The sequence below is a fragment of the Arachis ipaensis genome, chromosome B6 (assembly GCF_059453495.1).
Source record: "Arachis ipaensis isolate K30076 ecotype BB chromosome B6, ASM5945349v1, whole genome shotgun sequence".
Classification (NCBI taxonomy): Eukaryota; Viridiplantae; Streptophyta; class Magnoliopsida; order Fabales; family Fabaceae; genus Arachis; species Arachis ipaensis.
Window position 1 is genome coordinate 5,995,506 of NC_142441.1, and position 57,884 is coordinate 6,053,389.

Sequence of the window (57,884 nt, forward strand, 5' to 3'; positions counted from 1 at the left end):
TGGTCTTGTGTGTGCAGACTCAGGGTCTGAAGATGATGAATTATTTTTTGGCCCGATTCCTAAAGTTGGTGAAATGGCACCATATTATGATGCTCAAGATGGAGCTTATGATGAATCTAATGGTGGATAGTCTTGGCACTCTGAGAAAATGAAGACTCCACCGAATTCTGAGGATGAGTTGGAGGAGGTTGATTCAGATGAGGTGTTTCCTGTGTTTAGGGGAGGAGGAAGGTTTGGTGAGCTTAAACTAGAGGTTGGAATGAAATTTAATTCGAAGATGGAATTTAAGGAGGCTGTTTGTGAGTACTATATCCAGGAGAGAAGGCAGATCTGGTGGAAGAAGAATGACAATTTAAGGATGAGGGCTATGTGTAAGGGAGAGGGCTGTGGCTGGCTTGTATATGCTTCCCGGGATAGTGAGGGTAATTGCTGGCAGATCAAGACATTTATGGACGATCACACTTGTCCTAGAGAGACTAAGAACAGGTTAGCTAACAGGAAGTGGCTAGGTTGCAAAATTGGTTAGGAAATTAAGAAAATATCCCAATCTTAAACATTGTGAAGCTGCACAGTACTTTAAGAGCAAGTGTGACTTGGACCTCAACAAGTCTTCACTGACAAGGGCTCTAAGGGCTGCTAGGGCCGTAGTGTATGCAGATGCTGCTGCCCAGTATGGTATGGTTAGAGATTACGGGTTAACATTACTGAAAACTAATCCTAGCTCCACTATTAGTATTGGTGTTAGACCTCATCCCAATCTTGATGAAGATCCAACTTTTGATAGGATGTACATTTGCCTTGATGGGTGTAAAAGAGGGTTCAAGGCTAGCTGCAGACCACTTATAGGCTTGGATGGAGCATTTCTAAAAACACAACATGGTGGTCAAATTCTCTCTACCACTGGTCAAGACGCAAACAATCACATTTATGTGATTGCTTATGCAATAGTGTTCATCAAAAACATAGAGAATTGGCAATGGTTTCTGGAATTACTGCATCAAGACTTGGGTGATTACAAACAACATGGTTGGTGTTTTATTTCAGACATGCAAAAGGTATTGTTGTTGTTTATTGCTAGATATCTTAACTAATGGTAGTGATTCTTAGATATTACTGCTGAGTAGTAAATCCCTTTACTGTTGTTTATTGTTGATTACTGTTTTATATGTGTGCTGAGTAATAAATCTGTTTACTGCTATTTAGAACAATTGAGTAGTTGTTGTATATATTGGATACTGCATAGTTGATGATTACTTTATAGGAGTAGTATCTGTTTACTCTGTTGAGAGGCCAATGTGATGTCACTTACACAACTTTAGGGACCACTCTGAGTTCATTGATAGAACATTAGGGACTTTTTTGAGGCTCGATTTGAAACTTTTGTACTGGATTTTTTGTTATGCAAGGTCTTATCCATGCAGTTCAGGATGTGTTTCCAAATGTTTATCACATATTCTGTGTATGACATTTATGGAGGAATTTCAACAAATAGTGGAAGGATAATCAGCTTAGAGGTTTGCTTTAGGAGTGTGAAAGGTCTACGACTCAAGAAGGATTCGTCGAAGGGATGAAAAATTGGAGAAGCTAAATAAGGATGCATGGACTTATCTATGCAAATGGCCAAAGAACTCATGGAGCAGGGCATTCTTCAGCAGTGCACCTAAAATGGACAACATCTGCAATAATACATGTGAGGTTTTCAACTCACAGATCAAAGAACCTAGAGCCAAGCCTATTATCACACTGTTGGAGGAGGTCAGGATGTATGCCATGAGATCTATAGCCAGAAACAAGGTGAAGTTGAAGAACAACGTCAGGATCCTACCTCCAATACAGCGAAGCAAGTTGGAAAAGATAAGAAAATAATAAAAAAATTGGGTTCCCATGTGATCTAATGATGCAGATTATGAAATATTTGAAGTTCATAGGTGGCCTACCAATATGGCTGTGGACTTGGGTAAGAGATCATGCACATGTGACTTTTGGCAACTAAGTGGTATGATTTTTTTATGCATATTTTTTAATTTTTTTATTCTTGATTTGCATTTGAAATTTTGTTTATGTATGGTTGTGATGTTCTGTGTAGGAATGTCATGTGTGCATGCATATGCCGCTTTGGCCAGGACTGGTAAAAAGTCAGATGAATCCTGTCATCACTGGTTAACCATGGAAGCATACAACAACACCTATACCTTCCATATAAATCCAATTCCTGGTCAGACACTGTGGGAGAAATCACCACATAATAGACTTCAAGCACCAAAGTTCAAGAAGAAGAAAAGAAGAAAGGATGCTGATGAGGAGCCAAGTAGAGGCAAGAAGCAGAATAACTCCATGAAAAGAGTTTATAAAAAAGGACATTGTCGCTATTGTGGTGAAACAGGTCACACCAAGAGGAATTGTTGTAAGAGGGCCGTTGACGAAGAATCAGCTGCTGTGGCTGCTGCAGCTACTGCTGATACTGATGCTAATGGAGGTGAGGACAACAATTCTGCTCTAACTGCTGCTGTAAATGGTGGTGATGCCCCACCTATGCCACAGGATCAGGTCGAGATTCAGCTTGATCTTAATCAGCCTGTTTTGTCAGAAACTGATGACTCGCAACAGGTTCGTAATATTACTCTTTTAAATTTTTTTAGTCACTTTAAATGTTTCGTGTTTTATACATAGGTGCAACCCCCTTTTGTTCGGCCAACCAAACTGCCTTCTAAGAGAAAGTTGTCCACACCCGAAAAGAACACTCCATCAACAAGCACACCAGCTGCTACCACCTAACCAACCAGCACCCCATCTGCAAGCACTCCATCTGCAAGTACTCCATCTTCAAACCCTCTCCCAACAAGTAGTCAGCCTGCAAGCACTCAAACAGCAAGCAATCAACCAGCAAGCATAATGAGATTTGTGCCTAATCCTGGATTCAAGTCACCCAGAACCAAGAATTAATGACTTAGATTATTATGTTTAGGGACAGATGGTGTATTTATTTGTCTGTTTGGGTGAAGTAATCTACTGTGTATGCTTTTTTAATTAGAATCCCAATGTTGGAGATTTTAGTGTTGAAAACTTATGAGACTTATGTTTTGACAACTCTGATATACTTGGTGACTATTGTTCTGGCTTTATAATACCTTATTTTGGATGTAATCACTACATTATGAAACATGAATTATGACTTTCTTCAAGAGATCTGTGTCAAACTTTTTTGTTTTATTTTGTTCTCTTATATGCAATTAAGATCCATTCCAAGCACTGTCAATTTCCATTTTGTTGACAAGAATTATATTTTGGATGAATAAATTGGTAGTTCATATTGTTTCTCCAATTTCTAAAATATGCAAGCACAGTAGTCTCAAACACTTTAATTTGCATTTCTTTCAAACAAACTGACAGGTACAACTACAGAAACAACATATGCATGTCATTTGTTTCTTGCTAGATACAATTGGCCAAATTTCCTATCTAACTTTAAGAGAAGAACAGTTACTGTAATCAGCAGCATAAATACAAACACCAAAACTTCACCCACTTTTAGAACCCTAACTTCAGACTCTAATTTTTCAAGTTTCCAAGTGTAAGGCCCACATCGGTTGGAGAGGGGAACGAAACATGCCTTATAAGAGTGTGGATACCTCTCCCTAGCATGACGCATTTTGACGAGTGAGTGTGGGGGGCTTCGGCCATCATCCCTATCGTCAAAGGCAAAACCGTGAGGCCTTGTGTGCCAAAGCGGACAATATCGTGCTAGCGGGTGGTCTGGGCTGTTACAGATGGTATCAGAGCCAGAACCCGGATCGATGTGCCAGCGAGGGCATTGGACTCCCTTAGGGGGGTGGATTGTAAGGCCCACATCGGTTGGAGAGGGGAACGAAGCATGCCTTATAAGGGTGTGGATACCTCTCCCTAGCATGACGCGTTTTGACGAGTGAGTGTGGGGGGCTTCGGCCATCATCCCTATCGTCAAAGGCAAAACCGTGAGGCCTTGTGTGCCAAAGCGGACAATATCGTGCTAGCGGGTGGTCTGGGCTGTTACACCAAGCAATCTTCATTTTCCATTCTTCATTGTCGATTGAAGGGTGTGTTCTACCATCACATGTGATCACATCTTCTTCAAGAATTTTATCAATCCATAGAAACAACACACACCACTTCTTGCCTACAGTCTGCACCAAGGTAAAAGAATCAACCAAGTTTATATCCAGAATTACAGCAAACAACAACAACAACCGCTTACATTGTAGTTTGGGCAACCCACAAACGGTCTCCCTGGATTAGAATTCGTCGTTGACCATCGCAATACTTGTCTCGAACCGCATCCACCCCATTTTGGCAAACGTGAATTTATGTTCCTATTCATTCTTCTCATGATGCTTCCAAATGATCGTGGGTTGTTCGAGCTCCCAGCTGCGTTGCTGGCGCTAGCCATTGCCATCTGGCTATCAAGATGCTAAAGAGAATCCAAGGGATGAGACCAGAAGAGAAAAGAAGAGGCACTGGAGATTGATCTTTAAATTTGGAAATTAGGGGTTTTAACTTCGAATTAGGGACCAGATTGAGTCAACAAACTTTATTCATCCACCTCAGCTAGCCGTTAGCATCGTCAGCATGTCACCAAGTTATCCAGATCAGCTTTCCGATCACGCCAGCTGGAGGGAATGTGCCGGAAGAACGCCACTGATTCCCGGCGTTTAACTTGAGAGACAAATTTGGGTAACTATTAAATTCAGGGACTACTATGAAGCACGCGTGTAACTTCAGGGACCACTCTGAGACTTAGCTCAAATGTGTAGCATAACATTCTATAATTGCATTAAAATTAAAATTGAAATATACTTATATTATGTATCATGTATTACTATCTAATTTAATAATCAAATGTGTCACATGATACTCTTTTATTAAAATTGAGAGAAAATATTTTTTTTTAAAATTAATAAATTTCCTTCCTAAATTCTCTCATCTACCTCCATTTTTCTATTTCTCTCTACTATTTTTACTCTATATATAACTTATATTTTATATTAGTAATTTGACAAATCAAAATATGTCATCCGATATTTTTTTACAATTAAAATAAAAATTTTTCTTCAAAAATTAACAAACTCTCACTCTTACTCTCATTCTTCATCTTTATCTTTCTCTCTCTTTTTTCTCATTCTCTATTTTTCTATCTTTTTCTTCTACAGAAAATAAAATTAACAAAATAATATAATTTAAATAAAAATATTATTGTTATTGTTATTATATACATAATTTTTTAGTTTTTTATTTAGTTTTAAAATTTCACCGCTTATCTTTTTTATCTATATTTTCATTTCTCTTCTTTCAAATATTTATTACATATAATTTTGAGATAATACTAATATTATAATTAAAAGTTAGAATCAAGATTCATTATTTTAAAAAAAAATTATTTTTGAGTTAATTTTATAACTATCGGTATAATTTTTTTATGCTAATATCTAATTATATTTTTATATACATAGAGAGAAAAAATATTATTTTTAAATAGCAAGTATAAAATTAATTATTTCCATTTTGCAATAGATTTACCAATTAACACCTAATTAAATGTAAAAATATATATGTTAAATTATTTTAAATTTTAGATAACGAATGTTAAAATTAATTATTAATAAAAAATTAGACTTTTTCATATAAAAATAATAACTAAAAGTCTTATTATTTAATTTTTTATCTACAGATACTTTGGTCTTCTGATCTTAGGCAAAGACTTTTATCAACTTATGACTTTTTTTTATAAAAGTAGTTTGATTTTATAAATCTTCTGTGCCATACATAATCTATAATGTCAGAACAAAGTAGACCGTAATTTTAAAAAATTTATATTCCGATAATAATATTACGGGTAAAAATATTAGTTATATATTAAAACCATATGTTAATATTTGTATAAATTGAAAACCGTACGCTATATTTGTTTTTTTAATGTTTTTGAACTTTGGATTTTTTATGATTATGTACGAAGTAAAATTATATGTTATAATTGATCTTTTATTTATGGTTTATGACTTCTAATTTCTTGTTGTTATGAGATTTTAAAATTTTATAATTATTATGAAAATGTAATGATGAGTTGATGACCATTTAAGAGGTATCACGATGAGTAGTAATTCTAAAATTATAAAAATGTCATTTTAATTCAATTAAAATGACAGTTATAAACATTATTTTAAACAATTAAAATTATTATTTTAACATGACTAATAATTTAATATGATTTTTAAAATTTTCATTTTATATAACACTAAAATCGCTATTTTACCGCGTCAAAACAACGATTTCAACTATCTTTCTGAATATAGTTAATAATCATTGTCTTAAGGGTTAACTATGATTTTGGTCCCCAACGTAGAGGCCGAAAATCGATTTCGTCCCCAACATTTTTTTTGCTATAAAATGGTCCCCAAAATTTCAGTTTGTTTTAAAATCGTCCTTCGGATGAAAATACCCTTCCCCCTTCACCTCAAAATCAACCAAACTCAGCAGAAGCAAGCATAACAGAAGCCTAAACCCATAACCCACCACCACCACCATTATCATCATGATCATCATCATCATCGTCAAAAGAACAACAAAACTCAAAACAGAACCCACCACCACCACCCACCATCATCATTAACACCAGAACCCACCACCACCCCCACCTCAGAAAATCAGAACTCAAAAAATCAGAACAATCAAAACTCAGCAGCAACAATATTTCAAATTCAAGCCAAATCAAAAGAAGAGATTCATTAACAGAGCATAATATTCAGAAATTTCACAAAAAATTCAGTTCACAGAAGACGAAGAAGAAGCGGCGGGCAGTGAGGGTCGTGGAGCAGCGGCAAGGACGCGGGTAGCAGTGCGAGCGGCGAGGACTGAATGACGAAGAGCAGGAGCAGCAGCGGCGGCAACGGCGAGGAGCAGCGGCGGTGGCCCTTAGCTTTCTCCCTTCCGATCTCTCTCTTCTCCCTTAGCTTTCTCCTCTCTTGCTCTCTGTTTTTCCTTCCACCTTCTTCCCTCCCCATCCCCCCGATTCTCCTTCCCCCCCTCGATTCTCTTTCTCCCTTCCCCTCCCACCCACCCCACCCCACGCCCGATTCTCTTTCTCCCTCCCGTGGCTTTCTTTCCTTTTTTTATTTTATAATTTTTTAATAAAGGATAATTTAGTAATAAAAAATAAAATTGATAAAAATGACGATTTTAAAACAAACTGAAATTTTGGGGACCATTTTGTAGTGAAAAAAAAGTTGGGGATGAAATCGATTTTCGCCCTCTACGTTGGGGACCAAAATCATACTTAACCATTGTCTTAAATATGATAATTGTGACGATTTTTTAAAAAATGTCATAGTGTCTAAAATAACGCTCAAAATTAATAAATATTTTAAAATCGTTATTTTTAGAAATAATATACTTAAAATCATCGTAATTATATAAACAGATCTATTACACATCTAAGTATTATTGTCATCTAAGTTTAATTAAGTATTCTTCTTCTTTTTCTTCTTCTTCGTATTCCTCCTCCTCCTTTGCGTTCCTTCTTCTTCTCGTATTTTTCCCTCATCATCATTCTTTTGTTGCTGCTGATATTGTTGCATTTTTGTCTTCATCCTCTTCTAGGTGAATTTGCAACATTATGTATTCTGAATTGTGCAGAACAACGAGACTAAATGCACCTTAATTCACTCAAAAATGAACCGAAATTACTTAATGATGATGATACACAGACAAACTGATTTCAAGACAAACATACCAAGTGCACCTTATTTAAATCCAAAATGAACCGAAATTACTTAATGATTGCATTCGAAAACAAGCACACAAACAAAATTGAATTATTAGAAATTTACTCAAAAATGAACTGAAATTACATCCATAATGAACCAAGAATTAAATTTCGAATGACCGAAATTATTTAATGATGACGATATACAAACAAACTCATTTCAAAACAAGCACAGACCAAATGCACCTTATTTATATCCAGAATTAATCGAAATTACTTAATTATTGCATTCGAAAACAAACACACAAATAAAATTGAATCATGAACAAAACACATCCAAATCCATCAAGTGATTTTGCAGCATTATACGTTTCTTCTTCTTTGTTTGATTTTTCATGTTTTTTCACTTGATGCTGCTGATAAGTATTGACCAAATTTTGTATTCCTTAAGTAATTTTGGTTCATTCCTTAGTTTAATTGAGGTTTGTTTGGATCAAAAAATAAACTCGATGTGTTTTTGTTGATGATTGAGTCTTTTTGACTGTTTGTCCAAATTTGAACTAATTTCAATCCATTTGTGTGTTAATTGAGGTTCATCACTTGATGCTGTTGATAAGTATTGACTAAATTTTTTATTTCTTAAGTAATTTCAGTTCATTCCTTAGTATAATTGAGGTTTATTTGAATCCAAAAATGAATTTGATATGTTTTTATTGATGATTGAGTTTTTTTTACTGCTTGTTTAAATCTGAACTAATTTCAGTTTATTTGTGTGTTAATTGAGGTTCACTTGATATTGCTGATAAGTATTGATCAAATGTTTTATTCTTTAAGTAATTTTGGTTCATTTCTTAGTTTAATTGAGATTTATTTGGGTTCAAAAATAAATTCAATGTGTTTTATTGATAATTGAGTCCTTTTTTTAGCAAAGAAGAATGAAATTATTCATTATCACTTTATTCAATTGTATTAGATTTCATTCAATTTCATTCAATCTGTCTTGAAAGTCATTTTAACTATCGGAACAAATTGTTCATCGACAGCACACTTGGACTACAAATGAATATCAAAATATTATTATAACAATATTGTGCATTCTATAAACTCAAAAACTCCTGCATTCTATTCAAATTCATAAACAACACTGATTTTAACAAAGAATGATAAAATTATTCATAATCACTTTATTCAATTGTATTAAATTACATTCCATTACATTCAATTCAAAATTGTTGAAGATAATGATAACGAGAGAGAAAGATAACGAAAAAGGAAAAGAAGAAGAAGAAGAAGACACAGCATCATTAGAGAAGAAAAAGAAGAAAAAGAAGGAGGAGGAGGAGAAGGAAGAGGAGAAGGACGAGAGGAGAAGAGAAAAAGAACCTGCATGTGCGAATTTGAAAGAAAAAGCAGCAATAAAAGCGTAAAAAAAGACGTACACGCATATATGTAAATGACTTGATTGAATTTAGTTGCTAATATAATTTGAATGCAGAATATTATTGTTATATAAAATTCTTATTTTGATATAAAAAAAACAGTTCAACTAGATATCATTTAAAAGTGTTACAACAGACGTAAACATATATGCGAAAAAAAGTGGAAATTCAGGTACAGTTATCTTTACGTGAAGTTAATAGTTGAGAATTATTAGATAAAAATTTAGTTAAATCAATCGAATAATTTAACAACTCTCAACTATCAATTTCATATGAAGTTGACTTCACCTGAGTTTTCACGAAAAAATTATCATTGCAAGATTACCGATGAGCGTGAAGTTTTTATTTTATTATTATTTTCAACGTAGAACTGCATGCCCTAACCAACTATAATTTTATAAGCCTTATTTGATGAAGGTCGTATTTATTGATGATGCGAAAGTCTATGTCCCTTTCCTTTGTCGGATGAACCTGATTTTGCGGTGTAAAATCGATGAGATTGTTTCTGAAAACTACTTGTACCCGCCGAATTTTGAGACCCTCCAAGGTTTTCATTGAGTACATTATTGATGAATTTGTGTCTCAACTGACTTCTTCCACTAGTTAAGACCTTGAATGGATTGTTCAACAACAGAATCAGAGTCAACAAGGCCATGGTGCTTGTTGTCATCACCTTAATCTTCATTTCAAAATACTCCAGAACTAAGAAACTGAGACAAAATCACTGTACGTTATAGAAATAAAAAGATAGAAGAAATGCATGTGCATGGTGAATATAACAACTCCCTTTTATAGCACAGTCATGGTATTAAATTATTGTAGGATTAGTATTTATCCACTCAATTTACTGTTCATTCTTTCCTTTTTTTTTCTTTTGACTGTCAATTAATGTTTATTCTTCCTTCTTATCTATACTAGTTACCAAAGGATTCTATGATAAATGAAATATTTGATATCATTAATACTGTATAAATTTAAGATTTAAATATTAAAAATAATTAAATTAAATTGATAGTTTAAGTGTCAATAGATATTAATTCTCCCCAAGTCAAAAACCATTTAATTCTATTTGGTTTAGGGGTAGCAATGGGTAGGGTAGGGTTTGGAGTCAACTCTTATCATATTCGCAGGTTAAAAATATTCTAATTCTAATCCGATCTGTTTTTAATTCGCGGGTATCCAATCCTACCCGCGGGTTACAAGTACGAGAACTCTACCCTATTCACTGCAAAACGAATTGACAACTCTATCCGATCGAATAGAAACCGGTTGAGTAGTTGCGGATAGAGTGCATTTTGCCACCTCTAATTTAGTTTGTATAATAGAAAACTACAAATTATTTTTCGTTGCCAAAACTTGAACCCGAATCTCTCGAGTGAGAGCCAGTTATCCTAACTACCTAGGCTACAATGGAGTTGTTATTTACTTTCCTTTCAATTTTATTATCTCTACATTTTTTTTCCGCATATTAGGGCTTTATCACCATTCTGCAAAATCTACCGATAAGATATAAGAACATTGAGCAAGATATTGATGAATTATTATTGTTGACTACGTCGTCTTGATACCAGCTCTTATCCAGCTATTCATAGTTATCAGAATCGAACTGCTAATTAATCCGGTCATATGGATCAACCGATGAGTCGCTGATTTACCCGGTTGACCGGGTCATAATTAAATAAAAACATAAAATTATAAAGATAAAATTAAAATTAAAACTTAAAACTTAAAATATACGCTTTTACAAATATATTAATAACAATCAAGTATCAAGTATCAATTCTTAGATATAATTTATGACGCAAAAGAGATAATAAATTAGTCACTAATACAAAATACTTTTTCAATTTAAATGAACAAGAGAGAAAAAAACATAACACAATCAATATATCAAGTTTAGTATCCATGTGAATCCATATTTAAAAGATAAAAGTAAAAATAAAATTTGTTCAAAATTACTATATAATTATCTTTTGTCACATAATAATAAGAAACATGTTGGTAGAGTAGTAAGGCCTTAAGAGAGGGAGCATGTCATCCACAATGTCCCCTGTTTGAACCTTAAAGCCAACATTTTTTAGTTTAATTTATGCACCCGAGCGGGCAAACAATGGTCCTAAACACGAATTGGCTGGTTTTCAACGAATTTGACCACCGTTGATCGGATCAACTGTAAATATGGTTTTAAGTACGAACCGAACCGATCAGACTACTAATTCTGCAATTCATCAATTTTTCGACCGAATCAGCCGGTTTGATTCAGTTCTAATAACTATGGTCTATGAGCTATCTATCTTTTTTCAGTTTAATTGAAAAATACATTCCTCTAACATTTTTATATAGTAAGCTGAATCTAGTTCACCAAAAATGGCAGGCTTCTAGTTTGGTTATTTTATTTAATACAAATCTAACATAATTATATTCAAACAAATATGAGAAAATTCTAATCTTGTATACATTGTGCCCCGTTGGAAAAAGGCACCCGCATTCGGATATTTAGTTTTTAAATACATTCCTCAGATGATGCAATTTAATGTTTCAAATTTCATGTTATTTTGCAGGCTACCAATGCATAATTGAGGCCTTTTACAAGAATCATGCATAAGTAGGAAATTTTAGAGTACTTAATTTTTATTTTTATTTTTCTTTTGGGTGACCAGTTTTGCTTATGATCTTTGTTTATTAGTTCCTAAATTTTCATATTGTGAGACATATGAGTCCCCTTTTTAAGTTTTGACAGTTTAAAATAAAAACTAAAATATTCTTAGAGAAGTTTATGTCCAAACGCATTTGAATTGCAATGTCAAAAGTGAACACAAATATGCTTTTAACTTACCCTACACTAATTTCTGGATTTCACTGAGTTAACAGGATCATCTCTTTTTTAGTTTTTTACATACATTATTATACACACATTGATAAAAAGAGCAGAACATTTACACCCTTATATCTCAACCCTAAAAGACTCTACATATGTATAACATTCTTCAACTTATTGCAAGGAGATTACTTTTCAGACCTGCACTCCAATCCTCTGAGCTACCTGCATCCGCAAAATATTCATTCTAGTCATTCTTTTATGCATAAGGACCTTATTAAAATTTGTCAATTTCTTTTGAAAAATAAAAAATAATTTTAAAAACACGATGAGAAGGTGATAACAATGTTGAAAACAGCGGAAGCATTATCCGTATAAATAAAGTATTCATTTTTGGATCATGCTAATAACACAAAGTTGCAAGCTGCCACATTGGATCATATACCCTTTTCTTTTGCAGGTGCATATGGATCATCAGGTGCTTACAGAGCACTCACTATTAATGCCGGATACCTCTCCTCTATTGGGAATTCAATAGGAATCAGAGAAGAATGCGAGAATGATATTGGCATTGGTAGGAATGTGGGATCAAACTCCCAACCGAACAGAAACTCCCTAATCCTAAAGATGATGATAGGTATCTTGTTTGATTCTCTCAAAGTTATCTACTCACCTATTCTCCACATAAAGTTTTCATGCTATTTCAAAAAGAAATTAGATGTTGTAGGTTGGATGAAGATGTTAAGATACCTCTTTAAAGGAGTGAACATCACTTCCCCAAAGCCAAGCATCGCAGCCTGCATCTCTTGCACCCCAGACATCATTTCTACGATCATCGCCAACATGAACAGCATCCTCGGGGTTTACGCCCAGTAGTTCACATGCTTTAAGAAATATGGTTGGATTTGGCTTCTCAGCTGCAACCTATTTGAAAGAGGCATAAACCAACTCCTTAAATCAATAATATTATAAAAGAAGAAAGTATTCATGAAAACTTCAATTAACTACATGTATCACTCAAATGGAGCCAAATATGTGTTTGAAAATTAGTTAACAAATTGACAATATAAATAAATTTCAAGAGAAATTTGATACAGGCAACAATAACGACCATCTGATTACCTCGGCAGATACTGCTACTGCATCAAACCAATTTTCACAATTCAATGCCCGCAGGACAGGTCTCAGTCGAGTGTCGAAATTCGATACAATAGCCAATTTGACACCAGATTTTCTAAGAGCATTAAACACTTTTTCTGCTTCAGGATCACAAAGATGCCATGCCTATAGATGAAGTATGCCAAAAGGTTATCAAAACCATACCCAAATATATACACACCATAAAATTTAAAGGAAGTTAACTGTAAAAACCCACCTTGTCTGTCATATAGTAGTTATAAAGTTCTTCAAAGTATTGAGAATCCGAACAGCCGGTGGAATAGCTAACTATGTATTGCCAGAATGGCCTACCATCATTAACATATCTGCAATGTTGGAAGATAGAAAAGAAAAGAGTTTTAATTTTACAAAAGATGACAACAATATGTCTAACTAACTACTTATTCATTTTCAATTAAAACAGAGTGAAATTATTAGAGATATAACCCTTCATATCTTACTACTTATCAACTTAAGTTTTTGAGATAAATGATTCCATCAATATCAAAACCTGTATGATCCAAAGGTCTAAAACATCCTTGGCAAAGGGTCATGCTTCAAACCCAAAAGAACCTATTATAGCATGTTACAGATATATTATTCATTTATATGGCTGTACCTATCTACAAATAGTTTGATAGATATCAACAAGATAAAGCGCAAAGAAAAATAAAAAAGAAGCAACCTGAGACGAGATTTGCCCCAAGGTTGACTATAAGCTCTTCTGTATCTATGCAATATTTCATCCTCAGAGTACTCCACTCCATATTTCTCCCCAATTGTCCTATATATCTGCGTAACAAACCCTAAATTGGTTAAGAATTATAAATTTTGCAGAAAGAAGGAGAAAGAAAGAAAGAATTAGAGAGCGTACCTCGGCCATGGGCTGAGAAGGGAGAACAAGAGTGCCAACAGCATCAACAAGAAGCGCCTTGTGAGTGATGTGGCCATAAAGGGACCTCCTGTAATCTGCGTAGTCCTTGAGTGCTTCTGTTTCTGATTCTGCAACTTGCGCCGCCGCAGAAGAGTAGCGGCAATGTTGAAGGGCTTTTGCAGCCATGGCGAATGGTCTGCCATAAGAGACGGTTCTTGAGAGAAGCTTTGTTAGCGGCATCATTTGAATGGAACAAACTCACATTCCCAAAATGACCTTCACCACTTTCTTCTTCCTTCCTCGCTCACTCTCACTTCTCACTTCTCACTTCTCACTTCTCATTTCTTAAACACCACACACAACCGAAATCGGAGCCCTCTTATTCTCTCACAACACACAAACTCATCTTCCACAAATGCCCCTCTCCCTTCTCTAGTATTACTATTTCTTCCCTCTACTGTTTTTTTTTTTTTTTTTGTCGTTCATCAATGGAGGATTACATGCACAAAGTTTTAGTTCACAAATATTTAAAAATCAGTTTAAATTAATTTAAAATTATTTTATTTTATATCTATTAATTATTTTTAAAATAAATATTAAATTAAATAAAATAATTTTAGATTTTTTTTTTATTCTTTCTCGTTTATTGTTTATGCTACTAACTTTTTTGGATCGCCCCCACACTATAAAGTTAATATCGTTAATGTCATAAAGAAGGCATAAATAAAAGGATTAATGCCGACTCTGCTATATATATATATATTAAAAATTAATTATTTATAAAATATATATATTAAAAATAAATTAAAAAATATATTTATATATATACATAATAATTAATTTGATAATATATTTTTTATGTACATATAATATTTTTTATATATATTTAGTATCAAATGAGCATTAATTAGAACTGATGTGTATAAAAAGTTTCCCATGCATTTGATCTTTTATGGGTTCAGGAATTGGTGAATTGTGCATGTATGTTTTTATTGTATTGATGATCTATTCCCCTATAGAAACCTTTTATTACGGTAACTAGCAGGTTGACCGTTGACCGCATCTAGCCGGCGCAGTTGGAAAGAAAAAAATTTGTTGTTAATAAATTGTGTCATAAGAAGTATGTAGTTTGCTAGTGTGAACTGTGAGGGGATAGACGTGAATAATATATATAGGACCATATCATAAAATAAAAAATAAAAATGTATTAGTCAAGTTATATGATATGCATGAGATACTAAAATTGTTACGCAATGAATGTGTATCAAGATTTGTATTTGCATAAAGTTGAAGGGAAAATTACGCACACTTTCCCTGGAATTTTTATAAAAGTTGAACCTCCCTCACATGTCACATATATAATAACTGAATCAGATTGTTAGAAAAAGTAACAATCACATGCTAGTACCACAAAATTTAAGTAATCTATGCTTGGCCCTTTATTATTATTGGATTGGTCAACATTTATATTGAAGGAAATGAATTCCCATATTCTTGCTTGTAGAAGAGGGTTTTCTTAGCTTCCTTCGTTTTAATTTTAATTTTATTGAATAAATTATTATTTGTATCTCTAAAAGATATCGACGCTGACAAATGTATCCATATAAGAATAAAACGATAATTGTAACCATTGAATATGATTTCTGTGTGCCAAGAGTACCTAGACGTTAGTTACGTAATTAGCCTGTTAGGATACTCTTGGTACACGCACTACAACAGACGCGGCGAATGCCTGCGCCGAACTTCTTGCGAAGTCACAAACCGCAGCAACTTAGAGTGGATTGTTGCGATTCATCTCCAAATTAGCCTTCCGACGCCGAATCAACCTGCAAAGTAGATGGAATCAACTCCAAATCAGCCAAGAATAGAACAACTTAATTAATTATAAATATAGTAATTAGTTTTATTTATTTATGATTTAAAATATTGGTTATTAAATGTTTCACCACATTCAAATTAGGAGGCGATACGTTCAGTATCACTGCAACGTGAATCACGGAAACTGATTCAATTAGCTTCCGTCTCTTCATTCTCCTTCTCTCTCCAAATACCTAAAACATGATAAATCAAAAAGTAGATTCAGAACCATCTAATTTACAAAGAAAAGAAACATCATAATGTTTAGCATAAGCACACTCCACATACAAATTTTGGATTTATCGAGAGACATTTGGTTGACTAGAACCATCTTAATTCTCTAACATTATTGTTTATTCTTATATAAATACATTTATTAGTATTTGTATCTTTTTATGGATACAAATAGTATTTTTATTCTTTATTTGTATTAGCAAGTGATAGATGTGTATGAATTATGAAATGGGAGATACCTAATATCAAAAGAGAATGAAACACACATGACACGAAACAACAATAATGGAAACAAAGGGACCCCGCAAGCAATGGCGGATCCACGGGGCCTAAGCTAGCTATGGTGCCCAAAATTTTTAAAAAAAATAGTAAATAGTAATAATTAATAATATTAATTTTTTTATATATAATATTAGAAAAAAATATAAATTATAAAATTTTATAAATTAAAATAACTAAAAACTATATTATGTATTGGATATTTGAATTATTGTTGTTCTTGTTAACAAATAGTTCATTCTAATAATTAATAAAAATTGTTCTATTATACTAATTCAAGTCCATATTATTAATTAAAGTAATACTAGTATATTTTTCAAATATTTTTTTCAAATCATCAGAGGCATCAGCACCACTTTTCTACTCTTCTCATTCTAATTTTCTTTCCATACCAAAACAAGATATATGAAGAAAAACCATTGAAGAGAAGTAAACAGCAAAATATTAACCATTGAATACACAACAAAGATTCAAAGAGATATATTTCAATTTTTTTAAAGTTAATAATAATGTCAAGTATTATTTACATTATTTATTTAAAATAATTAATTTATTTTTTTTTATAATAGACAATGTTCAAAGATTGAAGTGAAGGCAAAACTCAATAGAATTATTTTTGGGTGAGACTTGGAATAAAAAAATAATAAGGTAAATCAATAATTTTATTTTTGGTTTTTATATATTTGTGTTTCTAAAGTTATTTGTTATTGCTCAATAGGTTTAATATTTTTTTTAAGAAAATAACATATATGCAATTATTTTTGTTTTTTTATTAGATAGTTCAAGTTAAGTTAAAAATGTCAAAGATGAAAACAATTCACTCATTTTTCAAGAGAAAAGAGAGAATATATGATGAATAAAATTCAGCTTCGGATTCTTTGAGTAATGTTTAAAATATTATTGAACAACCTGTGACACAACTTGTTCACTTCAGAGATGATAATTGATGATTTTAGTTCTATGAAGCATCGTCGAGCAAGTTTAAAAATATCAAAATCTTAAAATATGTAGTTGAACATTAACTTTTATATAATATAATTACTCTTTTAATATATATACTACAAATCATATTTTATTAATTTTTTGTTATATTTTATATTTAATTGGCTCACTTATAAAATTTCTGGGCAAGCATCTAACAGATAAACAGAACATGAAATATTAGGAAAGACACATGAAAGCCGGTTGCATATATTAATCTAATGGTTGATGCTTCATATAATAATATAGAGACTTTTTTTAAAGATGTTAATTAAATGATACTTTCTTTTGTTTTTTTGTTTACATTTATACATTTTTTTAATGAAAATAATATATATTTTAGTTTGTTTGACCAAAACTTTTTTCAATAATTATTATAATTGTACAAAAATTAGTGATAATTATTTAGTTGATTGAAATAATAATAATATAAAATATATATTTATTATTATTGTAATAAATTTTATTTATTTTTAATATTTTATCATTAATTATAAAATATAGAAGTTTTGAATTAAATATGTTTATAATGAGCTAAAATATTTTATACTATATGATAAAAAATAAAAATAAATAAATTTATTATTTTAATAATAAATCATATTTTATATTATTATTATTATTAGAATGACTTGAATCAACCAAACAATTATTATTAATTTATATACATATTTATAATAATTATTGAAAAGTATATATGTTGATCAAATAAATTAAGTATGTTGTTTTAATCTTATAAAAAATTATATATTTTATAAATAAAAAAATTTCATATAGACATCTGATAACGAAGAGAAATGTCATTTTACTAATAATATATGATTTCTGCACACCATCCAGTTTTTTATTCATTGGAGAGGATCCACTCCCATAAAAACTTACGTTTAATTATTTTTATATTAAATTAATAATTAAAATCGTTATATTATTTAATACATTTGATTAAATTATTATCTAATAGTTATTAATTATTAATTTTATAAAAAAAATTGTATCATAATTTTTTATGATGTATAGACATTGTTACTAATACAAATATAAAACACACAGATACATAAATTTTAAATTTTTATGAAATATGGTATATATATAAAATATAATATAATTTTTAAATAAATTATAATTATATTTTAATATTTTAATATTATTAAAATATAAATTAATTTTTTAATTATTTTTAAAAATATTTAAAATAATTTTTATTTTAATAATTAATAATATATGTTATTTTTAAATATATTTTAAAAATATATATTAAAAATAAAATTAAATATATTAATATATAATAATATTTAAATATATTTAAGTATATTTAAAAAAAATTTAAAATTTTTATTAAAATATAATTTGACATAAAAACAATATAAATAAATATTATATTCAAAATGTATCCGGTATACAAGTATACAGATACAATAGCTCAAAAAAGTATTCCGTTGATAGTTAAATTTTCACGATATTTGAAGGAGCATATGGTTAAGGAGTCTTCAAAATCATCGAAGGGAAAGCAAGTGGGGTCCCTAATAAGAAGAATACATGAAATGGCATCTGATTCATTTGTTGTTCCTCAAAGCCCTCAACCTCAAAGACACGTTAAGGCCACCAACGTCTTTTTCTTGGACACGTGTTGTTAATTTTGTTTTTCTTAAGGAATATATTATATTCTCTATCACATAAATTTATGTGTCAGCAACTTGGTGTTTTTTCTTCATGAATTGAAAGGAAAGCAATGATTGTTTATGGGGCGAGAGTAACGCTTCAAACATGTAAGGCAATTTATGAGAGTATGGCATGTATGAGGATTGGAATGTTTTATTGTGCATCAGATAGAGCCTTAACTTTTACAATAATTATTTTATCCAGTTTTCTTGATATGTACAATGGATATAATATAAATTTCTTTCTTTCTATATGCTTTTATCAATTTTTAAAAAGACTATATAAAGTTTTATTGGTATGTTGTGATATAAATAATAAAGATTCTTCATGCAATGCTCAATTCAAAAGCTGGGTTGAAATGGTAGAAGTGTTGTGGAAGTTTGATTACACTAGCTTGGTAGTGGCACTGTCGCACTGAACTGAAAAGAGAAAAAAGAACCAATAACCATATTTCTTCACATAATGGACCACAAAAAGAAAGAAAGCACTGTGTAATGTTTATAGATAGCTGGGGCGTGGGATGTGAAAATATTTTGTGGTTATTCCGTTTTCGTCCACAAAAACTTGAATGGTGGGCCCTTTGAACACAAACCCAGGAGGGCCCAACAAATCTGAATCACAATTATTTTGGCTACTAAAATGTTTATCGATTTTGCATATCATATTTTTGAACACAAATTAGTGGGACTACTTTTGCCGCGTTATTATGTGTATAATTACACCCACCCCCCTCCCTTTTTTTTAAGATAAAAAATATCATTCATGGTTAGGGTTGTCAAAATGAGTTGCGGACGCATGAGTTAATTTGCTCGTAAAAAGAGACGAGTCCAGTCAGTAAAAAGATGACTACGACTCTATCATGAAACCACTCATCTCAAAAGTTTAAGCTTATAGGAGAAAGTTTTTGATATCATATCATGAAATCACTCATTCCAAAAACTTAAGTTGATAGAAGAAAATAACATTAATAGTTATATCTCTAACAGACTCATTTAAAAATAGACTATTTTGATTTTATTCGAATAATTTACTAATTAAGTGAATTCGAATAAAACGAATAGGTATTGATCCATTTGATTTTTTTTTTTAAACATATTAACCCTAAAATCAATTCAAACACATTAGGTTCCCAAGTTTAGTCCCAACTCTTCCCTTTTGGACAAGACTTGTAATTGTAATACCAATTTGTTAAACCCTGTTAATTTAGTTTTAAATATATAAACCTATGATAAAATTTGTTAACTTATATGGATATCAAATAAAAACTACTTTAGTACTTAGCATATCACGTTATTACCATTATGGAATATGGATCATATATATTTATTTGTCAACACCATAAAAGAACACACATTAATTAAATGATCATTTATTAATTCATCTACTTCTTTTATTATTTAGATTATTGTGCCTTGGTCTGTCTTTATTTGTTCGATTTCAAATGTGCCTTGAAAATACAGGAACTTCTGTGGCTTAAATAGGCCATTGACTATAACACCAAAAATATATGTGGTGGTGGAAGGTCTACCTCTTGGCGCACCAACAGAAACGGTGGCGCTAAAAATCAAACTTAATTCAGATAATGATAGTGATTTGGATTAAGCTCATGACTACTACATTTTGCTTAGCCTTTCAACGAGTAGAGAGTTCACCATGAAGCTTGTAGGATTTACTTATGTTAGATCTCATAATTTTTACATTCTTTTGGCATTCAATGATTTAACTTTGGTATTTAAAAATAGATTTGGATTCTCTAAAGTTTGAATTTCATTTTAGAGAGTAAAGTGTGATCTTCTACCCTTGAATAGTTTCTCTTTCATATTTATTCTTGGTCTTACCTATAAAATAAATGGTGAGAGATCACACTTTACTCTCTAAAGTGAAATTCAAATTTTAGAGGATGTGAACCCTTTAAAAAGTACGAAGATACTTAAGAGAATTACTTAAAAATTTATATATATGGTGACATGTTTTTTTTTTTGGTCAATTTAGACTTTTTTTTTGGCCTTTGGTCAATTTAGACTCGTGAGGATCGTTTTTGGTTATAAATGGGGAAAAGCCCAAAAGACTGTTGAGCAAGTTTTTGTTTACAAAATGAAGAAAAGCCCAAAATACTGGAGAGAATTAATTTGTATTTATTTTTGGACATTGAGTGAGTTAACTGATTGACTCTTTTTAGTTTTTATAGTACCAAATCCTATGTTGTCCATCCAATGTTGGCGTGAGAGTTTTCCTATGTAATTGGTCCTTGGATTCTTATTCATTAATAATCCATCACAATTCAGCCCAAGATAAGGTAAATCTGTTCTAACTCTTAAATAAAGTGATTAATTGAACTAATTGGGTTCGTGTAGCAGTGAGCTCATTTATTTACTTTTTAAGTTTTGAATGTTTAAATTTTACTTTAGCAATTTATTAACTAATAATAAGCCTATAAATAAACATCAAATCTACAATAGATTAATTTTTAATATGCAAAATAAGAGAATATCGTAAAAAAAAAAGTGATTAATTATCTTAAAAAGATATTTAATTCTTCCTGTGTACAAGAAATAAGTATTTACTAATAGATGTTGTTGTCATGTTTACGCCTTTAACAATTTATTTGACATCAAATAACTTGTAAATATTAATGTCATACCCAATGACGGAGCTTGAACAAAATTATTAGGGGAGCAAAAAGTTTAAGATAAAATTACATAATATTATTTATATTAATTATTTTTAAGTTTGTTATGACATGAAATAGGTAAAAAAAAGTTATAATTGTAAAAAATAATTAGAATATTATAAGCAGTGAAATATGTAAAAAGAATTATAGTTAGAACCATAAATATTACAAATTACAACATTCATTAAATATTTGAATATTTTTTTTAGAAAAAATTTAATTAAAAAACTAATAAAATATAAAATAATACTAAATTCAATAGATAAAAGGTTATCCAATTTATTAAAGACTTACAAATTTTCTATTAGTTTATACGAATACAATTAAACTGTGGGCGCGCTACACATCATGTAACCATATAATCAAGTTGGCCTAAGTCCAAATAGAGCACATTAATGACGAGTGAAAATACGTGCTGGAAAACTCTCGTAACTTCACGCTTATTATGAAAAAACGTTACTTCTTCCCCAGTACAAAACCGCTCATTCTCTTCGAATCTCTCTTAAAATCACTCAAACTTCAGTCACGTTTTTTGCGAAAACCACAACTGGAGAAGAATCGCGGGAAGATTTGGCAAGGAACAACCAGAAACGAACAAAAACAGCAACAAAGATTCGCCTTTCTCCTCCTCCTCATTCTCCTCCTTCTTTTTCGCGTTCCTTCTTCTTCACCTGTTTTCTCTTTATCTTTTTTCTTTTGTTGTTATTGCTACTGTATTTTTTTTTTGCCTTTTTCTCTTTCTCTCTCTCTGGTGAAGAAGCAGTAGAAGGTGAGGAGGAAGAGTTTTAAATTGTGCAGAACAGAAATGAACCGAAATGGCCAACTCCACTGAACCGAACATCATTCATGTGCTGAATAAAACGTCATAAACATTTAATCATCAAAGAAAAATATTTTTACATGCACAAGGACTCAATTAAATACACTGACAATCAAGTAAATCAAAATGAGCAACTCCACTAAACTAAACAACATTTATGTGCTGAATAAAACGTCATAAACATTCAATCATCAAAAATAGCATTTTTCCATGCAAAAGAAGTCAACTGAACACATAACAATCAGGTGAACCGAAATAACCAACACCATTGAACCGAACAACAATCATGTGTTGAATAAAACGTGATAAACATTCAATCAGTAAGAAAAATATTTCTGCATGCACAAGGACTCAACTGAATACATTAACAATCAAGTGAATCAAAATGAGCAACTCCACTTAACCGAGCAAAATGTTGGTGTTGTTGGTGAAAAAGTAGAAGCAGAAGCAGAAGCAGAATAAGAACCTATGTGCACGAATTTGAAAGAAGGAGGAGGAGGAAGAGGAGGAGAAATACTATTCTTGTTCCATGAGCATTGTTCGGTTCGGTGGCCTCCTTTTACTTTATTCAGTATTTAAGATTATTGTGATAGCATGTAGCAATCATTTCCTAGCTGTCTCAACGTAATAGTCTCATTCGACTGATTTGAAGTTGAATTATTCATTGTTTTCATTCAGAAGTGTAGATCGAAGTAGAAAACGAAGAAGAAGAAAAACGACGGAGCTTATTACATTGAATTCAATGCAGATCAATAATGAAGAATGCGAGCAGAGAAGAAAAATGCGAACAGAGGAATTTGGTTGAAGAACGAAAACGCGAGAAGAGAACAAAATTTACGTTATATGAGGTGCGTGTATAATAAACGCGTAAGGGGGTTGGAGAGGCGCGTCTGATTGAAGTTACTTGAATAGCTTGGATGAAAAAATTATATGGACGTAGACATTTTCTGTTATATTTAATTAGTTCTTTTTCATCAAAGTGATGGGTAATAATTAGATTATGTTAGTATTAAATATGAATTTATTAAGTTGTTAAGTCCATTCCAGCATTTTCCTGGTAAAACATGAGAATTGAGCACAAGTAATTGTTGCTGGAAGAACATAATACTAACTAATTAATTGAATTAGTTTCACTTTTTATCTACATGTTACTAATGCTTTTATAAAATATTTGGGGGCCATGGCCGTCATTGTCCAAGAGAAATATAGATTCTTTGTTTACAAAGAAGATTCCAATGTCATAATAACTTGGACTTTTTTGAGTCACTTTGAACTTCAGAGTTCCCTGCATATGACTTGTTCTCACTTTCTTTTCCTATATAATAATACTTGTCAGCAAGATTCAATGTAAAAGAACAAAATCTTATATCCCTTTTCACTTTACTATCCTTTTGTACTTTCCAGCAAAGGGTGTATCTATGGAACCCACCCATAAGACCCCATCTTTTTCCTCCACCTCACTAATAGAATTCCCAACCAAACCTTCAACAACTTCCAACACATCACCCTCCTCACTTAGCCTAATTACAATTCCACTACTCCCTTTCAACTTAGCCAAATATGAATATATCCTTGTAATGTCCAAAGGAACCTTAACTAGTACTTTTCCAATCCAATCATATGACAGAATCCATTCTATAAGTCTCTGCCTTCTTGAGTGAATTCCAACCCAGAATCCCCCTCTTGGACTACGTTTGATGTTGTCTGGGAAACTTGGAAGATCTGCAAAGTGTTCCAATGTTCCAGCCTTTGGTGTGCTTAGCCAATACTTGAGTACTCTGCAGTTTGTAGTCTCTACTATTAAAATATAGTCACCATCTTTGCTTAATGCTACACCATTTGCAAATGCCAGATTGTTTAGGACAAGTGTTAATTCTTTGCTTTGTGGGTCATATTTCATTAGCCTACCTGTTCTGTCCTTGCTTAGTATCAAAGATACATAATTCCTGCAATTTTGTTAGCATGTCACTCTCATAATATATTAGGATCAATTAATTTTCATTACAATTATTATATAGAATATTATGTCTTTATTATTACGATTTTTTTAGCATTCCAGTTTAATCTCTTGTTTGTAACTGTCACAAACATCGATAAACTTTTGAATACTAGTAAATGTGGTAAGTTAGTGTTACCTTCTATGGTATATTGAACTGCTGGTAGTGAAGTAGACTAGTCCAGTTGTTTGATCAATATCCAAACTGTTGGTGAAGGTGGAAGTGATGAGTGAAGAGGCAGCGCCACCATGAGGCCCAACAACAAGGAGACCCTTGTATGCATCAGCAACATAAAGCTCACCGGTGTGGTTGCTGAAGCATAAACCAAGTGGCCTCCCACAAATGTGTTCTTTCTTCTTCTGCTCCTCAATTGATCCTCCACACTCCTCGGATTCAGATTCTTCATCATCATCTTTGCCCCTTATAGTAAATTTTAAATAAAAAATAAGTTATATAAAAAGCACACGTTTCAATGTTAATTCTAAATGTTGTGTATAGTATGAGTGAGGAGAATGAAGTGAGTGATAAGGTTGTTGCAACATGCAGTTGCGGAGTTATTAACGGTAACAGTAACGGCCATGCATGTCCCAAGTTTAATAAGCAAAGAATAGGCAAGAAAGTGAAAGCTAACAAATCTAATAATTTAAGGAAAGAGAAAACACTCTCCATCCCTTTCTTCGTTTGCAACCAACAAAACATCTCAAGTCTCAAGTCTCAAGTCTCAACTGCATCACCATAGCTTAATTGCGTATCTTATCTATAACTTAATTGCGTCTTGGTATGCGCATCATACTTAGCTTCCTCATACCACACGTCAACTTAGCCTAAAGTTTTCCTTCAGGGGAAACCAATGCGCCACGTATTTCCTTTCACTTACATGATTAAGGCTAACCATACTTTTAGAAACAAAAATATTATTATATCTAAAATCAATTACTAAAATTAATTATTTATATATTTATATATAAATATATATAATTTAATTTATTTTTACGTATATTTATATTTCAGTATTTTACATTAATGAGTAAAAAATTATTACTACTTTAATTAATTTCTCACACTGTCAAACTGACCCTAACATATTTACTTGAGATTAATTATTATTAAGAAGCAAGTAAAAATTAGAAAAATTCAATAATATACGAGTTGTGCCGCTAGAAAATCAACTAAAAAGATAGTCAATTAAAGCTAATTAATTAAAAAACAAAAAATTTGTTATAAAAAAATAATTTTTTACTATTTTAATTTTTAAATTTCAAAACTAAATACAAAAAATTGGTTTGAATTGACTTACGTTATAGTTTATTCATTATACTTTTTCTATATGAGCACCAAGAATCTCCTTTATCCTAATCAAAATAAAAATGATTTAATTTCTATAGAGCATCAATATAAAAGATTAAAAAAATTCAAAAATTATTAAAATTTATTATTTTAGTCATTATTTTTAATTATTAATTTATTTTTTTAATCTAATAATCTAACTACATATTTTCAATCTATATTTTTAAATATTAATAATTAATTACTAGTCCAAAATAATAAATTTTATTAGCCCCTCTTTGTAAAAAAGTTCTTTTTTATATATTACATTATTACATTTGCATACTAATAAAAGTAATTACTTGTCATAAGGATTTTATACTATGAGCGATCATTAAAATTAAACTAAAAAAGAAAAAAAAATTCAAAACAGCCTGTGACGATTACAAACGATTACTTTAAAAGACAACGACATTTTTAATAAAAAAAATTCTAATTCAAGCATTGACAATTATTTCAAAAAGACAATGAGACTATCAAAAAAAAGTTAATGTTATTTTTTTGGCACTAGAACTAATTAATCCAAAAAAAATCAAAAATCAAATTGGATGTTTTTTTTTTTTCTTAAAACCTCGTTGTCCTTTCGAGATAATTATTACTCGCTAAAAAAATAAAATAAAAATTATAGAGCATAAAGAATTGTTGATGGCATTTGTACCTGGTGGGAGAAAAGGTGAGGGCAAAGTTGAGCCAGCGGTTAAGAGTAGGGTCCCATTTGATTATTCTACCATCGGAGACGCCGGTGTAAGGGCCACCACCGCGAGGGTCGAAGGCAAAACTCTCCGGTCCCACTGCGTTTTCAATGGGAATGGCCTCGTACTCATCATCATCAACCCCGCCTTTCAACCTCGAACCACACAAGTAAGCTACCAGAACAACTGCCACCGTCACCGTCACCACCACCACAGCCGCCATAACGTGCGGCTCTGCATGTATCTTCATGATTGGAGAGAGAGAGAGAGAGAGAGAGAGAGTTGATATTTGAGAAGAGCTTAGAGCTGCACTACCACTCTCTAACTCTCTTCTTGTTTTATAGCTTGTTTGGAGGAAAATTAAAATAAAAAATTCATATATTTAATTTTAAAAATAGTTTAAATTAGTAATATATTAAAAATTGAGCAGATTCAGTGATCACAATTTATTGTTTTTGACTACAGTTAATTAATAATATTTAAAAATATTGACCAAAAAATAATACTAAATTGCTAAATTAAAAATATTAGTTAATATAAATTAAAACTATTGTACTTAAATTTTTCTCTTCTAAATTTATCCTACATTTGTGCCAATCATCTAACAACAATGCCTAAAGCATGACCCTCAACTTGAGAAATACTAAGACCCAAAAAAAACCCTTAAAAAATACAAACACTTACACAATACTTTCACTTTATAAATTTAAATAATATTTTTTTAATAATACTTTAAACCAGTTCGGCAGTTCTCAAAGAACGTTTAATCGAACCTTTTTTTTTGTGACTAATCGAAACCATTTAATCTTTAATAAAATTTTAATTATTAAATTATTTTCTAACTTTTTAATTTATTAAACAAATTAATCATCAATTTATGTTTTTTGATAAAAAAAATTCGATACATCTATTTTTATTGATATTTAATAGTCCTAACAAATTTTTAGATTCTTAAATCAATTCCTCTATATAGATAAATAATATTATATAGAAATTAATTTGTCTAATAAAATTAAAAAGAAAATGTTCATAAATTTGTTAAAGATTAAAAACTAGTTTAGGATATTACCCTTTTTCTCCTTGAAAATTCGATTCAACCTCAAGAGTCGGACTGAGTGCAATTTATTAGGCATATTTTCAAACTTCAAAGTACCGGATATATATTTTTTCTCCAATAAAATTAGGTATTTAAATATTTTTTAAACCCATTCGTATCTTTTAAAATTGATGTTTCTCTTTATTCTTTATCATCTTCCTTCTCCTTTATTATCATCGTCTTCTTCTTTTACATACTTCTTTTTTCAACGTCGTTATCATCATTGCTTGCTGTCACTGCTGTCGTCGTTACCTTTGCTGCCTCCACGTTGCATTCTTCTTCTTCTTTCTAATCCTTGTTTAATATTATCATCATCGTTCGTCTTTCTCTTCTTTCTCTCCTAAATATGTCCAGATAACTAGAGCACAGAAATTGATGCACAACAAGTAAATTTTGGTACATAGTGCATAAATTTTAGTATACAACCCAAAATTTTAAGGACCATATATTTAAAACATTGACATCCAACCAACAAAATACACACAATACAAAAATTTCGATGCATAACACATAAATTTTGGTGCTCAACACAATTTTTTAAAAGATTACATGTCCAAAACATTAGCACCCAACTAACAATAGCACAGTATAGAAATTATTGCGCATATCATAGAAATTTTGGTATGCAACACAGTAATTTTTGAAGGACCACATACTTAAAACATTAACATACCCAATTAACATAATTCATTGGTAAGAAAAATTTATGTCTTATGTGTAAATATTTATGTGCTGAGTATGTGATCCTCTTAAAATTTTTATACTATATTGATAAGTTTGTATTATGTGCAAAAATATCTATAATATATTGACAAGTTTGTGTTGTGAGCAAATTGTGATATATGCAAAAATTTGTGCCTTATCAATAAATTTTTGTATTCTCTATAAAAAAAAATTTCTATGCTGCTGAAATCCGAGAAAAGGAGAATTCTATAGGAGAATTCTATGCTACTGAAGCGTAGAAAATGAGAACTTGTGTTGTATGTAAGCTTTTTTTTTTTTTTTTGTTAAACTTATGCCAACTTGATTAGACTATATTACAAAAATGTTTTTAGATGTAATATGTTGTTTTTTGTCGAGGTACAAAATGTACTTTACATTATCTATAAAAGTTGAAACAGATTGTAAACTTAGCCCGTTCCAGTGACCCAACATTGTTTGGGGTCTCTCAGGCTCAAACATTTATTCTCAGCCTAAGAAGTTCTGTATTAAATAGATAAATTCTATTCTGTGGTGTATGTATGAAAAAAGAAAAATGCTTTTGACAATTATGGTGTGGCTACCCTTGAAAAGGAATGAACTGTTCTTATTTGCTACAACACAGCTTAAATTTAAAGCCAACGCCTTTTCAGTTATCACTCAAAAGTAATTTAATTCACAATGTGTATAATAAAACAACCACATTTTCATATTACTTTCTAAAGTAATTCAAATACCATCTTTACCTATGAATGATGGACTCATAAATCATATATGCCAATAAAAGGCATTAACACTGATGCAATCCATAGCTTCCCATCTTTCTCTTCCACTTCACTTATGAACTTTAACTTCTTCCCTTCACAATCTTCCAACACTTCTAATATCTCACCTTTCTCACTTAGCTTTACAGCAGTAGCATGAGGCTTCCACCCGGCAAACGATGAATGCAACTGCTTGAAGTTGAATCCGACCTTCAACAATGTCTGTCCAATCCATGCATTAGAAGTAACCCATCTCGAGAAAGGAGTTCCCTTTGCGTGCAAAGCCACCCAAAACTCGCCTTCCGAATTTCTCCTTATGTTGTCAGGGAATCCTGGAACCACTGCGAAAGTATTGACTTCACCGGCATTAGGTCCATGAAGCCAGAGTCTTAGGATCTTGCCAGTAGTGGTTTCTGCTATGAGCACGAACGAGCCGTCTTTGCTCAAAGCAACACCGTTTGGAAAAGCAAGGCCGCGTAATAAAACAGACACTTCTTTTGTTGATTTGTTATATTTCAAGAACCTGCCAGTCTTGTCTCCATGAAGGAGCACAAACATAAATTGCCTGCAAAATAAGGTGGTGAACATTTAGAGTAAAGTTCCTCTGCAATTAGAAATACTCGGTACTAACAAGATTTTAGGTTTCATAAGCAACTTCTTGGACTAATTCTAAAATGTTATGAGATTAAACTAGAAGATAATCGTGGTGGAAACTAAAAGAGCTAACACTTTCTCCACAGATTTAAGAGAAACACATCAATTAGAGTTGGGGAATGCTTAGTTCAGTGAACTAATGTAGAGTCAATTTTTTAAATTTCATTTGTACACTGGAATGAGAGTTGTAGCATCATAAGGACTATTAATTAAGAAAATGCAGGTATCCCTGACAAAAAATAAATAAATAAATAAAGGCTGAAGTTACCTTCTGGGAAAGGCACTGCTAGAATCAGTGAAGTAGATTACGTCTTCATCTTCGCTGATATCCATGTCATTGGTGAAGTGAAACGGCTGACCTTCAGCTTCCGTTACGACTTGGATGGCCAAACCCCCTTCGGGTCCTACTACTTTTAGGCCTAGGTAAGCATCAGCTATATACAGATCTCCACTTTTCTTGTCAAACTTTAGTCCTAATGGCCGCCCACAAATATGCTCCAACTCCGGTGCAAATGGGCGCACACACTCCGTCCTAGAAAATCATGCAAGTAAACTCATTGAATTCATAACAAACGTTAAGAATGTCCGGCTGGCTATAAGTATGTGTTAGTGTCATGTCTTATAAGCAAAGTTAATTTTTAAAGTTGTGTAGACTGTTTAGATAAGCTTATCAGAAAAATCAGAATACCAAATAATCAGATTTCTACTTTCAGAGACCCTTAAAGTTGTTAATACTGAATTATCATTTAATTAGAAAAATAACAAGCACAACCAGTTATGCACATGCCAGAGCATCTATGTATGGAAAGTGCTAGGAAGTTAGAAATCCATGCTTGCATACTCAAACAAGGAAGTGGCTATCATTCAAAACCGAATAATCGAGAATAAAGTACATCATGTGAACATTTTAGATTTATCCTCTGCACTGCAAGCTCTTACATTCAATGGTGAATAAACCACTTTTAATAGTTTTGCCAGATTGCAACTACTAAAGTTGAGAATGACAAGAAGCAAGCTTTATAAAGTAAAACTATGCTGCTTACAAAAGAAACCTATCCAAAATTCATCTGTTGCTACATATTTGATAAATTTGCACATGCCCCTAATGCTGTGAGTAAAATGACCTTCCTTGAAGGGAATCAGCTTAGAACTCTGGTCCTCACTCTGAATTAGCATGAAATAAATGTGGCAGCTACCCTTCATCTCCATAACTCCAAAGTCCAAAGTCTCCCACAACATGCATAGGACATGTTAAACACAAAAGGGGCAAACACAATTCAATGAGAAAATGACTCGTTCTAACCGTGCCCACACTTCAAAAGGGACTACTAGCACCTGAAAATCATTCAACTAAGTTTCCAAATCCTCATATCAAATCTTCTACCACTAGCATACTCAGAACACAAAAACACAAATATCAAAACTTTTGATTCTAAAACTAATAAATCTCCAAAAAACACTAGACCCATTTGAATACTCACTAATTTCTACAAAAACCAACGCATATCAACCCTCAAATTCATATAAAGTTCACAATTTTAAAAACAAGTTCACATTTTGGTACCTATTGGAAGAGGTGACAGCAAACTCAGTCCAACCAACTTCATCTCCTTCCCACTTTAGAATCCGGCCATCGGCGACGCCGGTGTATGGCCCTCCACCGTGACGATCGAACACGAGACTCTCAGGACCAAGGGCTCCGGTGACGTGGAGGAGGCGCGCGGCGTGTAGGACATCCTTGGAAGCTTGAAGCTGCGGCGGTGCAAAGAGGGTCTGGTGGGGCTTGAAAATGGCGAAGGTGACGGCCAATAGTGCAAGTACCGTTGCCGTCACAACCACCACCGTCGACATGGTTAAAGCAAGTGATTGTTTATTCTTCCAAAAATATAAAAAACCGCACTGTTTCTGATTTTTTCTTCTTTGTTAATTTCGTTATTCTGGTTCTGATTTTTGTTATTATTAGTATGTATGAGCTTTTTTCTGGTTTGAAGAGTTTGTAGTTGACGATGGTGTGTAGTGTTGTTTTTGAGTTTCAACTTTCAAAGAGGATAGCGATCGCAACAAGCCTCCAATCACCATTCACACACGTTGCAATTTTTCTTAGTCAACATGTCAACGTATAATTAATGTGAGGTCAAATTAAATTATCTAATTATTTTTAATTATTAATTTTATATGATCATAATTATAGAGTTTTTTATTTTAATAAATAAAATAAATATAATAATTACCGAAATCAATAATTTAAAAAATATTTACTGATTTAAATTTTTTAGTTTTATCTCGCTGTAAATGAAATATTTTACGTATCTCGTTTATACTGTAAAGGAGATAAGGTATGTCCGCGTCTATAAATAGAAGTCGTTTACAGCTTCATTCTGGGCCCCATTTGACTTTGTCAACCTCTTTCTCCTCTCTTTTGACTCTTTCTTACCCTATTTTAGACTGATACGATTATGGCGCGTCAGACGGAAAACGACGAAGACATCAACAGGTTGAACGAAACGTCGCATTACGCTAGGGCGGCCGACTTCGAGGTTAGTTTTGTTCTGTTTGTTTAATCTAAGTACGTGGCCATTGTTAGGATAGTCCTGAAGAGGCATAACGTAGTTAAATGGTTTAGGGATAAGTCTCTATGAGGAATTTAGAACTCTATTTGCTTGTGAAACGTTATGACATAATTATTAGTTTGGAACTCTGTTTAACTTGTGCTAGATTGTTAGTATTTATAACGTTCTAGTTAGGGTTTCCTTACTATGGAATATGTAATTTAGAGACATGTGTAGGTTAGAAACATCGAGGTATGTGCTTAAGTAGAAGTAGTTGTAAGTTAGAAAGAAATATTTGTGTGACCTATAATGTGTTGTGTATCATGTTAAGCTGATCTAAATACTAAACCGAAAAAACCAGTATGTGGCTGAATTTTTTTTTAATCTTCAGAGGTCTCGCCTTCTACTGTCTCGACGAGTGAGTTATACCCTTCCTCCACCCGACGCCATCGTGTTGTATCTGTCTGAGGCCGGATTTGGCAACACAGTGCCCCTCAGAGACTTCACTTTTAACAATTTCCTGATTTCGGCACTCGTAGAGCGATGGCGTCCGGAGACGCACATGTTTCATCTCCCGTGGGGTGAGGTAACTATCACTCTGCAGGACGTGGTGTACCACCTAGGCCTACGCGCACACAGTAATCCCGTTGGAGGTGCCTCTGTGACTTCAGTAGGTGGTACGACACTAAGACGTGGTCGATGGTGGAGCAACTGCTTACAGTGTAAACGAGATAACTACATGTCATGCTAACGTGTCTTATCTCATTTACAGTATAAACGAAATACATGAAATGTCATCTCATTTACACTGTAAACGAGATAAGACTGAAAAATTTAAATTGATAAATATTTTTTAAATTATTTATTTCGATAATTATTATATTTATTTTATTTATTAAAATAAAAAACCCCATAATTATATGTGAGTCTTTATTTTAATGTATTGTAAAAGTATATATTAAAATATTTAATTGATATAGTTTTTAAGAAAAAATATTAATGTATTTTTATATTTATTAAAATAAAAAATTTAAAAATTGTATATCGAGAGTATATATTTACTAACCCTTATATCTATATCAAAATTTTAGCTGTTAATTAACTATTGTATAGAAATATGTACTGATATTAGTAAAAAATATTTAATTATTTGAATATGCTAAATTTAATCATAGCTAATTTGATAAGTATTTTTTATATTCATGAAGTATTTTTAAGAATTTATAAAAGAAATATAAAATATAATAATTATATATGTTTGTTAATCTTTATTATAGATTATATATAATATAAATGTTCATACCCTGGCCCAATAAATAGGACCCAGGATCCAAGCAAAGAAGCCCAACCCAAAGGGGTTGGCCCTCCCCCAGTACCGGCATTCATCCCCAGAAGTCGGTACTGAACACGACCTACTCCAAAGAAGTCGGATACGAGGGTTAGCTGGCAGATAACACTCGTTCGAATGAGTAACCGCCCCTAGAAACTCTCTAACCACTTCATAGAGTCATATCTTAACCTCCCTAAGATATGGGAACGGTTATCCACCTAAAAAGGTGGCACTACTTCAGCGGTGGTTATTGGTTCACCTCCATAAATACCCTGACATCCCTCAGGTATCACTAAGTCCCAATACATTCTCAACTTGCTCACACTCTTGCTAACTTAGGCATTGGAGTGTCATTGCAGGTACCACCCCCCATTCTCCCAGACGCGCAAGTCGAACGGAGGAACACCGAGTTTCAGGTGCACCAGCTGGCCACCTCCCTCACACGTTTGGGTCAACCAACGTCATCCGGCCCACTGATCTCCGGTTACCCATCGTAACATTGGCGCCGTTGCCGGGGACCCGAGAGATTGACCAGTGATGGCGGAAAGATCCCCTGAAGAAGGTCATGTGGAGACAGATTCTGATCAAGAGAATTTGAATACCGGAAACAATGAAGCAGATCAGAACCTCCACCAGGAAGCTAATGATCAAAATAAGGAAGGTACTTCCGGAATCAAAAATCCGAAGGCAAACTCCTCGGAGGGGCGCGAGTCAGAAAAAGAAGGACCCCCTCTCGCTAGTGAGCTTATGGGGCTAATTCACAGCCGCCTCGAGCAGCTAGAGCAGGAGCGGGAACGACAAAGGGAAGCTGAAAAGAACCTAAAAGAGGAGATGGAGCGACGAAAAGAGTTAGAAAGAAAACTCTTAAAGTTAGAATCCTCCCTCAAGGGTCGGAATTCCCAAGGCGATAGAGAAGATTCTCCCATAGGAGAGAAAGATCCGTTTAGCGAGGACATAATGAGGGCAAAAGTTCCGAGAAACTTTAGAAGCCCCGATATGGACCTCTACGATGGAACCACCGATCCAAAGCATCATCTGAGCAACTTTAAAAGTCGGATGTATCTGACCGACGCTTCAGACGCTACGCGATGCAAAGCTTTCCCGACAACCTTGTCCAAAGCAGCGATGAAGTGGTTCGACAGTCTCCCTCCGAGGTCAATTACCAGTTTTGAAGACCTCTCAAGAAAATTCTTGATGAGGTTCTCCATTCAGAAGGACAAAGTAAAACATGCACCAAGCCTCCTGGGAATAAAACAGGAGGTCGGGGAGTCCTTACGGGCCTATATGGAAAGATTCAACAAAGCATGTTTGGAGATTCAAGACCTACCCACCGAAGCGGTCATCATGGGGCTAGTCAATGGTCTTAGAGAAGGTCCATTCTCACAGTCCATATCAAAAAGACACCCCGCCTCTTTAAATGATGTACAGGAAAGAGCTGAAAAGTACATCAATATGGAAGAAAACGCTAGGATAAGAGACCCGAGTTTGCGAATCGGGCCCCCTCCCTCAACGAAAGAAAGGGAGAGGGAAGCGAAGAAGAAGGAAGAGCTCGGCCTTGATAGGCCAAGAAAATATCACTCTTATACTCCATTGAAAGTTCCTGTAGTAGACGTATACAGAGAAATTTGCAATACTGAAAGGCTGCCTCCCCCCAGACCCATCAAGAATAAAAAAGGGGGGAGCCGCAGTGATTACTGCGAGTACCATAAGATATATGGACACTCCACAACGACTGTTACGACCTTAAAAATGTGATAGAAAAGCTAGCCAGAGAAGGTCGGCTTGACAGATATCTCATAGAAAGGTCGGACGGTCATGGAAAAAGAAAGCGAGAAGATGAGGATAGAAGAGATCCACCACCACAAACTCCGGAGAGACATATCCATATGATCTCAGGAGGATTTGCGGGAGGGGGACTCACAAAATCCTCCCGAAAAAGACACCTCAAGAGAGTCTACCAGGTCGAAGAGGGGTCCCCCGATCTTCCGACCATTTCATTCACAAAGGAAGACGGGCGAGGAGTAATCCCTGGGCACGATGACCCAGTGGTAATTACTATGATCCTGGCAAATGCCCATCTTCACAGAACCCTAGTAGACCAAGGAAGCTCAGCAGACATCCTCTTTAAGCCCGCTTTCGACAAGCTAGGTTTAGATGAGAAAGAGTTAAGAGCCTACCCCGACACCTTATACGGATTAGGTGACACGCCGATAAAGCCACTAGGATTTTTACCCCTCCACACCACCTTTGGGAAGGGGAAAAAATCAAAGACTCTGAGCATAGACTTCATAGTCATCGATGTGGGGTCGGCTTATAATGCTTTAATCGGCAGGGCTACCCTTAACCGACTTGGAGCGGTGGTATCGACGCCCCACCTATGCATGAAGTTCCCGACCTCGTCGGGAATAGCGACGGTGAGGGGAGATCAGAAGCTGGCAAGGAAGTGCTACAATGAAAGCCTAAACCTGAGAGGAAAAGGCAGAGAAGTCCACACAATAGAACTCGGGGGAGCAAGGGTTAAAGAAGAGCTACGACCACAGCCCGGGAGAAAAACTGAGGAAATTCAGGTCGGCGAAGAGGAAGGAAAAAACACTCACATAGGAGCCAACCTAGGGAAAACCCTAAGACAAGGGTTGACTAGGCTCCTAAGAGATAACTCCGATCTCTTCGCCTGGAAGGCCTCCGACATGCCTGGGATAGATCCCGAGCTCATGTCTCACAAGCTCTTGGTCAACTCAGGGTCTCGACCTGTACAGCAAAGAAGACGCAAGCTCGGCCCAGAGCGAGCCCTAGTAGTAGAAGAACAAGTGCAGGCGCTCCTAGAAGCCGGCTTCATCAGAGAAGTCAAATACCCAACATGGCTAGCCAATGTAGTGCTAGTCAAAAAACAAAATGGTAAATGGAGAATGTGCGTCGACTACACCGACTTAAATAAGGCATGTCCCAAGGACCCCTATCCACTACCAAGCATTGACGCCCTAGTGGACTCTAGCTCGGGGTATCAATACCTGTCATTCATGGACGCCTACTCAGGGTATAACCAAATCCCGATGTACGAACTAGACCAGGAAAAACCATCATTCATCACGCCCAGAGCCAACTATTGCTACGTGGTCATGCCATTTGGATTGAAAAATGCAGGGGCCACATACCAGAGGCTGATGAATAAGGTGTTTGCCCCCCACTTAGGGAGCTTAATGGAAGCCTATGTCGACGATATGCTGGTAAAAACCAAGGAAGAAGTGGACCTCCTATCCGACCTCTCACAAGTCTTTGATACCATAAGGTTGAACGGGATGAGACTAAACCCTGCAAAGTGCGCCTTCGCGGTGGAGGCAGGAAAATTTCTAGGATTCATGCTAACACAAAGAGGGATCGAAGCCAATCCCGACAAGTGTAGAGCTATCCTAGAGATGAAAAGCCCGACTTGTTTGAGAGAAGTCCAACAGCTGAATGGCCGACTAGCAGCTCTCTCCAGATTTTTGGCAGGATCAGCATTAAGATCCCTTCCACTATTCTCCCTACTAAAAAAGGGGCACCAGTTTCAGTGGACCCCCGAATGCGAGGAGGCGTTCCAGGAGTTCAAAAAGTTTTTGAGCCAGCCTCCTATCTTGACCCGACCTACAGCCGGAAAAGACCTCATCCTATACCTCTCCGTGGCAGACAGGGCTGTCTCAGCAGCCTTGATAAGAGAAGAGGAGGACAGGCAACACCCAATCTACTTCATCAGTAAAGTTCTACAGGGCCCTGAGCTAAGGTACCACAAATTAGAAAAGTTTGCCTACTCCTTAGTAATAGCCTCTCGAAGGCTACGGCCTTACTTTCAGGCTCACACAATAAGAGTCCGCACGAACCAACCCATGAAGCAGATCCTCCAAAAAACGGATATTGCAGGAAGAATGGTACAATGGGCAATAGAGCTCTCCGAGTTCGACTTAAAGTATGAAACTCGGACGGCGATTAAAGCCCAGTGCCTCGCCGACTTCGTTGCTGAATATGCAGGGGATCAAGAGAACAAACCGACTACCTGGGAACTCTACGTGGATGGATCCTCCAATAAAACAGGAAGCGGCGCAGGCATAATACTGGTAGATGAAAGGGGAACCCAGATAGAAGTTTCCCTCAAGTTCGAATTCCCAGCTTCAAATAATCAGGCAGAATACGAAGCCTTGATCGCAGGATTGAAGCTGGCTGAAGAAGTCGGTGCTACGAAAGTGATGGTATACAGCGACTCCCAGGTGGTGACCTCTCAAATAAGTGGGGAGTACCAGGCAAAAGACCCAACTATGAAAAGGTACTTGGAGAAAGCCTCGGAGCTCTTGGGGCACTTTGCAGAAACCGAGGTGAAGCACATAACTCGGGATCTAAACAGCAGAGCAGACGCCCTATCCAAGCTAGCAAGTACCAAGCCCGGAGGAAATAACAGAAGCTTGATTCAAGAGACCCTCCAGGAACCCTCAGTGGTAAAAACAGAAGACACACTAGAAGTCTTTGAAGTGGTCGGATTAAACCTCGGATGGATGAACCCCTTAGTCGAATACCTAAAATTCGACATCCTCCCTAAGGAGGAAAAAGAAGCCCAGAAAATCCGAAGGGAAGCACAACATTATACTTTGGTGAAAAATGTTCTCTACAGAAGGGGGATATCAACACCATTGTTAAAGTGTGTACCGACCTTAAAAACCACCGAGGTGTTGGAGGAGGTACATAGCGGAATCTGCGGGAACCATCTCGGAGCCAGGTCATTGGCCAGGAAAGTAATCCGAGCTGGATTTTACTGGCCAACCTTACAGAAAGATGCCACAGAATTTGTGAAAAAGTGCCAGCCATGCCAAATGCATGCAAATTTCCACGTGGCTCCCCCAGAAGAGCTCATTAGTATCACTTCTCCATGGCCCTTTGCAAAATGGGGAATGGATTTGTTAGGTCCTTTTCCCCAAGCGCCAGGACAAGTTAAATACCTAATAGTGGGAATAGATTACTTCACAAAGTGGATAGAAGCAGAACCACTGGCCACCATCACTGCACAGAGGAGTCGGAGGTTTCTCTACAAAAATATAATCACAAGGTATGGGATACCTTATTCCATTACCACAGATAACGGAACCCAGTTCACCGACTCCACCTTTAGAAGCCTGGTAGCCAGTATGAAAATTAAACACCAGTTCACCTCGGTGGAACACCCACAAGCCAATGGGCAAGCCGAAGCAGCCAACAAAGTCATTCTGGCAGGACTGAAGAAAAGGTTACAAGACGCGAAAGGGGCTTGGGCTGAAGAGCTCCAACAAGTACTATGGGCTTACAGAACAACTCCCCAATCCGCCACTGGAGAAACACCCTTCCGACTAGTCTATGGCGTAGAAGCCATGATCCCAATAGAGGTCAATGAGCAAAGCCCAAGAGTGATTTTCCACGATGAGATCAGGAATATACAGGGACATAAAGAAGAACTCGACTTGCTCCCTGAAGTCCGAGAAGAAGCTCAGATAAGAGAAGCAGCATTGAAACAAAGGATGACTACAAGGTACAACAAAAAAGTCATTCGAAGGAGTTTCACCCCAGATGACTTAGTCTTAATCAGAAACGACATTGGGGTCAACAAATCTGGGGAGGGAAAGCTCGCCGCCAATTGGAAAGGACCATACAAAATCAAGGAGGTCTTAGGAAAAGGCTATTATAAGGTGACCGACTTAGGCGGCACCGAGTTACCAAGGTCATGGCATGCTTGTAATATGAAAAGGTACTACAGTTAAAAGCAAACCCTACTCCCTGATGTACTCTTTTCCCAGCTTCATGATTTTTTCCCAGAATCAAAGGGTTTTTTCTGAAGAAGGGTTTTTAACGAGGCATCACAGTAGGGGCTAAGGGAAATAAATTAGCAAAAGCCCTTAGTAGCAATAAGGTACCTCCTCAATTAATAAAGATTTTCTTCCATCTTTAAAAATCTCTTTCAAAATTCCCTTTTAAATTTTCTTTCTACGAAATGCGCCGATTTAAGCTCGACAAAACGTAAAAATCCCATGAACCGACCTAGATGGTCGTCAGGATAAAACGACGAGGTACAAGTCGGTGTAAAGAGGCTATAGAAGTCGATCATGATAAACTCGGGATCGGTCCGACTCATAGGGCGAAATGCGAAACCGAGTACAATTAAAATGAATCGCAAAAGTAGCCTAAGTCACGAAAAACTCAATAAAACAAAATTGAGTACTAGGAATACCAAAAGAGATAAGGAAAAACTAAGAAAAAGGCTGCTTTGAGAATCAAGGGGATTCAGAAAAGCAAGCAAGTCCCAAAGAAAAGGTTTTCTCCACAAAAGATCAAAGAGTCAAATAAACCACGAAAAGCATGTGCGCATAAGGTAACTCAAAACACTTATCCAAAAAGGGCATTTATTTAACGCTAAATTAAACCCCTATTAAAAGGGGGCATCACTGTTTTGTTTACGGCCTTAAAAGGCCAAAATTGTTCAAAACACCAAACAAATAAATATAAAGAGTTCAAAAAAGAGGGGCCCACAAGCCGGGCCCCGATAGCCAAAAATCACTTTTTTAGATCACCACCAGCAGGATCAGGGGGAACGCCAGGGGTAGGAGTTGAAGAAGAAGTCGGAGGAACGGTAGAAGAACTCGGAGCGTCCTTAGAGCGAGGAGGGGACTCTACGATCCTCTGCCCCCGAGTCTTTAAATCAGACTCAGATTCCACTATGGGGACAGGAGGATCCACGATGGCACCATCAATAACAACCTTATCAGGGTCCAAAGGAGAAAGGTCCAAGTCAGGAGCAATAACCCCGACCTGTTCCTTGAAAATCCTCCAGGCTTCATCAGCACCATCCGCAATAGAGTCCTCCAACTCGGTGTAGGCCTTCCGAGCGTTCAGTAAGTCGTTCTTTACAGACACAAGATCAGCAAATAAACTATTGTAGCTGGCTTGCGCTGCCTTCCTCAACTCCACCTCCATGTTGCATTGGGCTTGCAACTTCTGCCCCTTCTCTCGGAGGCTGTTCCTCTCCCCCTCCAGTTTGGCGACTTTCCCCTCCAACTCCTTCTCATGCTCCTGATATATACGGAGCCTACCCTCCAGCTCCTCGACCCTCGAGGTCGTCCCTAAAGAGCTGATGGGAGTCTTCTCAAATATATCCAAGAGTTTGCCACAAACCCCCGCCGTCTTGAGACTCTCCTCAACCACAGTAGTGAGGTAGTGCCGAACAGAAACATCATCCATACTCATACGAGCATGAGGATAGATGTTCTTTCGGACGAACGCAAGAGCGTCCGCCTCACCAGAAGCACCAGACTCTAATGTCTTGCGCTTCTTTGGCTCTGGTTCGGGAGTAGGTCGGACGGAAGGGGGTGGCAGAGAGGAAGCAGAGGAAGAAATTACGATAGGCTGAGAAGGAGTCCCAACGTTCCGAGGAGGAGGAGGAGGAGAGACAACCATCCTAACACCTCCAGACCTGGCTCGAGACTTTGCCTTGGCTTCCTGAACCCTCTGGTAAGACTCTTGAGCGTTTTTCTTTGCCATCTCTACAAAAAACAAATTGGTAGCCGAAATCAGACAAAGTCGGTAAAAGAAATTGCAAGTCGGAAACGAGCAAGAAACGCAAAAAGCTACCTAATTGTGACTGGACAAAGGACGGCGACCCCTGGAGAAATTTTTTAGTATCCAAGTATGGGGCCCTCCCCCACGCTTCTCGGAGGAACCCCACAATGGCTGCTTCTACCTCAGTTAAATCATCCAGACCATATTTCTCGCAAGGGGAGGCCTCCAGCCAATATAAAGGAAATCGGGGAGAAGAATGATCATCCAGGAAAAAGGGGTGGTGACCCTCTACAGCTTGCACTTTGAAAAAGTAGTTCTTGAAGTCATGAAAGGACTCGTCAAAAAGGGTAAAAAGTCTCCGACCTTGTATGGCTCGGAACGACACCCACTGTTGTTTATTGTTTAGCCCACTGAAGGGTTTTGTCATGTGGAAAAGATGGAAGAAAATCTTTAAAGAAGTCGGGAACTCTAAAGCCTGGCTGACAAATTGATAAATTTTCAAAAAACCCCAAGAGTTGGGGTGAAGCTGGGTGGGAGCGACTCGACAGTGACGCAAAACAGATATCTCAAAATTCGAAAAAGGAAGAAAAACACCCAAACGGGTGATCATGCACTCATACATAAAGAAAAAATGAGGGGCCGCCTCATCGACTCTTCCAAAACAAACCCGGTCTTCAGGACCCGGGACTACCAATTCGTATTTTGGTTCGTCATCCTCAGAAGTACAAATTCTGTGATGAGTGCGAAGGTTGGTAATGAACTCAGAATCGACTGAGGGCTCCTCCCCTAAGACCGTGACATCAACCCAGTGAGAGAGAGCATCTACAGAAGCCATTTCTTTTTATAAAAAAGGGGGGTAACAAACCTACAAGGGGAAAAGAAATGTCACCAACACGGTCTCTAAAGGGAGGAGGATGCGAAACTAAAGTCTACAAATCAAATTTATCTACAAAGGCATATTAAAGAACTAACCTTTATCCGGAAATAAGGGTTGGAAGCAAAAAGCCTTTGAAGACGCAAGAACGCAGCACGAACGAAGGCAAGGAAAATTTGAAAGATCGCAGAAACGAAACAACGAAAGAGAGGGAAAATATTTATAAGAACGTTAGGGGCATAACGGTAAAATCGGGGCAATCATTAATAAGGATGCACCGTTACCAAGGCTATTAAATCCCTACGCACACCCCTAACGGACACGACGCTTGATTAGACGTAACTGTCAGAACCAAAAGGTCACGAAAAATCACGTCGGTCCTCAAACCATCACATCGGTCCTCTCACAAATCGGCTACGACCCCGAGTTGAATACTCGAACCCAACTCTTAAAAATAAATTGGGCTCGAGTAGGGGCACTGTTCATACCCTGGCCCAATAAATAGGACCCAGGATCCAAGCAAAGAAGCCCAACCCAAAGGGGTTGGCCCTCCCCCAATACCGGCCTTCATCCCCAGAAGTCGGTACTGAACACGACCTACTCCAAAGAAGTCGGATACGAGGGTTAGCTGGCAGATAACACTCGTTCGAATGAGTAACCGCCCCTAGAAACTCTCTAACCACTTCATAGAGTCATATCTTAACCTCCCTAAGATATGGGAACGGTTATCCACCTAAAAAGGTGGCACTACTTCAGCGGTGGTTATTGGTTCACCTCCATAAATACCCTGACATCCCTCAGGTATCACTAAGTCCCAATACATTCTCAACTTGCTCACACTCTTGCTAACTTAGGCATTGGAGTGTCATTGCAGGTACCACCCCCCATTCTCCCAGACGCGCAAGTCGAACGGAGGAACACCGAGTTTCAGGTGCACCAGCTGGCCACCTCCCTCACACGTTTGGGTCAACCAACGTCATCCGGCCCACTGATCTCCGGTTACCCATCGTAACAATAAATACAAATTATACTAATAAATAAGTAAAATATTCAGAGTTTAGTGTAATTTTAGTCACAGATTGTAGATTATCTAAAATTTCTAATAATTTTCTTTTCTTTCTATTTTACATTTGAAACAGTACATGAATGACATTTTTTATTTTTTATTTTTTATTGAATTATAAGCATTTCGATAACACAAGACAGTTGACTCAAAATTTCAAAATTTTTCTATGTCATGTGAAAACCATGTCATGGATATATCTTGTTAAGGGAAAATTAACCATTTCACTTCAAATTTAGAAAACTTCATAGATAGATTCTTTCTCTGTCTTCAATTTTTTTTTTTTTCTTGTGGTGGGGGTGGGGGGTTTTTAGACTCTGACATCAACATTGACAAAAAAAAATTGGATGTGGGCCAATAAGGCCCAAACTACCCAAACCAATAAGTCACCCCAGCCCAACCTATATAAGGTGGGCAAAGAAAAAAGCCCAATTTCTATATTTATTGAAGGAACAATGCTATATCCTAAAACATAAAAGCCCAATAAAACGGTTTTAAGGCCCAAGGCCATCTGTGTTTTTCACTTTTTTTGTCATTATTTAGTTCCTTTCCATCTATTACCCTCAGTTCCTCACGTTACAAAATTTCAATTGAGTCCTGCGAATAAGTATCCGAGTATTAGGGATAATAAACATCTCATATCATAAAACCACTCATCTCAAAAGCTTAAGCTGATTTTGGGGTTCACCAAGGATTAAATTCTTGACCTTTCGGATCTAAAACTCTAATACCATGTCATGATACTACTTATCCCAGAAGCTTACGCTAATGAAAAAAGATAACACTAATGATTATATCTCTAATACTCCCTAAATCTCCATTGTACGCATTGTACAAATATTTCATTGGCTCTCCATACTTTTTCAATTTCAATACAAGGTCTTGTTTCTTGTATGTTATATAATATTAAAGCAGTATATCTTTCAATATTGATATTGTTAAAGATTTCTATATATTATTATTCCCTATTTTTATATTATATTTATACGAAGCTTGAGTTCATAGAATATTGTTAACATAAACTGTCTCAAATAAAAAATTGAGTTCTCTATTGTGACCCTATGACATTTCATAGGGACAACCAAAAACAGCATTGCCCCAAAGGGCGTTCGTAAGGGTAGACCTTGTTATGGGGGATGGGAGGGTTTATTTATTATATTTTATTTAGAGTATTTATTCACATTGAATTCAATCATAGAATACTATTTGCTAGGACATGCTAATCATCATACACATGGATCCTAGGACACTGTGCAAATCCCTAGAATGAAGCTAAAGCTAAAGGCTAAAGCAGATACGGTACATGAACCTAAACTTCCCCATATCAACCAATTTATTCTTTTATTAAAATTAAACAGGGTGGAAATGTTTTAATTTTGTTCTGTCCTATGTTGAAGATTTTACATTTGAAATTTTGAACTAGGCTGGAAGGAAGTCATCGTGTGCTCAAAGAAAAATTAATTAATTAATTAATTAAGAAACTTAAATTTGTGAATATTGTACTAGTGCCACATTTAATTTGTACTTTAATTAGGTAAAAATTCAAGTGCAGTTAATTTTACGTGAAGTTTATAGTTAAAAATAATTAAATAATTTGACTAAATTTTTATTTAACAGTTTTTAATTATCAATTTTACGTAAAGTTAACCACGCATGAGTTCTCACTTTTAAGTTAAAAGTGAAACGTAAATAATAATAATAATAATTTTAAAGTACAAAAGAATAATAATATATGAATATAGAAAATTAAAAGTGGAAATATGCTGGGGGAGATTGTTGAGGTTATAGACATATTTTTGCTAATTTATTTTACGATCAAAATGCTTAGCTATTATTAAATTCGACGACTAATTTTTAAAGGATTTACAAACATCTCACTTGACAATAGTATATAAAGTATTTTAATAATTTTTTTATCAGAAAATCTGTTATTTAAAAAAAAATAATAGTCCATCAATGGAGTAGTGGGAAAGATTGATGATTAGCTCAGACAATGTATGACAATGCATGAATAACTCAATCCCAAAAAAAATGAATGTTCGAATATATCTTTAGTATAGGAAAATGAGATAAAATTTTGCCCCTATGCTTATTAAACTTTTTAGACATATTTAATTTAGTCCTTGAGTTTTTTTTTTTTTTTGAAATAAGGTGGAATATTTAAAAAATTCAGAATTATAATATAAATACTAAAAAAAATCGTAGTTATTTCTGGCATTGTTATCAATAATTAAACGGAATAAAGTCAACCCACTCTTTGTAGTTTCTAATTGACTTGGTAATAATTTCTGCAACGTCGCACTACAACAAATCCTTAAGATAGCGACGGATATTTTGCGGCGGTTTTGTAAATGTGCCGCAAAAAGACAAAATGCGGCACATATAGCGGCGGTTAAAGGTTGGGACTGCAATCATACCGAAATTTAGCGGCGGTTTTAGCAAAACCGCCGCTATATTGCTGTAAGGTTGACATATCGCGGCGGTTTTCTTCAAACCGCCGCTATATTGCTGGTCAGGTTTGTATTTCGTGGCTTCTTTTCGAAAACCGCCGCGATATGTCCGCCGGTGACTTCTTGTTAGGCATTTTGCGGCGGTTACTTTTAAACCGCCGCAAAATGCGTGTTACCACATATTGCATTGTTCTCTTTAGAAATAACCATCTGGGTTTAATATATTTAAGTGAAAACTACTTTTTGAAGCTACATATGTTTAAATCATTCTTACTTAAACTCGTAACACTTTTTCTACATTCGGTTTACGATAAAAATTTCACAAGTTACTTGTAACCTTTATATGTTAACTCATGTGAACAATTTTACCACTAAGATTTTCTTGATTACGTTATTGGCATTTAAAAATTGCATTCAATCATGAATGTAAAAGTAGCAAATAAAATCAAACTCTGATATTTATGAAGTTAAAATAAAGTTCTAGATAGCATACATCAAAGTTACTCCTCTTTGAAGTTATGCCTTACTAAACCTAAACCAAGAATAAACATGTACAACTGTGACCCAAATCATTAAACTAACGAAATCAGCGTAACTATTATAATAAAAGATCAAAATTTCTCTCCAACATCATATTGACCTGGCGAAAAAAACTCTGTTATGAATCTTGCGGCTTCACGTTTCAGAGGATCTGATATTTCATCTCCATACCATGGCATCTTATTCAGATCAAAGCACATTTTCTTAACATGTATATCATCTTGTTTATCTTGTTGGTCTTCTAAAGTTGCATCCTCTTCATCCGGAACCTTATTCAGATCAAACTGCATGGATCTATCAACTGCGACAGAGGATACATCATCTAAAATGTCTTCTGAATCAGCCTCTTCTCCGTCTAGACTGTCAGGAACTATTTCTCCGGAATATTCAGGTACGACTGAAAATATCAACATGCACATAACAGAATGAGTATACATAGAAGGAATTGAGAACTCTGGAGTTATTAAATACTGACTTAGAAAAACAACTAAACTACAAGATGCTAAGACAATTTTAAAACTAAACACAACTTTTCAACAATTACTATCACCCTTGTTAGTAGTTAAGGCAATTTTCTTAAACAGAAGCTCTATAGCAATTGTTGTGTTTGCAGAGAATGACGAAAAGTCCTCATTTTTTATCAATCCTGTTCCATCGTCATGTTATGTTCACTATTGTATTCAAAACGTATCACTAGTGAAATTATATTGCGTAATACATAGCAAGATCATAAAAAAATGCAACCCTAAGAAAAACAACAACTGTAGAAGGAATAAAGACCAAACGTAAACTAACTTTTTCATATTAAAATCGTTGAAAGAACCAAAAGTCTGCGTTTACTCATGAGAATTCACAATAACACAAATATTTATCTGCAAAAAAAAAAAAAAAAACTACACAAGTATAAAGTAACCAAAGAAAACAAAGTACAACGCTGATTTTATTTAACTTAGTTTATGACAGAAAGATCATTTTTAAATTACATTAAAATGCTTCATACAAAGCATTACGCGACATCATCGAAATTCTCTGAGGCATTTTCTACGAGGTCTTCTATATCTTCCTCCCTTGTCAACAATAAATCTTCAATGTCACCTTCCGCTGACATGTTCAACCCTGGCTGTGGAGAAAAACCGACTTCAGCTTCTTCATTCTCTTCTCCCATGTCATACAAATCCCTTGGTTTCACATGAACTACAACACTCCAATCCTTAGCTACTTCATCCTCCACATAGTATACAAGCTGAGCTTCTGATGCCAATATGTACGGTTCATCTTCTTCACGATTACCAGTGTGTATTGGACGAGAGAAATTAACGCTGGTAAGCCCCAAATGGTCTTGTTTGATGCCTCTACTGGTAGTGGTATCAGCCTAAACACATTTGAACAATACCACTGTGAAGGAACAACTGTAATTCAATTCAATTATGTCCACAATTTTTCCGTAATACGGAACACCACCAACAGCCACTCTATTGTCACGCATGCTTGCATAACTTCTTGTATTAGATGATACATATACTCCACTATTTTGTGTTTTCATCCCATTTTCCTTTGTTAAAGTTCTAAACTTGTACCCGTTAACATTGTACGCCCCAAAACGTCTGGCCTGAATCATGGGACCGCACGCAAGCAACTGCAGGTCTTTCGATTGAGGCGTACTTTCCATAAAAACCTGAAACCATATAACATTCATGTTTTATATTAAAATCGGTTTTCATATAGTACTATTTCCAGGCCAAAAAAACATTGGTCAGGTTAGTATTCTGTCAACCTGATGCTTGAACCACCGAGAAAATTCTGCATGGACGACACTATCTATCTTAGCTTGCGACCTTGTCTGATGACGCAAGCTTCGCTTTGTCTTTTCCCTAAACGTACTTTATTGGAGAGAAGAAAATTAGTCCAACTAGTCACTGGGAGAAAAGAGTTATATTGGTGTTTTATAAATACATGCGTATACTTACTCAAGGAACGGAACCACGGCATCGCAGTTGACTAGCACATGACGATGAGCTTGATGTTTTTCCATTGGAGTGAGTTCGAAATGCGAAACAGCCCCTACTGCTTTTCCAATAGCTGGGAACATACTTTCCCCTGAATTATGAAGAACATCGACGGGCTCATCATCCACTCGCCCTGGTCGGTTGATTCTAGTCTCAATATTATCCAGATACCTAGAACAGAAAGTCAGGATTTCCTCAGATAAGTAACCTTCTGCAATTGAGCCTTCCGGTTGTGCCCTATTACGAACATATTGCTTCAGACGTCCTAAATACCTTTTGTATAAATACAATAAAAATCTCAGTATATACACAATTAATTGAACTGAATGTACTAAAGGGGTTTACAAGCAAGCTAACCTTTCTATTGGATACATCCATCTATAATGTACTGGTCCCCCAAGAGTAACCTCATCAATGAGATGCACGGTGAGGTGAACCATGACGGTGAAGAAGGATGGAGGAAAAATCATTTCCATCTGACACAAGGTTTGCACAACATGATTCTGAAGTTCAGCAAGCTGCATAGGGTTTATGGCTTTCCCACAAAGTTCTCGGAAAAATGATGACAAATTTGCAATCACATTGGACACCGGACTCGGAAGTGCATTCTTCACCAAAATTGGGAGTAATTGTTCCATCAGAATATGACAGTCATGACTTTTCAACCCAGTTGAGATTGCTGAAGAGCTGGCTTTTGTGGGAGATACACCAGACTCGTCATGCGCAGGGCCATCTTCATCTGGAAATCGCAACCCGCAACAAAAATCTTGAATTTTAATTAATGGTTTTAGATACCTTTTACATTTAAGTTGGTTTAGTACGTTAGGCTTATTTTATTGAACTTGAGTATTTAATCCTGTATTTTGGACGATATTATGACAATTTCGTTATTTAATCCTGTATTTAAGTTGGTTTGCATAATTTTAATTTGGTTTGTTATGTTAATTGAGCTGTTTTAGTTGGTTTAAATTAGTTAAAAAGCTAGACACCAAAAAAAAAAATTAGTTAAAAAGTAAAAAAATTAAAGTTTAATAAACATTCTTTGTCAAAATAGGCAAAATATAGAAAATTCAAAATTTTAATGAAAAAATTGAATTTGGCGGCGGTTTTTAAACCGCCGCAAAACTGGAAGTTTTTTTCCTGTTGCGACATTTAGCGGCGGTTATTAACCGCCGCAAATTCGATATTAACAATTATCTTTCACATACTGCGGCGGTTAATAACCGCCGCCAAACCTAAATGCCATTTTGCGGCGGTTATTCCAGCGGTTGACTAAAACCGCTGCAATCTGTTTTGCCGCGCCCCGTCCTCCAGCGGTCCAAGAAACCGCCGCGAAATGTTTTGCGGCGGTTCAAAACCGCCGCTAAACGGCTACAGGAACCGCCGCTAAATGGCGTTTTTGTTGTAGTCGTCTGTTTCTTGATTCCTTGAAAATCCTGGCATTCCTTTTCAACCACGTATTCCAATTTTCAAATGATAGCAAAAAAGCCAATCAGTCATTTGTTACGTTCGTCTTTTTTTACAGGAGCTCATGTCCAACTCTCAAAGTATTGTTTAATGGTTTCTGAAATAGACCAAAGCTTATTATAGGCGTATAACCAAGCACACCACACCTGCCACGTAAACTCACAGCCAATGAATAAGTGGAAATTATTCTAAGTTTTTTTTTTTTTTACATAAAACACAAATCATATCCCTGTGATCAATAATGCCCAATCTAATCAATTTTTCTTTAGTATTGACCCTACCAACTAATACAAACTAGGTGAATAGCTCAATTCTTAGTGGTACTAGTCCTTTTTCATATAGATCTTGTGAAACTATAACTCGTAATGTCTTCCGAGAGAGTCTCAACCTGCAAAACCTGCACAAATGAATTAGTAGAATAAATTTCTGATCTATCGAATTTTCATACTATTTTGTCTTCCCTCTCACTTGTTAACCTGACAGATTGTAAAACTCTATGAAATTGATTAACTAATTCTAACTCCTATTGAAATATGGTACTCTTTTCCAATAAAAAATTCATAGTCACTTCAACCCATCTTAAAATCTGCAGTCCCTTATTACAGATTCGACTTGGTTTATTTAGTCCTTGAGTTTTTTATAATAATGAATCATCCTAATTCTTTCATATAGTGATTATGTGTATTATTAATTAATAATTACTATTATGGCAATTTTATATAGTTAGGTTACATGCATGACATAAGAGGTATCGAACACAATTTAATAGGTATACTTTTTTTTTTCTCAGAATGAACTAAATTATATAGATATAGTTTCAGTTAAAATTACCATAATGGTAATTAACTACGTATACATCCTACGTTAAGTAGATTAGTAATAGAAAATTCAACTTAATTTAGATTTTAACTTGATTATAGCAGTGTTGAAGACTTGACTCGATCTGAAATTTAGTTCAAATTTAAAATATATTTTGTTGCATTTAAATTTATCGCTTTTAACATATGTAATTTTCGAATTAGATTTGGATCATATGACTCAGTTGAAATAATATTCTATAACTAAAATATATATTTTACAGTAAAATTTAATAATTAAATATTATACTTGATTAATATTTTTTATATTATATGTTATTGTTTTTATAATATTATATTTTAATATAAATATTATATAATATTTATTTAATTTAATTTTTAAAGATAAAATTTTATAATTTATTGTGTAAATTTATAAAATTATATACACTGATTATGTATCAAATTAATATTGTTTAATTTTATTCATTTTGAGTTAAACCTTATATATTCTTTAAATAGAACTAATAATATATATATATATTAGATACTAAAATATCATACTTTAATTTGCAGAACAATTAAAAAAAATTAAGAAGATTTATTTTTCCGTTAATTTAAACTTAAATTTGGGTATTTAAAATAAATTTGATCAAATATTAAGTTAATATCCAAATCTAATTAAATCTAAGTGGGCCCTATTTATGGACACTCTCTAACTGGCTATTAGGTAAAAAAAAAATCAAGGCCAAATTAAACTTTATCTAAAGTAACAAAAAAATACATGGGAGTATACAATCATGTGGGTTTAGTTTGTTAGTTTCGTTGAACATTTGAATTCTTAAGTCAAACGTAAAAAAGAAAAAGGAGTCAAATATCTAATAATAGTTTGTTTTAAGATATGGTCAAAATTAAAATATTATTTTATTTCATCCATCCTAATAAAATATATTTAGTTTTATTAACTACAAAACTAGCTATATATATATAGCTAGAAGCAAGTAGTTTAATATGAATTAGTGTATTTGGTGATTGTGAATTTGTGATCCCCCCAAGATATTAATGAAATGGATTTTTATGGTGGATGAATGTGTATATAATTTTGCAAAAGCAGAATGAGCAAAGATAAATTCAAGTGACCCACAATGGCCGGCAAGAATCATGAGTCATGACTTTGAAAAACTTCATTATTATTGTTTTTGAATGATCCTCTTTTAAATTTCTTTCTAGGAATGAGTGCCTCACCCATTCATCTCTTTTCTTCTTCCTCTTCAATTTCACACAAGTCAAGAATATAACCGCAATTTTCAAAACTAGTACTCCAATTGAGACACAAGTCTTTGTTACATTCATCTTTCTATCAATTACATAATAAATTAATAACACGATATAATTATTTTTTGATAAATCACTATCTAATTAATAAAAAATCAATTTAATTTATTATTATATTATTTTTCAAATATTATTTTGATTATGTGTTGACGTGACTTGTTTATTTATTTAAAAAAATACTAAAATTTAACAAAATTTATTATTTTTTATTATTAATTAGTTATTAATATTAAAAAATGTGAATTAAAAATACAATATTAAATTAAAAAATAAATTTATAATTAAAAAAATAATAATAAATTATGTTGATACTCATAACATTTCTTTTTATATAATTCACATTTACGTATCATATCTTAATCACTCTCAAATATTAAACCAACTACTAATCTTATATTAAATAGTAGTAGACTAGTAGTAAGATGATAAGAGATAGAGGTAGTTAAAGGTTTTATTATTTTTAAGGGAAAGTATAGGGTACTAATATATTATCTCTCAACTTATTATCAATAATAATTAATTATTATATTTTAAACACATATATAAGGAGATATATTCAGAAAATATATATATAAAGACACTTTTATTAGATACAGTCATAAAAAAATATTTTTATTAGACACATCCACAAAGATACTTCCATTAAACATAATCATAAATAAGAGTTAACAGAAGTTGATAAAAATACTGTTGATAACGTAGCAAAATTATATTTTTAAACGTACGTGCAGTCTTGTACGTAAATTGTAACGTTTCCTAACATCTATTTTATTTACTTATTGAGATCTATCCTTATAGGGCTAATTGGTAGGGGAAGATTTTTGAATTTTGAAGTTCTCCATCTTCACATAGAATCAGATTATATATAAATGTTTGAGTCCTACTCAATCTATCGGTAAATTTATTATTAATGATAACAATAAAAATGGACGCATATATCATTACATTTGTTGTAGAGTGTCACACAATGAATAATTACTAATTACCAATTGTTTAAATAATATAGCCAACTTATTAACTAATTTGAATTGCTCAAGTTATTAACTCATTCGTTCAATTAAATAAGTATTGAAAATTTTAATTTTATTTTGTATATATAATAATTAGTTCATAACAAATCCTTAAATAAAAAAATTATAATCTATAACATATTAGTTCTTGACATGTAAATTAAGAATGCCGTATAAAATTCAAAATATAACCCCATCTTTCATAGATTTAATTAAATTTAGTGTTTCGACCACAAAAACAGAGACGAAGAAGTCAAAATTGAAAACAAATAGTGCAAAAAATGTCGACATCGAAAAATAGTTATTGTCCTTCTTTGAACATCAAAACTTGTTCCTCGACCTTCAACCTGAATAGAGAATATATATGGATGCGAAATTTGAAGAGCAAGTCGAAGAAAACGTGGGTTGACCGAAGAAGATATGAGTGTTAAAAACTTGAGAGCCAAAGTTCTTTATGGTCAAGACAAGTTCATGGGTCTGAGAAAAAGGAGAAAGTAAGATCGTGGGTCAGATTCTCCATGGCAAGTTTATCTTCATGGTCTATAAATATGAGAAACTCAGAAGAGTTCTGAAACTTTAATAAAAAACACTAGATTATCATACAAATTCTGCAACTATTTCAGTCTTAGCAATGCAAAGAAAAATCATGAAGTGCAAGTATATGTGTGTTAGGAGCCCATTTTATTTTGTTGTCTTTTGTTTTCTTTCTTTTTATTACTTTACTTTTAATTATTTCATTGTTATTTTGTTTTCTTTTAAGTTCAATTTTACATTTTTATTCAAGACTTTTATTTATTTTACTTATTTATTATAATTTGTCATCAGTAGTTCGACGCAATTCGTTTTGTCACTAATATTAAGTAATTTTTTAGAGGAGTCGTATCTATTTTTCGAATTGAGATTTTAATACAAATTTGATTCATTCGACATTCTGTTGAAAAAATAAAACATCAAGTGAAAATAGCAACAATTAAAAAAAATACTAAATAAAATAAATTCTGACTATTTTTAGTTAAATTTTAAAGATAAATTTTAAAATTGCCATATATGCATGGAAAAGAATCTGTGGTTGGCGTTTGAGTACATTTTTTGGACTGCAGGAATTAACCCCTACAGATAACCATTAATATAAATAGCATTCAATAATCACACTTCAACAACTATCAATAACAAGCATGAAAACAATAATTCAATTTTCAGACTTCAATGACCATAAACAACATTTATCATAATTCAATAAACATACTACCAGACCCTAAACCACACTAATCATTCTTCTACAGTATGCATCTAACTCTAGTTCATTAGTCAAGCATAAAAACCTATATATTGCAGAATTAAAACACAAATACCTTCTGCATGTCCGACATGAAGTTAAACCCGTTCGCCTGAAAATCTCCCACATCATTCTGAAGGATATCTAAAAACCACTTCCAACTGTCTTTATTTTCTGATTCAACAATTGCATATGCAATGGGGTAAATGTGGTTATTTGCATCCTGTCCTATAACTGTTAATAGCTGACCCCCATAATATCCTCTAAGAAATGTGCCATCCAACCCTATGAATGGTCTACAACCACCTACAAATCCACTCTTGCATGCCTCAAAACATACATATAGATCCTCAGAAAAATGGGATTTGAATCAGGCATGTGATTTGTGTGTATGAGTGTATCCTAACTGTAGAGCCAGGATTAGTCTTCAGAATCTCATTAGCATAGTCGCGAAGAATTGCATACTGTGCAATCTCAAATCCCTCAATCCTCTCCTTTTCCTTCTTCATAGATCTATAAATCTTTCTCTCATTGATAAGTACATCATACTCAGCTCTGAAAAACTGGTCAGCCTCTCTCACACTCAAGTTTGATTAAAGTCTTATTCTTTCTTCTAGCTCATCAATCACCCATTTATCATCTGCTGACTTGTAGTGATTGTCCCTACTGCATGTGTGTTCGTTGACAAAGGTCTTAACCTGATAACTTGCTGGAAATGTCCTTTTGGCACAGTATATTTGCCAAGGACAATCTTCATCGTAGCATATAGCCTTTGACCTTGTAGAGACACAGCATGCAAAGAAAATGCTTCTTCCGATGTTTGTATTAAATTTCCGGACTGCTTTCCTAAATTGATTTAGAGTCTCAAATTCCATTCCCACTTCCAACCTCACCTGACTAACAGGGGCATCAGCATTACTCTGAGAAAAGGCTGAGGTCTCGTCAGAATTTTCATCACTAGGTATGCTACGCAAGTCCTCTTATTCATAGCAATGATACCCAGGGTTGTCATCAGAAAAATCATCCTTATCAACTGGGACATAGAAGGTTGGAGACTTGTCCGGATCAGGATTAGGGATGAATGACTGTCCTGTAGGAGGGGGCCTCTTTGTTGATATTCTCCTTTTCTTTTTTGGCCGACCCTCAGCCTCATCTGAAGGATTTGTTTCATTATTCTGGGGAGTCCTATTGGAGTCAGAAGGTGGGACAGGCTCAAGGATTTCTTGTGAAAGTGGATTTCTGTAAGGATGTGGGATGTATTAGGTGAGCTGCTCAGGTGCAATAGGATCAGAGACATTGGCCTGAGAGGGAATGAATTGGTCTGTCTCATCAGAGTGCCAAGGTTACTATGAAGCTTCAGATACATTGGCATCAGGGGGAGGGACTGGGTCTGTCCCATGAGTTTGGGATGGTTGCTCCTCTATCTCAAGAGGTGGCTGGGAAGGTTGGGACTGAGTTGATGGTGGTTCATCCGGCTGGACAGGTGTTGGAGGAGGTTGGAAAATGTTATTTGGTTCATGTGTTGCTACAGGAGCTGGGTTGTTCTCTTGATGGGCCTCTACCATGGGCTGGGGCTCAGCACTTTTTTGGGCCTGCTTGTCAACTTGGACATTACCAACTATCTCAGCATCGTCATCATCTTCCACTACTGCTAATCTTCTTTTTGGAGTCTTCTTTGGAGTTGGTACCCTTTTAGCACAGACCTTTCTTCTCCCCTTTGATGGAGTCAATTCCTTATCCTCAACTACAACAGGCTGATCCATGGGATGCTCTGTATACACATTAACTCTGTTTCCATTCTTCATAGCTGCCTCATACATCCTAACTACATCCATATCAACCCTTAGCAGCCTCAACCCATCATGAAGCTCCTTCCCAGATTCTAGCCAGTAGAACTCAGAAATGGACGTATATCTAATGTCCTTCAGCAAATCAGAGATAAAAAAATTATTGAAGGTATCAACATTTACCCTCTCTATCTCCGTCACTTCTCCACCAATGTAGCTAATCTTACCAACTGGCTCTCTCTCAAACCTTCCTCTATGATGAATGGACAGAGTTATGTGGATGGTGGCCATCCCTGAAAGTAAAATTTAGCAAACCAATAAACACACATTCTCTGTAACTGATGCCAAAACACAAACCCTAAAAAAACTAATTTCTATCAATTCTGAAGGAAATACAGTAACTCATACGGTTTCATTAGGTAGCAACGTTTGTCTAACTACTTGCAACGACATATGAAATTATTCATTGGTGGGAAACAACATACCTGTGTAATTCTTCAAAGGGAGTGACCACCTCGATGTCGAATACGAAAGGAATGGTAAAAGCCTCTCCTCGCTACTCGATTCGGCATACTCTGGTCATTTTCTCCGGCTTCGAATGGACCAACGGCGACGAGGAACCTCTGCTAGGGCACCACTGATTCTCGCGGGAACTGACGTTTCTTTTTCCATTCCCTTTTGATAATCAACATTCACATCCACATCAGATATGGCTTTGGGGGGGGGTGAGAGTGCCACGTAGGTTCGGAAACCCACGAACCAAGTTCAGATCCAAATCATAACACTTTTGTCACACGGACAGCATCTATCATGAGTACAAGATTAGTTTCGAGCTTTTATGAGTACAAATATCAGTGTTTTCATCTCTTATGAATATAAATGGTCATTTATTCTTTTTTTTGTTATCAAATATTTTCGATATATTTAATAGGTACTCAATTTTACGGTTGTAATTCCTTTTCGAGAAGAGTCATTAAGCTTCACAATAAATTATATTGTAAATTGTAAATTCTTTTTCAATCACATGCCATGCCATGCCAAGACAAAATAATGAAAGGGGAAAAAAAGAAAGAGAGAAGGAGAGGCACTTAAAACAGAAAAGAACTTTTAGCCATGTATATACAAAGCAAAAATAAAAGAACTTTATTTTATGCCCATCTCTCACTTTGACATACCCTTATAATTAGAATTTAACTAGAACACTATTAATTATACTTTTATACATTGGGCTTGTGGACCAAAATTGATTAGTAATAATAACCACCATAGGCCAATAAGCAAATCACACCCTTCTTTATGCTATAAATATAATCTTCCTAATAGCGATATATAACTAACTACATCAATTAGAGATTTCAAAACTTTAGCAATTTTGGCTCTATCCTCTATATTTGGAATTTTGTTTTAGGTAAATGGGTATTCTATGGAGTAATATGTGCATGATGATACTCCCATGATTATATACCCTTCTGACCTAATTTTATGTGCCGTATATTAATTAATAATTAATTAAATTAAATGACTTGATCGATCTCCTCCAATCTTTGAGATGATTATCTTTATTATTATTAATATTATCTTTAAAAGAGATCTCAAAGTAGTACAATCGTATCTCCCTTAAATAATTAATTACATTGCCTGACTGGACCATGCAATGTATCCGACTATAACCAAATTTAACTATTCCATTGAGATCATTAACTTAATGCAACTATATATGATTGGTTACAACTGCTATTTAATTTAATTAAATTATCTTAATCTCTACTTCATATCGTTAATATATACTTATATATATATAAAGTGAAATAAAAAACCAATCCCACACATGTTGTCACATGAAAAACAAACATATGGTTTTATACATAAAATTATATACAAGACCTCCATTATATAATTTCTTTTATGTGTTGTATATATATGTATGATTGAACACGTTAATTTGTTTCTATAAACATAACATCGTGACAGTGATATATGAGAAGCACGAGTTAGGTTATTATTGATTAGATTTTATGGACATGCATGCGCGTGTCGGTTTGATACTTTGATATATACATGTGTATATGTTAAGCTTTAAACAAAAACTTATGAGGTGATGGAGA

The 57,884-nt window shown here is 34.5% G+C and overlaps 5 protein-coding genes across 7 annotated transcripts; 1 reads left to right on the forward strand and 4 right to left on the reverse strand.

Annotated features, from left to right (window-relative positions):
• The first annotated feature begins 148 nt into the window (after positions 1 to 148).
• LOC107646303 (uncharacterized) lies at positions 149 to 2,775 on the forward strand. The gene is made up of 6 exons (XM_021105401.1): positions 149 to 422; positions 565 to 1,055; positions 1,407 to 1,536; positions 1,904 to 1,996; positions 2,087 to 2,607; positions 2,671 to 2,775. The coding sequence occupies exons 1-6, from the start codon at positions 149 to 151 to the stop codon at positions 2,773 to 2,775; spliced, it is 1,614 nt and encodes a 537-aa protein (XP_020961060.1).
• A 9,160-nt stretch (positions 2,776 to 11,935) lies between these two features.
• On the reverse strand, positions 11,936 to 14,387 carry LOC107645536 (Haloacid dehalogenase-like hydrolase (HAD) superfamily protein). Its single transcript, XM_016349586.3, has 6 exons — positions 14,022 to 14,387; positions 13,833 to 13,939; positions 13,365 to 13,473; positions 13,112 to 13,273; positions 12,740 to 12,913; positions 11,936 to 12,214 (listed from the first exon to the last, which is right to left on the reverse strand). Exons 1-6 carry the CDS (start codon positions 14,262 to 14,264, stop codon positions 12,185 to 12,187), a joined length of 825 nt encoding a protein of 274 aa, XP_016205072.2. The 5' UTR covers positions 14,265 to 14,387; the 3' UTR covers positions 11,936 to 12,184.
• A 9,325-nt stretch (positions 14,388 to 23,712) lies between these two features.
• On the reverse strand, positions 23,713 to 26,924 carry LOC107646304 (protein STRICTOSIDINE SYNTHASE-LIKE 2-like). 3 transcript variants are annotated; one of them, XM_088489326.1, is made up of 4 exons: positions 26,504 to 26,924; positions 24,658 to 24,939; positions 24,431 to 24,468; positions 23,713 to 24,352 (listed from the first exon to the last, which is right to left on the reverse strand). In XM_088489326.1, exons 1-4 carry the CDS (start codon positions 26,785 to 26,787, stop codon positions 23,898 to 23,900), a joined length of 1,059 nt encoding a protein of 352 aa, XP_088345452.1. In that variant the 5' UTR covers positions 26,788 to 26,924; the 3' UTR covers positions 23,713 to 23,897. The 3 variants fall into 3 exon arrangements, with proteins under 3 accessions (XP_088345452.1, XP_088345453.1, XP_016205982.2); XM_088489327.1 differs by lacking the exon at positions 24,431 to 24,468 and having other exon boundaries at positions 23,713 to 24,300; XM_016350496.3 differs by having other exon boundaries at positions 23,713 to 24,468; positions 26,504 to 26,920.
• A 1,968-nt stretch (positions 26,925 to 28,892) lies between these two features.
• LOC107645535 (protein STRICTOSIDINE SYNTHASE-LIKE 10) lies at positions 28,893 to 31,850 on the reverse strand. Its single transcript, XM_016349585.3, has 3 exons — positions 31,315 to 31,850; positions 30,019 to 30,282; positions 28,893 to 29,661 (listed from the first exon to the last, which is right to left on the reverse strand). Exons 1-3 carry the CDS (start codon positions 31,599 to 31,601, stop codon positions 29,094 to 29,096), a joined length of 1,119 nt encoding a protein of 372 aa, XP_016205071.1. The 5' UTR covers positions 31,602 to 31,850; the 3' UTR covers positions 28,893 to 29,093.
• An 8,322-nt stretch (positions 31,851 to 40,172) lies between these two features.
• On the reverse strand, positions 40,173 to 41,156 carry LOC148554472 (uncharacterized). The gene has a single exon (XM_088492217.1). It carries the CDS (start codon positions 41,154 to 41,156, stop codon positions 40,173 to 40,175), a length of 984 nt encoding a protein of 327 aa, XP_088348343.1.
• Between the last annotated feature and the right edge of the window lie 16,728 nt (positions 41,157 to 57,884).

Bases quoted from the DNA above. Each gene is read 5' to 3' on its own strand.
- LOC107646303 (XM_021105401.1), top strand. From the start codon at position 149: ATGAAGACTCCACCGAATTCTGAGGATGAGTTGGAGGAGGTTGATTCA. The intron at 1,537-1,903 runs GTCTACGACTCA...CTAATGATGCAG, and splicing joins TTGCTTTAGGAGTGTGAAAG to ATTATGAAATATTTGAAGTT. The intron at 1,997-2,086 runs GTATGATTTTTT...TGTTCTGTGTAG, and splicing joins TGACTTTTGGCAACTAAGTG to GAATGTCATGTGTGCATGCA.
- LOC107645535 (XM_016349585.3), bottom strand. From the start codon at position 31,601: ATGTCGACGGTGGTGGTTGTGACGGCAACGGTACTTGCACTATTGGCC. The intron at 30,283-31,314 runs GTACCAAAATGT...ATGATTTTCTAG, and splicing joins GCTGTCACCTCTTCCAATAG to GACGGAGTGTGTGCGCCCAT. The intron at 29,662-30,018 runs GTAACTTCAGCC...CTTATTTTGCAG, and splicing joins AGCAGTGCCTTTCCCAGAAG to GCAATTTATGTTTGTGCTCC.
- LOC148554472 (XM_088492217.1), bottom strand. From the start codon at position 41,156: ATGGCAAAGAAAAACGCTCAAGAGTCTTACCAGAGGGTTCAGGAAGCC.
- LOC107646304 (XM_016350496.3), bottom strand. From the start codon at position 26,787: ATGAAGATACATGCAGAGCCGCACGTTATGGCGGCTGTGGTGGTGGTG. The intron at 24,940-26,503 runs GTACAAATGCCA...ATTTACTATAAG, and splicing joins CTCACCTTTTCTCCCACCAG to GGGCAAAGATGATGATGAAG. The intron at 24,469-24,657 runs GTAACACTAACT...ACAAAATTGCAG, and splicing joins AGTTCAATATACCATAGAAG to GAATTATGTATCTTTGATAC.
- LOC107645536 (XM_016349586.3), bottom strand. From the start codon at position 14,264: ATGATGCCGCTAACAAAGCTTCTCTCAAGAACCGTCTCTTATGGCAGA. The intron at 13,274-13,364 runs GTGGGTTTTTAC...CTTCATCTATAG, and splicing joins ACTACTATATGACAGACAAG to GCATGGCATCTTTGTGATCC. The intron at 12,914-13,111 runs GTAATCAGATGG...TCTTTCAAATAG, and splicing joins CAGTAGCAGTATCTGCCGAG to GTTGCAGCTGAGAAGCCAAA.